General features: G+C 37.7%; 2 protein-coding genes and 4 pseudogenes across 2 annotated transcripts; all 6 read right to left on the bottom strand.

Moving 5' to 3' along the window:
- Positions 1 to 15685: 15685 nt before the first annotated feature.
- LOC116121893 lies at positions 15686 to 17238 on the bottom strand (annotated as a pseudogene).
- A 2585-nt stretch (positions 17239 to 19823) lies between these two features.
- On the bottom strand, positions 19824 to 21301 carry LOC116121891 (caffeic acid 3-O-methyltransferase-like). The gene is made up of 4 exons (XM_031407795.1): positions 21133 to 21301; positions 20427 to 20477; positions 20223 to 20312; positions 19824 to 20038 (listed from the first exon to the last, which is right to left on the bottom strand). The coding sequence occupies exons 1-4, from the start codon at positions 21299 to 21301 to the stop codon at positions 19824 to 19826; spliced, it is 525 nt and encodes a 174-aa protein (XP_031263655.1).
- A 1501-nt stretch (positions 21302 to 22802) lies between these two features.
- On the bottom strand, positions 22803 to 24315 carry LOC116121824 (caffeic acid 3-O-methyltransferase-like). The gene is made up of 4 exons (XM_031407749.1): positions 23930 to 24315; positions 23523 to 23842; positions 23213 to 23277; positions 22803 to 23099 (listed from the first exon to the last, which is right to left on the bottom strand). Exons 1-4 carry the CDS (start codon positions 24310 to 24312, stop codon positions 22803 to 22805), a joined length of 1065 nt encoding a protein of 354 aa, XP_031263609.1. The 5' UTR covers positions 24313 to 24315.
- A 14156-nt stretch (positions 24316 to 38471) lies between these two features.
- Positions 38472 to 40337, bottom strand: LOC116121890 (annotated as a pseudogene).
- A 2551-nt stretch (positions 40338 to 42888) lies between these two features.
- Positions 42889 to 44210, bottom strand: LOC116121822 (annotated as a pseudogene).
- A 1160-nt stretch (positions 44211 to 45370) lies between these two features.
- Positions 45371 to 47487, bottom strand: LOC116121821 (annotated as a pseudogene).
- Between the last annotated feature and the right edge of the window lie 13873 nt (positions 47488 to 61360).

Below are 61360 nucleotides of genomic sequence, written 5' to 3'. Positions count from 1 at the left end.
AGTGAACTTGCTGCGGTATAATTGCCTACAGCAAGCACCCATGTGTTGCATCAGGTTGTCACCAAACAACCTTAACAAGTGAGATCAGTCACTGCTTTTCGACAGGGTCGTTCAACACTATGATAGCTTTACCGTATTATATGTGCCCTTACTTCAGAATAATATTGGGGCTATAGACGTTTCTAGAATGGCCACCATGTGTGCTCATAGGGTTCTCACTATCAAGATTTGAAACACTTGATACCCTCGTCACGGTTCTACCATTCTAAGGACATATATCAATACATATTGCAATAATAATGATTTATGCGATATAAAATAAGATGCCTTTTTTTTATTAATTAATGAACATTATTACAAAGAGTCAATTTCACAATAATTGATTGGCTCTAGGACATCTACTCTAACAAACAACACATGGCCAAATCGGCTTATTAACACATAACATGATTAGCCTCATGTTTATACACCATATGAACCATATGCGTTTATGCAGAATCCAACCGTGATATCTTAGGTCTAAGGATTAATAATACACTAGTACGATCTTATGATAAATCATTAACTACATTTTAAATGTCCATGTGATTCATCATAAATGGCCATATTCGATAAACAATTCACTAACTGCATATCCATGCTAATGCCCTAGTGATATAACTTTTATAATCACCCACACCAATACCATCACTTGATATTCTATGGAGGTATTCAGCATGCCTACTATGTAATATTATTGCCCAATTAATATTACCTATGTAGGGAATACTTTGATGATTTTGATCTTCTAAAGATTTGTATCATCTGGACATTTCGCATGTAATTCATATATATAAATGAAGCAATAAACCACATGTGAAATAAGAACACTTTCTTCTATTGATAAGATAAAATGTATATACAAACTATATACATTCACATATATATACAAAACATAATGCCTCGGAACCGATGACACGATTGATTCCTAGAGCATACACTAACAGAAAGTGCAATGGATAACACTTGAAGAGGTCGTTACGTACAACACTCTTCGGCTCATGTCTCATTGCGAAGTGACGTGACTTTTCGACTTGGATGTGCATCGGCTATGAAGCCTTACGATCTCTTGCCTTACGCAAAAAAATTCACAAAGTGCAATCAGATCGTGAGCCTCGGGCGAAGATCGAAGCCATCGTCGTGGCATTGGATATGGTCTAATTCAAGTCACTGACCCTTAAAGTAAAGGCCATTGCAGGTCGTCTGCATGAAAATGTTTCTTCAACCTTTCTGCATTCAGGTCGGTCAACCGGTGTTCAAACGCATCAAATCAAGGCATGACATGTAGTTTCCAAGGTTTGATTCTCAAACCTTAAAAAACTAGGGGACTTCTGTTATGCCTGGAAAAGTAAGGCTGACGTAGAACCCTGTCAGCGCAAGTGGTCAAAGCTTAAGCAAATCCAATAGCCGTCCAAACGCAGCCACGTCCCATGATGACGTGAGTGGCATGCTTTTGACAGTGCAGTGGGTGTGTGCCAGGCTAGCGAAAGGTTGGAGGTGATCCACGTGTCCAATCCCAGCAAAACTCGAGTAAATTACTCGAGTAGGTGAATAACAGGGCGCAAGGAAGGATTTGCACAGCAATCTGACTCATTCACGGATTTAGTAATCATTACGTGATTTCATCCCACTATAAATAGAGGGCTTCTCTCCCTTTTGTGGGATTAGTGAATTTCTCTCTGTAATAACATACTTACTTTCTCTTTGTAATCGCTTGTAAGTCAGCTTGTTAAACGCGACTTGACCTCAATATATTAATACAATATCAGTAGACGTAGGAGTCGCTTGTTTAAGCATCCGAACCACTTTAAACATTGTTATCCATCTTTTATCTATTCTCATACCCCCAATTGCGTATGTTCTCTAAGTCAGCTCAGCATTTCACATGTGTGTTTAGTTAGTGTCAAAATCACGCATCAACAAAACTTAATTAGGTTTTTTTGTTTATACTCTTTTTTCCCCCAATTTCAATTAGAACCTTATTTTCTTTCTTTAGATTTAGAGTCATGCCGTTGTGTGTAGGGGCGGATGCTACTATAGTCGAGGGTTGGCATCAAATTTAAAAAAAAAAAAATTATTATCATGTATAATTTCTAGATTTTGGCCTATCTTAATAGAAATATTAATAGACAAAAATATTAATGTATAATTAATTTTTATTTTAGACTACCCTAACAGAAATTTCTAGATCCACCCCTAATTGTGTGAATACTTTCTCTGTGGTTTTAGTAATGTATTTTCACCAAACAAATAAATGATTGAAATAAAACAAAATGTTTCAATGATAATGAAAAATTTAGAGTTAGTGTTTATTAAAAATTAAAACAAAAATATAAAATAGAGTAAGAGTGTATTTAGAATTTATAATGTCATTTCTAGTAGTTTTCATTAAGGCTAGATTGGTAAAAAAAAAAAGATAAATAAAAAATAAAAAATAAAAAGAAGAATTCTAAAATTGTGGGATACTAGTAAAGGCCGAACGACATGCACCTACCCATAGTTTGCCATAAAGACAATTTGGTACCCAAAATGTTTGAAAATGACAATTACCCACTTTCTGTCCAAATCTGTTAGTAAAATCTGTTTAACTAAGGACAATATAGTAATTTTATATCCATTAATTTTAAATTATCCATAAATCCCTAATTTTTTTATTTCATTTTTCTCTTCTTTCTCTTATCTTCTTCATCTCTCCTGTCTCTTTCTTTGTTTTTCTCCGTCTTTTCCCTCCTCCCCTTCTCTTTTTTTACTTTTCTTCTCCCTCTTTTCCCTTCTCTTTCTTTCCTTTCTTCTCTGTCTTTTCCCTCTTCCCCTTCTCTTTTTTCCTTTTCTTCTCCCTGTTTTCCCAAATTCATCCAGATTCGCCAGAAAAAATCACCTCCCATAAACATAAACACAATTGAAATTCATCCCCATCTTAACACCACATTCAAAATTCATTCTCCATCTCAACTTCCTAATCAAATTCATCTTACATCTCAACTAAACAATCACGTAAGAAAAAAAAAAAAATCAAACCCATTGCCGAAAGCTATGAAAAAGAAAAATGAAATTGTTCTTGTCTCGGTCGAGACCTCCACCAGCTCCAAACTCGCCACCAGAACCACCAAATACAACCATCACCACCGCCACAAACCACCAAAAATTTCAAACACTTCCAACCCAAATTGTAAAAAATTATAAAAATTTGAAAAAAAATTAAAAATTAAAAAACTGAAGAGGAAAAGACCACCAAATACAACCATCACCACCGCCGCAAATTTCAAACACTTCCAACCCAAACTGTAAAAAATTATAAAAATTAAAAAAAAAATTAAAAATTAAAAAACTGAAGAGGAAAAGACGGGCTCTTGCCTAGCGACCAAAGGGAAAAGAGGGAGAAGAAAAGGAAAATAGAGAAGGGGAGGAGGGAAAAGAGGGAGAAGAAAATGAAAAAAGATAAGGGGAGGAGGGAAAAGACGGAGAAGAAAGGAAAGAAAGAGAAGGGAAAAGAGGGAGAAGAAAAGTAAAAAAAGAGAAGGGGAGGAGGGAAAAGACGGAGAAAAGAAAGAAAAAGAAGGGAGAGATGAAGAAGAAGATAAGAGAGAGAAAGAAAAATGAAATAAAAAAATAGGATAAAAAAATTAGGGATTTATGGATTAATTTAAAATTAATTGATATAAAATTACTATATTGTACTTAGTTAAACAGATTTTACTAACAAATTTAGACAGAAAGTGGGTAATTGTCATTTTCAAACCTTTTGGATACCAGATTATCTTTACGGCAAACTATGGGTGGCTGCATGTCGTTCGGTCGACTAGTAAATTAAACATGCTAAAAATAAATTCCTATGTAGGTTCTTACTGGAGGAGATGCCCACACTTTGAGGTGGCATTTACTAGGTGGATGTATGGGGTTGTTAACGGGAATAGAGATAAGAATGGGGATGTGTGAAGGAATGAAAATTATTACATTGTTACTTGTAACGATGAATAGTGATGGAATCCTCAAGTTTAAATTATTACATATGTATATTTTATCAATCAATTAGATCCATTAAATATTAATTAGACAAAACTCTATAATTAAAAATTATTTTAATTAAATATTAAAAATAAAACAAATATTATAATCATTTATTTTATTTAATAAACTAAAATTATCATTTTCTATTTAAATAAAAATTTGAAAGTTTGAAAATGGTCAATCGTTGGTCAACGTTGCCAGCTCGACAACATTTCTCTACGTTTTGATGTCATTGTCAACACATGCAAATCGGGGCAGACTCCGACCACCAAAGATCACTAGAGCGATGTCACGGGTAACGACAAATTATTCATGCCACCATGCGTGATGTTACCTCCTATGTCTTTGGCTGTCAGAAATTGCCCAAACTAGTAGATCGTTGGATGTAGGTTCCTCAGTTGCAAGTGATGACACCAATATCAAGATTTCGACAATGACATGGCGCGGGTTGAAGGTTAAGGTGATAGGGGTAAAAAAATAATTTATGTTTTATAATATTTTTATAATTAATATAATAGTTTAATACTTTTTAAATTATAAAATACCCGGACTCACAGCCAGATATTGTGTAGGAAGAAGAGCTTCAGCAATCTCGTAATTACTATCTCCATAAATCCAGGCGACAACAATACATCATGCACCAAGTACATCTGCAAAGCCAACATCTCAGATTCCAGATATTTCTTTGGATACTCATCCAGATACATCTCCCCGACAAATCCCTGTTGACTAGATTCAATCAATGCGTTGTCTCGACTTCTAGGATGAAGACTCGTGGCACGTTACCAATTTGTCAGACGATTAACGACCCGCGTGTGCTAAAATAAATAGTTGTGTCCTTTATGTAAAATATGGGTGGACTAAATGGAAATTTGCCATCTCAATGTAATATCTCTCGTATCCTTTGTAAAAAGTCAAGAATTGTAGGCTACTTAATGTAAAAAAAAAAAAAAAAAAAAAAAAAAAAGACAACCAAAGTCACAAAGGTTATCTTGTATTTAATGACTCATTTATAAGTGGTTGTATCCCTGGTATCTATAAATAAAGCCTTTTACCTTCTCGGGGAGGAGGAGGAACTTTGTAAAACTTTGGTTTATTTCTCTCACTTTTCTCTACACTTCCATACTTTCTTTACACATCTTTACTATAATTCTTCCATGTTTCTTTCATATTTCTGACTTTCCATCAACCTCAAGGGTGTTGTAATACTCTGATAATGTTATAGATAGCAAAAGATCCCATATATGTTCTTTAACATGTTTAATATTTATGTTTTCATTTATGTTCTTGTTCTTCATTTCTGTACATGTTCTTCATTTATATTCATGTTCTCCATTTATGTTGTTGTTTAATATTCACTAGCCCTCTTGGATGATGTTAGAAGCTGTGTGGGTGTACGTGTGTGTGGGATAAAAGGAGGGCCTTGACCATCATTTTGACTGATCGTTGTGTTAATTGGTAGCGCTTAGGTCGGCTATCATAATTTCCCACATGCATAAACTCCATGATTTTCTGACAGCATCTCTAAGGTCTAGTAATCCTTGTGGTATCAAAGCCAAACCGTTTATGGGTTCCAATCTCTGTGTGTGCGGATGATTACCTCCCCTCGGATATTGGCTTCTTTAAGCTCTTTATCGGTTCCAATTTCTGTGTGTGCAGAGGATTACCTCCCCTCGGATATTGGCTCCTTTAAGTTTTGGTTATGTTTTATTTTATGTTTAATATTTGGGTCTTGCGCTATCCTTATCATTTGAGGTGGTTGAACTTACGCACATGGAATCCTCTTCAGCTTTATCTACGTTTACTGCTCCCATAAATACTAGTTTATCTAGATCTTCTTCTAAGGTAGACAATTTGTATGAAATATCTTATATCCCAGAAAATAAAAAAATCCAAGACACTATCCCTCCCATTGTAAATCTTTATATAGCCTTTTCAAAGTCTTCGTCTTCTTTGTCTAAAACCTTTAAAACTCTTGTTAGACCTTCCAGAAAGCCAGTCAAAGAGTATGTCCAGAATAGTACTTTTGACAAGTGTCAAATTCCAGCCACAACCCAAGAACAATATGTTACTTTGGAAATCCCTCCAAAATCCATTACTCAATGGATCCGTGAAGGATACTCTCATGTACACTTTGGTGCTATTCGGCTTGCTCTATCTTATCATGGCAGAAAAGGACTCCTAGTCTCTGTTTGAATTGCTTTATTGGACACCAGATTTGTCCAATATCAACATGCTTGTATAGGGACAGCACAGACAACTTTGAATGTTGGGACAGTCATTATGACACTGTTTCCTAATTTCAACATGTCCCTCTCTGATGTTCATTGCTCAAAGGCTCTTAAAGTTCAATTACAGATCGTTGGTGCAGATTTAAATCCAAGGAGTATTGTAGCTACTTTGCATTATCAAATGGTTTGGCGAATCCAAGACCATGCTCTTGATCTCGCTATCCCTACAACTACTGATGCACTGCTCCTTACTGTTGACTCTCAGAATACTCCTCACTGTATCAATATTCCCAGGCAAATTTCTAGAGATGATTTGATTAAATTGTTACCCGACTCTTGGGTAACGAGTTACGAGTCTCTTAATAAAAAAGACACTCCGGTGGTTTCTACAGAATCTACCATGCATGATAACAATGACGGAACAACAACTATCAGATTTAGGTCTCCAGCAACTCCCAGTGCTCCACCTTTGGGTTTTCGACAAACTCAATTCATGATTACTCTAGTTAGACCCACTACAGCAGTACGAGAACCTAGACTTTCCATTCATTCATTTTAACAATCTGGTGCTCTTGTCTATCATCAATATGATCCAGTCACTGGTTATACTCCATTTGATCTTGACTGCCAATGCTCAGAATGTCGTGATGATCCTATTTGGGAAATAGATGAGCATTATCTTCCAAGACAAAACTATTTCAGATAGAAAAAACAGATAGGTCGTTGCAGTCAAACATATCTTTCTTCCCGATTTGAAGACCAGTATTGATGGAACGTATGCATGTCTGTTTGGCTTGGAGTAATTTTTCAGTGTAGTCTGAAGGAAAGAGTTCCCACGGAGCATTATCGTGAAAGGATGGCCATAGTGCATCTGGAATGATCTGATTTTTTTCAAAAAGGATTTTTTGAATTGATCTAGTCTCAACAGGATGATCAAACATATTATGGACGAGGTCATATGGATAAGACTGATGAAATGTGACTTGATGTTGTGAAAAATATAAGCCATCAGATCTGATGGAGTGATGTTTGTGAAAAAACATGATAGACCATGCCATTTTGGTAGACATAGGGCCTTTGTACCGGGCCAGTTGGTGAGCAAACATAGATTTCCATTTGTCTAAGGTTTTGAACCATTGGAGAAAAGTCATTAAAAAGCGTAATTCAGGGGTTGAGGTTGACTGATATTGGGAAATTATTTTCAACATATGATGGATCGGGAATTGAATGGCAATGTGGTATTGGTGCAACATATACCAAAAGAACCATAATAATTCTTCTGGAAATATGATTTCAAGACCTGGAGGTAAACAAAAGATTTTTGAAAAGGGGTAATCTGGATGAACCCCTAACATATCATACATGGATTGAGCACATTTTTCAATGCATTAAAGTTGGTAAGAAAACATAAGGGTAGTAGCATTTTCATCAATGGTACACGTCTGAACAAGGTCATCGAATTCAGGAGGGACGTCTGGAGTATGGTTTGGTGAAGAAGATGATGAACAAGAACTAGACTAGGTTAATGGTTGGAACATGAAAAATGGAAGAGGTTTGGATCTAGGGTTCATGAAACCAACTTGTTTAGTTTTAGGTCTGGATAAATAATCTGCAATGGTGTTGGTGTGACCTTTGATATGTTGGACGGTGAAGGAATATTTACTGAACCATTATGCCCAGCGAAGTAACTGCTAATGCGGAACCTTTTTCTTGTGGAAACGTAGCATTTGATCAAAAAACTTCATATCCGTTTCAATAAAGAAATGATGTCCAAAAAGGTGGAATTCAAACATTTCAATGACATTTTTTATTGCTAATACTTCCTTGAAAGTAGAATGATAATACTGCTGGTGTGGTTTGAATTGTCCACTCTGGTATCTGCACAAATGTCGTACCTTGTCCTCATCTTGTTCAAAAAGCACTACACCCCAATGAGTGTACTAGCATCCGTATGAAGAATTCGTTTCCCTAAAGAAGGAATCTTCAATGGCTGTGTATGGAAGGATGCGTGCTTGAGACTCTTAACGCATTTGTCTGCCTTTTAGACCACTCTGGAGGATTCTTCTTAAGCATCTGGGAAAGTGGAGTAGTGAAACGAGAAATGTTGTGAATGAAACTGCGCATGTAATTGGCAATTCCCAAGAATTGTTGAATTTCTTTCTTGGTTGTGAGAACATCTGGGAGATTTTGCAATTCATTAGCAATATAAGGCTGAAGATCATACTTGCCATCAGCAATCACCATACCAAGAAAATCAATCTTTGTTTGTCCTAACTGCATTTTCATCTCAGAGAGCATGATAACATAAGTGTGGATGATATCAGCAAAGTCACGAAGAAGACGTATATGAGATTCCTCATCTTTTGAAAAGAGGAGGATATCATCGATATAAATGAGACATGTATGCAGAAGGGGAGAAAAAATCTTCGTCATGGCTTTTTGAAACAGTAAAGGAGCGACTTTAAGGCCCAAAGGCATGACTGTCCACTGGAAGTGTTGGTTAGGAATGCAGAAAACAGTCTTGTGACGATTATCATGATGAATTCCAAGTTGCCAAAATCCATCTTTGAGGTCAAATTTGGAAAACATCTTTGCATTATGGAGATTTGCAAAGAGAACTTGTCTGGAAGGCAGGGGAAATTTATCATCACGGAGAAAGAAATTCGATGGCTGACAACTAATAACAAGTCTGAGTTTTCCTCTGGCCTGTTCTGCACATTTATTGACATAAAAAGCTTCACATGCCCATTGAGAGTCTGTGGGTTCAATCAATCCTTGAGATAAAAGCTGAGTACATTCTTGTTGAGCTAAACTGAGATGTTCTGGTGACATGCCGGAATGACTAGCTTTAGTGGGATTGATATCTTTGCTCTTGACGAATGGAGACGGATAAAGAAATTTGAATTCTTCCATAATGGATGAGCACATTTAGTGAGAAAATCAACATGAGAATCTGCGCAAGAGCGGGAAATAAGTTGGGTCTTGATCTACTCAATAGGATTACCTTCAATCTGGAATAAATTAGGCTGTGTGGTCCAGGATTGGAAAAACATCTTGTACCAAACACCATCAGGGAGGATTCTAAGTTTATTGAGTTTAGAATAAACATCAAAACCTAGAACAATATCTTTGCCAGGTAGATTGGAACCAAGAACTTTATGAAAAGTGAAACATCCAGGGAAAATTTGGATTTTAATGGGTTTGCTGATTAGATGAGTAGTGAAAGTCTCACTATTAGCAGTGTAGAATATTTCCTGATGAGGTTTCCACTGAGAGGCTGGAAGGATCTTAGGGTTGATAATAGTACGAGTAGCACCAGTATCAAAAAATGCTATGACTGAAACGAGATTTGAGTATTTTGTGGGGAAGATCTGAACTTTTGCTGTAGGTATATGGCATGAAAAGGCTAATGATGGAAGGGATTGTGGTGCTTGTTAGATATGATAGAAATAGTGACAATCATCTAAACCAGAGAACTTAGTATTAGTGGCTGCAAACTGGAAAATAGTGTCTGAAGTGGGTTCTTCATCCATAGAAAACCAACTTTCAACATCATCATCAGAAAAATCTATATTTGTGAGCTGAGAAAGTTGTTACATCATTTTGACTGACTACTTGGGCTTGTTTGGACAATTTTTGGCAAAATGACCCGAGCGGTTACACAAATAACACCGATTAGACCATTTGCCTTTGCGTTTCCTTTTCCGAAGAAACTTGCGGTGCTTGAAACGTCAAAATTTACGTCTAGTCAGAGCATTAGGTGGAGAAAACTTGATGCGTCTAGAATGAAACTTCTTCTTGGTAGGACAAGAACATGAGCGATCTGATTTGCATTTGATCTGCAAGTCTGGTCATTAACAAACCTTTGTCAGTTGTTTAAAACGCTTTAGATAATCGTCAAAAAATTGTTTTTGACAACAGAGCTTTTCCAAAGCAAGAATAACAAACTAATAAATTTCGCCAAGAGAAGTGGATCCAAGTTGTTTGTTCTGGGACTGCATAAGCTTGGTTGCTTCATGACTTAGGGATTCAGGAATTGATGCCAAAAAGGCTTGCTTCATGTTAGGATCATCCATACCCCTAAGTATATGATATCGTTTTACCATCTCTTTGTAATGCCTATCAAGATCTTTTTTTTTTAAGAGAACATCATTGCATCTTAAAATATTCTTCTCTGACCTGGTTCTCATAAAGGTGAGGTAATCCACAGAATTCATCATACAAGCGATACAGAGCTTGGTTAATATCTGGCATTTGGATAAACAAATTTTGTCTATACTCCTGAAGACTTATCCACCAATCACAAAGAATGCCACCAAATCTAGTTGTAAATTGCGTAAGTAAAGTAGAGACTTGGGTATTAGGTTTCAACATCTCAGCTTGTAACCAGGCCTGAAATTCATACATCCGAGTTCTCCATTTGTGTGGAGGAAGATCATCTACGATAAAAGTGTGGAGCTTTGCTGAAGCTGTATAAGAGTCACGTTCAGCCATAGTATGACGAGATTGTCAATACATATGCGAAAAGTCTGGAATGGAATCATCACCTTTAGGCATCTCATCATCGACCTCAGAAACAACAAGTGGTCTTGATGATTCAAGTTGATAGGTCATCATTTGGGGATAAACATTAGGATGTTGATCAGAAGTATTACTGTCAGAGTCAAAGCCACTTTCAAATGATTCATCAGTTGAAGGTATATCGGCTCGGCTTCTGATTCTGATTGGAAGGTAGATAGAGAATCCTGAGAAATACCCGAAGCGGAAAGACATTGCCTTTCTGCCATGTCTCTCAAAAAAGAGCTCATAAAATTGGAAGAGACGGGATTTTCGAAAGAGTTAGGATTAGCAGAAGGTTGGCGGTCTTCCATCATCATTATGTGCATTGGAGCTTTATCCTTAGATAAAGGATGATGAGGCTTAGGAGATAGAGGAGCTGAGTGACTGGAAGAGAAAGAGTTAGGAATATCAGCGGATGGGGTCTGCGGTCTAGCAGAATACTTTTCTCGCTTCTTTTGTTCTCGTTCCAGCTTGATCTTTTCATCACGTTCTTTACGAAGCTTGGCATATAATTGTTCAGTGTTGCCAAAAGCTTGAACAGCACGAGAAGGTATATGAGGGGAGACCAAAGGTTGGCTAATTTTTGGAAAATGGGAAAAAGAGGTTTATGGCCATGTTGTTGTGGAGTCAAAAGGGTTTGGTACCAATGACATTTCAGGGAAAGTCTGTAGTTGTCTGACTTTTTGCTTAAGATATTCCTGCTAAAGCGATGCCATTTGGGATTTTAATGACTTCATTTCTGCTTCCTTCTGGAGAAATTGAGCTGAGTAGCCATGAGAGGTGCTGACAATGTGCATTAATTCCTGATGGAGCTGATCAATCCAATTTTTGAGGTGATCAATTTGTTTTTGTAGCCTAGAAATCAGCATAGTTTGGTTCTGAGACCGAGAGTCCACCTGATGAGCTACCAAATCCAGTTTTTGTTCAATTCTAGTGATGGTTTTGTTTTGGGCTAAAGCATTTTCAGTCTGCCAATTGAGAACTACTTCAACTTAGGAGAGTTTGGGTGTGGATCCATCAGGCTATATAATTTTGGAAGGAACCACTTTTGGTTGTTGAGTTGCAGTTTCTTGAAGGGAAGGAAAATCTGTGTCATAATTGAAATGTTGTCCTATCACTGTGGGCTCAGGGGATTGGATCATCATAACGAACTGAACAGGTGGAGTATGAGCAAGGGGTGAATGGGTTGGTTTATTTTCTTTGGCAATCCACCTGAGAGACTGTTGATAATATGGTAAAGGTTGTTTGAAGTAAGGTGATTTAACAGGTTTGGATAGTTGTAAAGGTGATTTAGGTTAAGGTTTCGGAGGGATGTCCCATGAGGGATTACTGGATGGTGAATCTTTCCTGGCTGGTGGAGAATATTTAACATAATAGTTAAATTTACTGGACGGTTGACCAAGAAGACCAACTTCAGGATCATGGTCTCCAAATCGGGAATGAAGGTCTGTTTGACTGCAGCAAGCTGTCTATTTTTTCTGTCTGAAATAGTTTTGTCTTGGAAGATAATGCTTATCTATTTCCCAAATAGGATCCTCACGGCATTCTAAGCATTGGCAGTCAAGATCAAATGGAGTATGACCAGTGACTGGATCATATTGATGATAGACAGGAGCACCAGATTGTTGAAATGAATGAATGGAAAGTCCAGGTTCTCGTACTGTTGTAGTGGGTTTAACCGGAGTAATCATGAATTGAGTTTGTTGAAAACCCAAAGGTGGAGCACTGGGAGTTGCTGGAGACTTAAATCTGATAGTTGTTGTTCCGTCACTGTTATCATGCATGGTAGATTCTGTAGAAACCCATCGGAGTGTCTTTTTTATTAAGAGGCTCGTAACTCGTCACCCAAGAGTCGGGTAACAATTTAATCAAATCATCTCTGGAAATTTGCCTGGGAATATTGATATAGTGAGAGGAGTATTCTGAGAGTCAACAGTAAGGAGCAGTGCATCAGTAGTTGTAGGGATAGCAAGATCAAGAGCATGGTCTTGGATTCGCCAAACCATTTGATAATGCAAAGTAGCTACAATACTCCCTGGATTTAAATCTGCACCAACGATCTGTAATTGAACTTTAAGAGCCTTTGAGCAATGAACATCAGAGAGGGACATGTTGAAATTAGGAAACAGTGTCATAATGACTGTCCTAGCATTCAAAGTTGTCTGTGCTGTCCCTATACAAGCATGTTGATATTGGACAAATCTGGTGTCAAAGCAATTCGAACAGAGACTAGGAGTCTTTTTTCGCCATGATAAGATAGGGCGAGCCGGATAGCGCCAAAGTGTACATGAGAGTATCCTTCACGGATCCATTAAGTAATGGATTCTGGAGGGATTTCCAAAGTAACATATTATTCTTGGGTTGTGGCTGGAATTTGACACTTGTCAAAAGTACTAGTCTGGACATACTCTTTGACTGGCTTTCTGGAAGGTTTGACAAGAGTTTTAAAGGTTTTAGACAAAGAAGACGAAGACTTTGAAAAGGTTGTATAAGGATTTACAATGGGAGGGATAGGGTCTTGGTTTTTTTTATTTTCTAGGATATAAGATATTTCATACAAACTGTCTACCTTAGAAGAAGATCTAGATAAGCTAGTATTCATGGTGGCAGTAAATGTAGATAAAGCTGAAGAGGATTCCATGTGCGTAAGTTCAATCTCTTGGATGTGTAATATCACCTCAAATGATAAGGATAGCGCAAGACCCAAATATTAAACATAAAATAAAACATAACCAAAACTTAAAGGAGCCAATATCCGAGGGGAGGTAATCCTCCGCACACACAGAAATTAGAACCGATAAAGAGCTTAAAGAAGCCAATATCCGAGGGGAGGTAATCCTCCGCACACACAGAGATGCTGTCAGATACCACAAGGATTACTAGACCTTAGAGATATTACACATTCATTTCAACAATCTGATACCACAAGGATTACTAGACCTTAGAGATGCTGTCAGAAAATCATGGAGTTTATGCATGTGGGAAATTATGATAGCCGACCTAAGTGCTACCAATCAACACAACGATCGGTCGAAATGATGGTCAAGGCCCTCCTTTTATCCCACACAAACGTACACCCACACAGCTTCTAACATCATCTAAGAGGGCTAGTGAATATTAAACAACAGCATAAATGGAGAACATGAATATAAATGAAGAACATGTACAGAAATGAAGAACAAGAACATAAATGAAAACATAAATATTAAACATGTTAAAGAACATATATGGGATCTTTTGCTATCTATAACATTATCAGAGTATTACAACACCCTTGAGGTTGATGGAAAGTCAGAAATATGAAAGAAACATGGAAGAATTATAGTAAAGATGTGTAAAGAAAGTATGGAAGTGTAGAGAAAAGTGAGAGAAATAAACCAAAGTTTTACAAAGTTCCTCCTCCTCCCCGAGAAGGTAAAAGGCTTTATTTATAGATACAAGGGATACAACCACTCATAAATGAGTCATTAAATACAAGACTAACCTTTTTTACTTTTGTTTTTTTTTATTTTTTAATATTAAGTAGCCTACAATCCTTGACAAAACATAAGCCTACAATACTTGACTTTTTACAAAGGATACGAGAGATATTACATTGAGATGGCAAATTACCATTTAGTCCACCCCTATTTTACATAAAGGACACAACTATTTATTTTAGCACACGCGGGTCGTTAATCGTCTGACAAATTGATAACGTGTCACGAGTCTTCATCCTGGAAGTCGATACAACCCATTGATTGAATCCAGTCAGTAGGGATTTGTCGGGGACATGTATCTGGATGAGTATCCGAAGAAATGTCCGGAATTTGAGATGTTGGCTTTGCAAATGTACTTGGTGCATGCATGTATTGTTGTCGCCTTGATTTATGGAGATAGTAATTACGAGATTGCTGAAGCTCTTCTTCCTGCACAGTATCTGGCTGTGAGTCCGGGAACCATCATTCTGGATAGGCTGAATCGGCATCGAATTGAGCATTGATGGAACGTATGCATGTCTGTTTGGCTTGGAGTAATTTCTCAGTGTAGTCTGGAGAAAAGAGTTCCCACGGAGCATCATCGTGAAAGGATGGTCATAGTGCATCTGGAATGATCTAAAATGAAAATCTGTATTACTAAGTATCCTAAGTCATTCCAGAGTTGTTGCAGTGACAAGCAAAATCAATCTCTCCACAGGTGTTCTTCTATCACTAGATTACTTCTACCTACATGGCTACATCCCCAACCTTCAACTTTCGGGACAGAACACCCACAGGGTGAAATAGAGCTTCTTTATTATCTTCAAGTCCCTAAATTTTAGGAGCCAATGACAATGCCAACTTATTGTAGATCACCATCCTATGCTAAACAAGCAATCTGTTCTTTCTCATCTCCTTTGAGTTTATACCTGCAGTACAATTAAGCAGATCAACTGAACTGTTCTTTACTTCTTTTCAGAATCCCAACTGCTGACCGAACAAAAGGTACCTCCTTGTTAGATACTTGACCACAATACAAGGTTTCATTTTCTCCAAATTAAATTTAGGAAATAAGCATGTTTTTTCACATACTGTTCAAAATTGAAAAAAATGAAACTATTTTGTGATGCATGAAATTGCTCACTAATGGTAGTTAAGTACTGGAGATGGGTTACTCATCATAAATTTTCTTGAAATAAGTCACAAACATGGCCTCTAAAGATGGGAGATTAAATAAGTTCATGCATTAAACTGAAATCCATATTAATTGATTGGGAACTCAAATACACAATCATTGACACACACGATCAAACTCAAATAGCTTCTTGATCACCACCATGCCCATGACCCACAGTAAAATATAACACATGCATGGTGGTATAGGACTTCTTAATCTACTATTTTGTTGAACTCTATAACCCAGCTGTTGTATGCAGTACATATGACTTCACAGCCGGAAAGTCCGGATTTGACTGGTAAAGCCTCAAATTCCTTCAGGGTCCTCTCTTTTCCGTCTCCGAGAATAGCCAACATAAAGAGATCTAGATCGCAGGTAATTTTTTATGAAAGACTATTTTCAGGAGTCTCAGGAAGAATAAATTCCATAATTATTAGTTTGCCCGAGTTTGGAAGAGCTTCCCAACAATTCTTCAGAATTTTCAAGCAATGTTCATACTCCAATCATGTAGTATCCACTGCAAGGTTTCAATATTTTATCAAAAAAAAACAACTATCACTACAGCACATTATGAAGAAAAAAGATGATGGAAGGTTTTAAGTGCATAATTCACTATAATGTCTCAGGCGTTCCATAAATATTATGAAACTTTCTTCATGGAATTCGTCAGAGTAAAAGATGTTGAGACATAGATATTATTCCAACCAAATCATACCAGCAATGGTGACTAATTAGCAATTACCTTCATAAAAATGGCATCCCCGCCTTTCGGAACACTCTGAAACATGTCTCCACCTGCAGCACCACAACCCTTTTATGGTTTAGTAATAACATTAACTTATCTGCGTTAATTAATTTATGGCTAGCTGGTGTACGTTAATGCTGCATCAATTTGCATCAAAGAATCATCAAGAGTTCTTGCCTTGGCATCGATCACATATTTAATTAGTAATGTAATGGTCTCTTACCCGGATATGAAGGGGCATCATCTATAACACGAGGCAAGTCGAAATTAATGCCCTTAATGTGAGGATTCTTGGAAGTGATAATATCAAGACTACTACCAATTCCACCATCCACATCAACTACCGCTTTCAAGCCTTCAAATCCTTTGTAAACATCAATAATTTTCTTCATGATAAAGGTCGCATGGCGAGACATTGCCTGATTGAAAATCCGACCGAGCCTCTCATCACTCCCGTAGTAATCAAATGCCCTGTTAAAAGGGATTCCACCTTCTAGTATGGCATCATTGAAGTGATACCTGGTAACCAGAGATCTAAAAATAAGCCTTCTGATAAAACAAACAGTATATAGATGATAGATAGAACAAAACGTGAAGATTTCATGACTATATATATAAGTACAGTACCAGCTCTCTATCGAGACCTTGTTGTGGTGCAGCAAGAACAAAGGACCATCAGACCTTCCATCCGGATTCTGATTTCTGAACAAGGAATTTGCAAACGGGTGCAGCAGCGTACGCTCTCTCAACTTGACCATTATCTCCTCTTTTAACACAACATTTTAGTACATCATAGCACAGCACGAGCCGTAGCATCCTGTCAAGCATGAGAGGTGCGTCGGGGTTCTTGGTGGGGAGTATACTTGCAATCTCCCAAGGAGAGAGGAAAACACCGTCACCTGAGGCGGAGATGATGCCTATGACTTTCAGCTCGATGGCCAATTTCAGGACCATTGGAAGAACGGCAGCATTTGCTAACCTGATGGCTAGCTTGCCCACTTCTTCTTCTTCTTGCGACATGTCAAATGTGGCTTACAAATGTTAGCTACTTTTCCTGTTATAGCTACTTCACTCAACTCCCACCTCATCGAAATCTGCGAATCCTGACCCAACTTGCTAAAAAACTTTTAATACTGCTGTGTGATTTGTGATTTTATAATATCAGTTCTTAGTCACCTAGAAGTTTTCATTGTTTTGATTTACTCAAAAATAAAAACACTTAATTTCCAATGTCTCCAGTTCTATTTGTAATTATTTAATAAACTTTATGTTTGACCTATTGAATATTTCATTTTAATCAAAACAAGTTCAAGTACAAATTCTAAACATAAATGAAGTTCAATTTGGTGGATCAAATTCTAGAATTGGGCTTGAACCATTCGGCAGCCCAACAATTTGGTTTCAGGATCAAATTCTAGAATTGGGCTTGACTTGAAATACATAGAAGCCTACTTAACTCACTTGTTATCATTTGCCAAGAGCGTTTATTGTTACTGTAAAGTTTGTTTAATGCAAAAAATTCCTCTGCTTCTCACGTTTGATTTCATAACTGTAATAAAAAAATAAAAAAAATAAAAAAAATAAAAAAAAAGTTATCTGTGAAGATGTGAGATAGACTGAAGAGAGATCTACTCCATGTTATATACTATGCACAAACAACAGTCCCTCCAATTGACGCAATAACCATCAATCCACACATCTATCTGCACACACTTGAACCTACTCACACCGGCTAACCCTTTTGATATTCGCTGTTAATGACCAACTTACTGCGAAAGCTCCTTCTTCTAGCACGTCTTAGTTTTCACGCACTAGAAGCTTTTCACTGCTGACTGTGTACGGTTCCTTAAATCACTAAACTCCAGAGCTCCTTCCATTATGTAGACTCCCCTGCAACTTGTTGTTTATCCCTTAGGAAACATGTCATGCCTGAATTTATGGTTTCAAGCCAAAAAAAAAAAAAAAAAAAAAAAAAAGAGAGAGAGAGAGAGATGAATATTACATTAAGAAAAATAGATGGAAAAAGGTTTGGTTGGGTTTGTTGGTGTAAAATTGTTTTTCATTTATTTTCAACCAAAAAGACCAGATTTGTGGTGGAAATCAACCCAAACCGCAGTTTGAGCACCTTGCAGACCAACAAATTGTTTTTCATTTGTTTCCGGCCAGAAAGACCAGGTTTGATCGCACTCAATTTCATTAATGATAATTGATTTGCTTTTTGTATGGAATAAGAACTTTTCTTTCAAATTCTTTTTTGCTTTTGAATCGATTCAAGTTCTCGAGATTAGGAAAGAATAAGAATATTTGCGAAATTAGTCTGCATAGTGTAAGAATTAAATATAATTCTAAAAGATTTTATTGGGATATTGTATTAAGTAATGTGATGATTTAGATAATTGGCGGAACAAATTAGGACTGTAAACGAGCCGAGCCGGCTTGCGAGCCGGCTTGGCTCGGCTCGATAAAAGCTCGTTTAGAGCTCGGCTCGATAAGGCTCGGTTCGACTCGACTCGAACTCGGTTCGTTAACCGAGTCGAGTTCGAACACAGTGAAGCTCGGCTCGTGGGCTCACGAGCTTGGCTCGGCTTGTGGGCTCGTGAGCCTGGCTCGGCTCGGTTCGATTAAGCACTGTACACTTAATAGGGTATTTTGGTGATTTTTTAAACTATTAGGTATTAAACTGATATTTTTCAGTGAAAAAAGTTTTAAAAAATGACAGTTTTCCCCCCTAAAGTGCAAATTTGAAATAACATGATACACCAAAACAGAGTGTCAATTACTCAATTTCAGTTCCCCATCCCAGTTGCCCTAAATCCCAAATCGCAATCAAAGACCCCTAAATCCCAAATCGCGAACTAGACAATCTGAAATCGTTAATCTCCTAGGAATGTTATTTGTATATATTCAGAACTGTTTTTTGATTTTGTAAGGTAATAGACATTTTGTAATGTTTAAAACTATCATGGTTAATTCAACATTGGATGTAAATATGAAATGCTGTACGCAAGCAGATTGCTATAAAAAAGGGGAACTTGGCTCGATCAAACTCGGATAAATAGTGGTTTGATCGAGCCTGGCGAGCCTCAAAATTGAAACTCGAGCTCGAGCTCGGTTGAGCTCGACAAGGCTCTCGAGCTCGACTCGAGCTCGACCGAGCTCGAGCTCGAGTCTCAATTTTGAGACTCGCCAGGCTCGAGCTTGAGCTCGAGCTCGACACTGTTGTAAACGAGCCGAGCTCGATAAGCCAAAAGCTCGACTCGGCTCGGCTCGTTTACACCCCTAGAACAAATAGCACCGCTCAAAAGAACATTAATCAAGAAATAACTTTTATTAAAAGCCATGGGTTACGGTTTCATTTTCCAAATCACTGTTAGGTAGGTTTTATAACATTATTTCATGTATCAAACTAAAACATATTGTTTCACCCTCGAACTCAAATTCACAATATTAACACAATCAAAATCAACGCAATGACCCGCAAAGATCAATAACACGTGGTGCTTTAAAGACTTAAATCTGCTATTTTGTGGAACTCCATAACCCAGCAGTCGTTTGCAGAACATATGACTTCACATTCGGAAAATCTGGATTTCACTGCTAAACCCTCAAACTCCTTCAGCGTCCTCCCTTTTCCTCCTACGAGAGCAGCCAACATAATGAGACCTAGATCGCAGGTATTTTGAATAAAGACTATTATCAGGAGTCTCAAGAAGAATAAATTCCACAATGATTACTTTGCCAGAGTTTGGAAGAGCTTCCCAACAATTCTTCAGAATTTTCAAGCAGTGTTCATCACTCCAGTCATGTAGTATCCACTGCACTTTATGAAGAAAAAAAACAAATAATGGAAGGTTTTAAGTACATAATACAAAGAGAAAAGAAGATATTCACTATGAAGTCTGAGGCGCCCTATACATATTATGAGATTGACTTCATTTTCCTTAAAGATACTAAAGAATTGGTCAGACGACTCTATAAAGATATTAAACAATCAAATTATTTACCAGAAATGGTGGAGCTAATTAACTTCATAGAAATCGCATCCCCTCCTTTCGGAACACTCAGAAACATATCTCCTCCCACATACACTACACCTGCATCACCACAAGCTTTTCGGTTAAGTCACAGACTCATAACATCAATTTATCTACGTTAATTAATTTATGGCACCATCGATCACATATTTAATTGTTGTCATGGTCTCTTACCTGGATATGAAGGGGCATCAGCTTTAACATGAGACAAATCGAAATTAATACCTTTAATGTGAGGATACTTGGAAGTTATAATATCAAAGATTAAATATACCAATTCCACCACCCACGTCAACTAACGATTTCAAGCCTTCAAATCCTTGCTAAATATCATTAACTTTCTTCATGATCAAGGTGGTGTGGCTAGACATTCCCTGATTGAGTGTCCGACCAAACCACTGATCACTTCCGTACTAATCTAATGCTTTCATCCCATGTGCCCTGCTAAAAGGGGTTCCACACCTTCTAGTATGGCATCATTTAAGTGATACCTGATAATTATAAGCCTTTTGAAAGAACAAACAGTAGATAGATAATAAAACGTGTATAATTCATTTTAATAACTCAATTATTGTGATTATTCCAACTTCAGTCTTCAGCAACTTTTCAAATTTAATTATTTATCTTTTAATTTTGAGCCCAAAGATATAGAATTGATACAAAAGAAACATAAATGGAGCGATACGGTCATGTTTTCAGAGTTATGTGCTATGTGTCCCTAACAATTAGCTATATAAAATATATAGAGTTGATACTATTATATATTAAGTAGCTAGGGGTTGTGATTTCTGGTTATCCATCTACTGTACAAAGTTGGTTGATATTACACACATTATGTTCCATATAAAGATTATTAGTTGATATCAATTGATCAGAGCACAAGGCGGGACAGTGGATTTAACATATAATATAGACGGAGATGAAAATGCGCCGTCGCTGGAGGCGAAGATGATGTCCATGATGTTCAGCTCGATAGCTGATTTCCGGACCATTGGATATACGGCAGCATTTGCCAGCCTGATGGCTTCTTCTTCTTCTTGTTGCGACATGTCACGTGTGGTTTACAAGAGTTCGCTACTTATCCACTTACAGTGAGATATTTTATTAAGTGTATAAAAAAATAAAAATTCATAGCTCTTCTTATTTTTTAACCCAACATGCCAAATCGGGGTTTGTCTTGTTGCAGTCAGATACTCAAACTAATCTGACGGGCCAAAAACTACATTGTTAGTCGATAGCTTTTTATATGAATCTGCCTACAATTCACTTACTTCACTCAACTCCCTATCTCATCAAAATCTGTAAATCTTTCCCCAAGTTACAAAAAATCTATTAACAAGCTATTATAGTCAAATTTATCCTCTCTACGTACATTGTGCTCGGTGAATAACATTCCCACCCTCAAAGTTTGGAGAAATGACGGTCTCCCCTTCTTCCTCAAATCTTTTACTAAACAAGGAATTTTTTTGGGTTTTCCTGTTTAATGTGAAAGAAATTTAAGTTTGGCATATTAACTTAAACTGTAGAAACTTTAAACTCTTGAAGTTTATTATACTTGGAGTTGGAGACATAACAAAGTCAACTACTATCAGTTCATCAGATCCCATAATTCCAACTTATGACATACTGTATATAGTTTTACAAAAACTCTTTCGACTGTATTTTTACAATATAACAAAACTTTTCTTCTAATTAATTCTCATGTTTAATTTTATATATATTTGTAACATAAAAACAAAAGGTTATATGTGAACATAAGATATTTGGTGCCCTTATCAATGTTGAATTGAGAAAGAAATGTGAAGGGACTGAAAAAAGTGTTAAGAGTTACCGACCACTTCAGTAATAAGGAGCTATGTAGTCGATTTGGATCTATTCTATGAAAAAGAATTCTTCAAGTAGTTAATTTCTAATTGGGTTCGGGCTTAGGAAAATGGATCTTTATAATATTAAGTTTTATTTTTTAAATATAGTAGATAAACTTATTTTTCTTTTGTATGAGTGTAATAACAAATTATAAGATAAATACAGTCATTGTAACAATAGAGGTGAGACATTATTTTAATAATATAAACTCTCTTAAACTTAATATGTTAATTAGGTGAATTAAGATAAATTGTACGTATTTTTTTTTCTTTTTACTTATGTGTGTTTACTTGTTTAATTTTCGCATTACTCCATATTGTTTTAGAGAGATACGGCTTTAAGAGTTCTATTTAATATTTTTAAAGAGATTGGATACTCTTTAAATAAAATATAATAAATTTATCAATCTATTTTGTCAATGAATTTTATCAAGTGTGGCAAGAAATAGAAAAAACTACCAAGACATGCCTTTTTTACTGCTTCACAAAGGAGACATCTGCGTACAGACATGGTAATTAATATTATATTTATTGTAAACCACACACTCTCAGGATTAATCGCCTATTTTTATTACTTAACAATGAGGTCCCTGGAATTCAAACCTTTATTATTACTGGTCACCAACATGAGCCAGAAAAAGAGAGAACACTTTGTTTTCACTATTGAGAAGGCTTCAGAATGTGCTCATTTACGGAACTCCAAAACCGAGCTATTGTATACAGGGCATATGACTTCACACCTCGAAAATCCGGATTTCAGAGCTAATGCCTCAAACTCCTTAAGTGTCCTCTCTCTTCCTCCTGGGTGCACAACCATCATTAACAGATCTAGCTCGCACGCAGTGTTTGATGAAACAATATTTTCAGGAATCTCAGGAACAATCAGTTCTGTAATGATTACTTTCCCAGAGTTTGGAAGAGCTTCACAGCATTTTTTGAGAATTTTCACGCAATCTTCATCATCCCAATCATGTAGAACCGACTGCAATTAAGTTTCATCTATATATATATATATATATATATATATATATATCAACAAATTAAAACAACTACACACTCGCGTATATATGAAGAATAAACTATTTACGCACTTACCTTCAAGAAAATGGCGTCGCCTTTTGGAACTTTTTTGAACATATCTCCACCAACATGCTCAACACCTACATCCATCACCAAAACATCATATTATCATCTGATAAGCAAATAAATAAAACTTGTGAGCCGTTCATCTTAGCTGATCTAGCAGTGATAAGATGAAAAATTTGAAGGTAGTTACGTTTGATATCAATTCAACATTTTTCATCATTGATGAATTTACAAAGATGAATAGTTCACTAGAAAGTCAAAGACTTATGTCATAATATAAGAAATGCAATTATACGAGTAGGATTACGAAGATATATACCTGATATTGGAGGTGCATGAGCTACGACACGAGGCAAATCAAAATTAATGCCTTTAATGTGAGGATACTTGGAAGTGATGGTACCAAGATTAGCTCCAATTCCACCACCTACATCTACTAACACTTTGAGGCCTTCATTTTGAAATCCTTTGTAAACATCAACCATCTTCTTCATGATCAAGGTTGTGTTGTCTGACATTGCTTTGTTGAATAACTGGCCACTGTTTGGATCCTTTTTTATATATTCAAATGCAGATCTCAGTCCAAGTGCCCTACTGAAGGGGGTTCCACCTTCTAGGATACTATCACTTAGGTGATGCCTGACAACAAATTAAATTACCGAAAATTTAACTCAACTCTGAAACAAAAATAATAATTAAATTCTAGATCTCAAAAGTGAAAAGTACCAGCCCTCCATGGTGACCTTGTCGTGTTGCAACTGCAACAAACTAGCAATCGACCCTTCATCTTCATTCTTAACAAAGAACTTGCAAATGGGTGCAGCAGCGTACAGTCTTTCAACTTGTCCATTCTCTTCGTTTCTAACCGTGCATTTGAGTATATCATGGCTGGCCAAGAGCCGTAGCATACGATCAAGCAATACTGGCGCCTCAGGGTTCTTGGTGGGCAGCCTACTTGCAATGTCGGAAAGTGAGAGGAAAACGCCGTCACCGGAGCCGGAGATTATGTCTATGAGGTTGAGATCGATGGCTGACTTCATGACCATGGGAAGAACCGCGGCGTTTGCTAACCTGATGGCTAGCTCGCCCACTTCTTGTTCTTGCGACATGGCTTTTACAAGTTTGAAGATAATTGAAATCTCTGCACTTAATTATTTTTTCCACTTCGCATCGTAAATTAACTTCTATCTAAATCGATATTTATATTACATTAATGCTAATATCATAGGTAATTAATTTATTCAATAAATCAAATAACACGTTGTTGAATTTAATATTTCTATTTTGAAATCTTTTTTAGTCTGAACTTAATGCATTGAGGACTGACGAGACAAATCAATACACAGTGCATCACGTAATTTAATTTTTTAACTTTCAAAGAGTAAAATGACTTTTTCCCACCCAAATAATGGCTAGCTGAATTTTTCAATTATATACTTTTAAAATATTATTTTATTATCTAAATTTATATTCTGTTTTCAATTCCAATGTCATTGCGACCTCACATTATCACTATTCTCTTCTCCGATCATCACTCACTAAAATTCATCAAACCCTACTTCTATCAACCCCACCAATCACTAATAATTGAATGATTAGAGCTTGTACGACCATCTCTCTCTATTCAAATTTTGATAAATTCCTACTATTAAAATTCAACCTTTTATTACTAAAAGACTCATCGACTCCCTTCTCTTCTTCAAAAGTCTTAATAATTTGTATTAAGTTTATTATTTATTTATCATCAGAATATAAATTTGAGTAATAAAATAATATTTTAAAAGTTTATTTATGAATAATAAAAAGCTAAGAGAAAAAAAATTTGGAAAGTAATAACGCAGTCTCCACATCATCCAGTTTAAGACAGACTTTGTCATGTCAAAGATTTAGAAAATTTTAAAATAAAGCACATATCAAATGTCTTTTCCATAAGTAATAATTTAAATTTTACATCAATCTTTAAATAAAAAACGATTATATCAATTAAATTTTACATACTACAAAGAAAAACAATTAATTCAAAGAGTCTCCCCTTAGAATGAACATTTTCTACTGATAATGTCAGAGGAGAGAAAAATTGAAACATGAGAAAATATTTCCTGATGTACTAGATAATAATGTAAATCATATCGTATTCTCTTCCCACACTTAACTTCTAAAATATATTATTTTTTTAAAATTTAAAATAGTCCAATTAACTTTTTTTCTCACTCGAGAATTCTATTATGTAATATCCTCTCCGGACTCTTAACTCTCTCTTAAAATGAAATAATGCACTAAAAAAATATTTTCTACTTGAATCAATCTATGAGGAGCAAAACCTTTAGCAAATATGCCAGAAAACAACAATCAATCTACAAGAGACACAAGCAATTTTACGTAGAAAAACCTCTTCAATGTAAAGAGATTAAAAAAATCATGGGATCGAATGATCCACTTAAATCCACTATAATAAAAGAGTGTTTACAACAACCACAAATCATTAATAATATTCTACACTAAATTTAGAACTTTATCACAACTCTAACAAAGTGAAATACACAAAAGAGTTACGAAAATATAAGAGTAAAATCACCAACAAAACACCCGAAATGTAGGTTGTATAACTCCAAACTCAGCTGTTAAAATCGAAAACGAATCGTCCATATTGAAAAGCCAAACGTCCTCTACATTCTAACCAAAAATTAGATTGATCAGACTAGAGATGACCTTCCGATCGTCAGGTTAAATAAGGACAAACGAACTGAAAATTGTGCAACTCAACTCTTTGATTTGGCTGTCTTTCTATAGGCAAAACTCCACAAAAAGGATGACTATCATGAAACTGGCCGTTGCATGTGAAGATCTTGCCGTCAACAACAACGCTCTTAAATTTGAACAAAAACGAAGCAAGATTCATCGTTGGATCGCGCCGAAATAACCTGGTGTGGCTGCCTCTCTCTCACTTCTACAGATTTTTGTTGCTATGAACGATACCCACATTTTTTCACTATGTACCCACTCAGGAAAAAAAAAAGGGAACAAAGTTGATCCCTTTTTTTTTTTTTTTTTTTTCTTGGCCTTTAGGATTTTGGGTCATCCTCCACATAAAGAAAAACCAAGCTCAACAAATCTCCCCATTTCCCGACTATGTGGGGAGATGGACCATACCAGCAATAACTCGACATATTTCAAGCTTCTCCCTTACTAAAGCCTTTGTCAACATATTTGAACCATTGTCATTTGTATGGATCTTCTCAAGTTCAAATAGGTCATTGTGAAGAGTATCCCTTATCCAATGATACCTTACATCAATATGTTTAGATCTCGAATGAAATGTAGAATTCTTAACAAGATGAATAGCCCTTTGGTTGTCACAAAACAAAACATACCTTTGTTGTTTAAAACCAAGCTCTCTCATGAACTTCTTCATCCATAGCAACTCCTTGCAAGCTTCTGTTATAGCAATAAATTCTACTTCTGTCATAGAAAGTGCAACATACTTTTACAATCTCGATAGCCAAGAAACAGCTCCACCAGCAAAAGTAATTAGATAACTAGAAGTAGATTGCCTTTAAACCATGTCTCCGGCCATGTTAGCATCTATGGAGCCAACCAAAACTGGCTTATCACTTTGAAAACAAAGTTTTAACTTGAAAGTGACTCATAGATACCTCATAATCCACTTCACTGCATCCTAATGCTCTTTCCCTAGATTTGATAGAAATCTGCTAACAGCCCCAATTGCATAAGTTATATCTGGTCTCATACACACCATTGCATACATCAAGCTTCCTATAGCTGAAGCATAACAGACTCTTTCCATTTCCTCATTCTGAATATCTGTAGATGGACTTTGCTTTATACTTAGCTTGAAATGAGTAGCTAGAGGAGAACTCACCGCTTTGGCCTTACCCATGTTGAACCTGTCAAGCACTTTTTCCATATACTACTCCTGTGACATATACAATTTCTTCTCTTTTCTGTGTCAACAAATTCGAATGCCAAGAATTTGCTTTGCTAACCCTAAATGCTTCATAGCAAATGACTTACTCAATTGCTTATTCAAATCATCAATCCTAGAAAAATTCTTGCCAACTATCAACATGTCATCAATTTTGAGTAATAAAATAATAAAATCATCATCAAAGAATTTCTACACAAATACACAATGATCAAAAGTAGTCTTTTTGTAACCATGCTCCCCCATAATTGACTCAAACTTCTTATACCATTGTCTGAGTCCTTGCTTAAAACTGTAGAGGCTTTTCTTTAAACAACAGACATAATCTTCTTTTCCTTTAACTTGGAGATCATCTAGTTGTTCCATGTAAATCTCTTCCTTCAAATTACCATGAAGAAATGCAGTTTTCACATCCATATGCTCAACCTCTAAGTCCAAGCTAGTCACTAAGCCTAAAACCACATATATAGAAGATAATTTCATAACAGGAGAGAAAATCTCATCAAAGCTAACACCTTTTCTCTGACTAAATCCCTTGACAACTAATCTAGCTTTGTACCATGGCTGTGAAATATGTTCTTCTTGCTTCACGCCTTCACCCTGTAGACCAACTTGTTTTTCAAAACTCTCTTACCCTTAGGCAGCTTTCCTAACTCAAAGATGTGATTGTCATGGAATGATTGCATTTCATCTTCCATAGCATCAACCTAATTTGCCTTGTTTTCATCTTCCATTGCTTCTGCATAACATTGAGGCTTTCTCTCATTAGTCAATAATACATACTTATTTGTAGAATACCATGTGGAAGGACATCGATCTCTAATAGTGATGGAAATGGGCCAGGTCGGGCACAGACCAAGTACTCCTTGGTCCGAGCCCAAGCCCAACCCCATGACAAAGGCCCAAGCCTGGCCTAGGCCCGTCAAGGGGATGATGGGTAAAGCCTAAGCCTAACCTGACAGGCTTTTTGTAATTTCAGTCTCAACCCAAGCCCGTCCATTTTTATAATATGAATTTTTAAATATTCATAAATTTCAATTTTGTTTTATATTTTTAATTTTAGAAACAGTTTTTAAATATTAATTTATTTTTTAATACTCACCAAATATATAAACAACATTCCACAAAGTGCATCCATCAATCCATGTAATTTTTAGAGTATAACATAACCATAAGAGTAACAATCAAATTAAGATAGTAAAATTTGAACAACTACAATAACAATAAACTCTATCACAAATTTCTAAGCTATTGTCTCCTTAAGTTTTGCAACCTCCAATTAGCTAAGTTCACCTCTCTGCAATTATAAAATACATAAGAAGCATGCAACATATCAAAGACTAAATATTTAACCAATTGCATACCTATTCTTTGTCATCATAATTCTTCTTCTTCCTCATCAGTGTCATCAAAAAATATCGAGCATGATTGTTGACCTAATAAGAATGCAAAATATACATTAAAGACAATAAGACAAATATGTTAAAGAAATAAAATTTTGATATAATCACATTTTATATCTGCTCATAACCAATTCTAAGCACACATCAATGCCTCTAATGTATCTGAATGAAGTTTGTTGTAATGTGGGCTTACTACCTTCTCACCCATGCTAAATATAGACTCATAAGCGACTGTGGAGAAAGGAATAGCAAGGATGTCTCGAGCAATAGTAGAGAAGATTGGATATTTAGGCCCATTTGCCTTCCACCAAACCAATATGTCAAAGTTATGAGTCCTGGACAAAAGTTTCTCATCTAAGTAACAATCTAGTTCTGATTTTCCTTGGATAACATTTGATTCTTGTTCAATATACATCTCAAAGTCACTAACAGACCCGTCCTTCTCACCATAAGGAATATCAGTCTGAAAAGAAGGTGCATTGGAAGGAGGTTGACTACTTCCTAGCTTAGATTGGTACTGAATAAATAAATATGATAAAAATCCTTGAATTCTCATAATACGATCTTTACCATCAACTCCATAGATCCGAAGGAAAAAACTAATCTAAAGATTTCATTTTGTATCTAGTATCTAAAACACTCGCTACCCCAAGACACCATGAATCACATCCCAATACTTGCTAAATTTTTCATGCATTTTTGTCATCATATTCCTTATCAAATCATTCTCACATTTGAGCCAGCTAGACAATACAATTCTAATTTCACAAAATTTTGGGAAATAAATATTAGACGTCGAATATTTTGTTCTGGATAACAAGTTTGTAGCAACATAAAATATTTTTAATTTTGAACAAATTTGGTCTGCCAACTCCCATTCCTCCTCAGTTGGCAAACATCTATATTGTGGCTCAGAAAGCTTTAAACGAAAAAACACTTCTTTGTAAATGAAAACAATTTCAAGCATTAAATAAGTTGAGTTCCAACGAGTCTTACAATCAATAGTCAACTTCTTCGTACTTTCAATGCCTTCTTAACGTGACACTTCAATAGATTTTTGTTCTCTTTTGGGCGATGCTGACCAATAAGCAGCACTCTCACATATTCTTGTAATTACTTGTCCAATCACTGATAATCCATCTTGAACAATTAGATTTAGAATATGCACGCGACAACGCATATGAAACAATAAACCACGTAGCATAAGTGAGGCACTTGGAAGTTCCTTCAAGATATCTTCAACAACTGTATCATTGGTGAAGCAGTTATCGAGCGTCAATGTTGACAACTTTCTATCAATATTCCGCTCATAAAAGCGGTCCATCAATGCCACAACAAGCAGATCTCTAGTATGTGGGGAAGGCACATATACAAATGTGCAACATTAATTATACATAAAAAATAATATTAATATGGCTACAAAATCGTATTAAAAAATAAGAATAATAAAACCTTAAAAGATAATACCTTATGAGTCGACTTTGTAAGACCCAGTTGTTGTTGATGAAGTTTGTTGTGATCATCATATATCCTTTCTTTTGAAAGTTTGCAATCCACCAATCCGAAGTGATAGCAATCCTACTCCGGTTTTTGTTTAACAATTTCATTGTCTTCTCTTTTTCTACATCATAAATCTTGAATATGTCTTTCTTAATAGTGTTTCTGCTCACAGCCTTAAACAATGGTTGCATGTCGTTACAAAATCTCCTAAACCCGTAATGATCAACCATGCTCAAAGGATACTCATGTAGAACAATGGCAAGATCCTTCCTCACCGACTCTTGATCAAAATGATGCGAAGTTAAGACCATTCATGACTTTGAACTTGAATCCTCTTTCAGAGTCATCGATAAAATCTTCTGTGATACATCTCTGTACTTTCGCCTTGGACAAATTTTATAATGTGATGCAAGTGTCTTGTCCCATTTTTAGAACAACCAACAAGTTCTTTACAACAATAGTTACACTCTGCTTTTTCCTTGCCATCAATTTTAACTTTCTTGAAATGTTGCCATACAATTGATTTTGTCTGTACAGTATTGCTGCTACTATAAACATCATTAGGGGGGCCATCTTCTTCATGTGTTTCTTCCTCAGTATTTGTAATTGGAGATTGAATTTGGTTACTTTCAATTGGATCCAAAGTCAGCAATTTTTTCAATGAGTTAGAAGGTAGATTCTTCTCCTCGTGGACCTCATCAAAGCTTTTTCATTTACCAAGTAAAGAATTTTGAATTGACATGTTGAAACCTAAAAGAATGAACAAAAAGTATGAATATCAATAAACAATTCATATTAATCATCAAAAATCAAACATACCGATAAAAAATCAATGCTATCAAGAAGAGACTAAATATAGGAGATAATATGTCTAGGAACTTTACCATGGTAATAATAAAAGGAAAAAAAAGAACAAATTAAATTTTAATCTTTAAATTTATGTTGTCAAATTTTTAACTTAACTATTAATGGATATCAACCTAGGAGGGAAAAATTAAAAACCCATATAATTTTTCATTTAAAAGAAATCTAAAACAGCTCAAAGTTTGATCTTGAAGACACAAAAACAATTAAAGAGAACAAATATTTTTTAATTGAAATATAGAAATTTGTGACCTACCTCTGCTTTAATGGAGCCTTTTGATGAATTTCCTCTTCCGGGAAAACCCTTATTCTCTCTCAAAACAACTCTCTTTCTTTTAAAATCACTGCTCAAAGATGAAAAAAAACTAAAACAAGATAAGCCATTTAATTGTAAACAATTGACAGACAACAACTGCATAGAATGCACACTGTGAAAGAGGAAAAATATGGCATTAACAATCTTAGCATTCAAATAAGGTAAAACCAATATGCACTAGACAAGTTGACACCAGCTAATAAGTACTTCTGAATTAAGTAGCCTTGTGTTAAGAAAACTACATTTGCTCAATTAAAGGTGAGTTTAAACCTAATAAGGCAAACCAAACTCAATATATCAAAAATTAAGCTAAAGCAAAGCATCACACATCTGGTGCAAAAAATTAGTCGCAATCAAGCTAAAGTAGAGCATCACGCATTTGGTGTAAAAAAATTTAAAAGACAATAGTGTTCGATAAAACAATCAATTGATAGAAGCCCAAATTATACAGACTTAATGAAAGTGCTTCTATGAATAATATGACATTGATTATGTGTTGATTATAGTATTTGGCAAATGATACAACAACATGAAAGTGCTTAAAATAATTTACAATAGCCAATCAATTTAACTAAGAAAACTTGGAAAACAATTAACAAGAATTTGAGGTAACATATTGATTGTGTTCATTGTGTTAACTCTAAACCCACATTGGTATTGGGAGAGCAGTTGCAATTTTTAACACAACCAAATATCAAGAAAAACTTAATATTATTTCCTTTGGGGACTTTTAGAAGTAATTGAAAATATAATTGCCCAGTAAAAATCAACAAAAGCCAACTCACGTGTGGCTAGTGAATAAATTATCTTCATTAAATATAGAGTTTATTACACCTAATCTAAACACCAAATTGCCCAGCAATCGGCATCACCACATAAAACAACACTCCAAGGAAAAGGAAAAGTCCAAATGAGAAAGGGGGGGACAGGACGGGACGAAGAAAGAAGGGAGCACAACCAAAGATAAAGATGGAAGAGTGACGACAAGGTGGAATCAGTGACGGTGAGATAGAATCGGTGACGATGAGACAAACTAGAGATGGAGATGTAACGGTGGGAGATGGAAATATTGGAATAGGTAAGTGGTGGTTGGAATGGGATGAGATTAGGGTTAGGGTTAGGGAAAAATTGGTATATATATCTAGCATAATCTTGTAATTAGATATATAGTATAAGGGTAATTTAGTAATATTAATTGTAAAATTATCAGGCCGAGCCGGGCCTGAAGACATACCCATGCCTGACCCATACCTGAGAGCGGGCCTTAAAATCAGTCACAATCCCAAGCCCAAGCCTATTAACATCGAGTAAAGCCTGACCTTTTCAAGATGGGCCAGGCCGAGTACTCGGAAATACTAGGCCTATTACCATATTTAATCTCTAATAGACCTCCTAAATTGAATCTCTAGTTCTGGAAGCTAATTAGTAGTCTAATAATTTGTCTCAACCTGCATAGGAGCATCTGCATCATCGAAATCCTATTGGTCATCTTGAACATCATGTTCAACATTTGTTGGCAAAACTGTGAAAGGTATCGGATCCAAGTCAATCAAACCATCACTATACTGAGGCACTACTCTCTCTACTTTCTCAACATCTTGTATAGTTAGATCTTTCATAAACACAACATCACGACTTCTTACAAGTTTCTTCTCAACTGGATCATACAACCTATAGCCAAATTCATCCAAACCATAACCTATAAAGATGCACTTTCGAGTCTTCATATCAAGCTTAGACCTCTCATCTCTAAGAATATGAACAAATGTTTTACATCCAAAAACACGTAAGTGATCATAAGAAACATCTTTGTTACTCTAAACTCTCTCTGGTACATCAAACTGAAGAGGAACATAAGGTGTGAGATCAGGAACATGTATACTTGTACTCAAAGCTTCACCCTAAAAGGATCCTGGCAACTGCGCCTGTGAAAGCAAGCATCTCACCCTTTCAACTAGTGTTTTTGTTCATCCTTTCAACTAACCCATTCAACTGTGGAGTCGTGGGTGGTGTCTTTTGATGTTGAATGCCCTGTTGTCTACAATATTCATCAAATGGACCCAAATACTCTCCCCCATTATCTGTTCTGATGCACTTTAATTTCTTCCCAGATTGTCTCTCAACCATAAAGCCTAAAATTGTTTAAACACATTCAACACTGATCTTTTGTTTTCATTGTATAAACCCATGACTTTCATTAATGATCATCTATGAAGGTCACAAAGTAAGAAACACTACCAAGTTTTTTCATCTTCATAGGTCCACAAACATTGGAATGCACCAAATCAAGAATACCTTGTTTTCTTGAAGGAGGGGAAATCTTGAAGGAAACATTATTTTGTTTTCCTGCCAACCAATGAGTACATCTTTTTCAAATTTGCATTTTTCATTCCAGAGAGAAGATTCTTTTTAACCAATATTGTCAAGCCTTTTTTCATTCATGCGGGCAAGTCTCTTATGCTACAAGCCTATTGTAAAGTCATCCTCCATTGCATTAATAATGCCTTTGGAAAGTCTTGCTTGTAATATGTATAAAGTAGAAAGCTTCTTGCCTCGAGCCACAACCATGGCTCCCCTAGTGAGCTTCCACTAACCATCACTAAAAGTGTTGTAATAACCCTCATCATCAAGTCTGTCAATAGAAATCAGATTCAGACGAATGTTAGGAATGTGCTTCACATCTCTGGGGAGCAGACTACTATCATTATTCATTTCCAAACACACATTTCCAATACCAATGACCTTTGTCAAACCATCATTACCCATCTTTACTGTCCCAAAGTTGCTTGCAGCATAGGAAGTAAAAAAATCTTTTCTAGATTTAGCATAAATAGAAGCACCACTATCAATCCTAGTTAGTAAATACGGGTACGACAAAAAAACGGTACGGGAATTTTACGGGTATGATACAGCAAATGGTGAAAAATACGTTTGTAAAAATTCGGTCATAAAATTCGGATACGGAAAAAATACGATTCGGATATATACGGGTTTAATACGATATATTGTCAATAATATGTTTTTAAAAATACGGCAATAGCAATCTTGGTTTTAGCACTTTTCAAAACATCCCCATTTAAATAATCCATTGTGGTCGAACCTACAATTTATTTTCCTTTTAATTTAAAGTATATTTGAACAATAACTAAGACTAGTATTTTTATCCTTAATTTTATAGCTACGCATACAAAGTTTGGATTCCAATTAGTATAGTTGTTTTATTTTCTGAATTTATTTGGACAGTACATTCAAAGGTCAAATAATAATAGTGTTATGAAATCTAAAAACATGACAAAGTGCACATGGGTTTACAATTTGCAGTTGGCGTTGGTTGTAAACTGATGGTTTGTTGTTTTTTTCTTCTTCTTTAAGTATCTGCCAATTCCAAATCCAAGCCCGACAATATTATTTTTATGAATTCATGCTTTTCTTTTGCAGTTTTGCCTTTACCTTTTGCTTTCATAGATGATCTTTAGTCTTTTCATTTTGACCCATACAACACAAAACAACAGAACTAAATGAAATATTATGTTAAAACAGATACCAAATATAACTCTCACAAGCATTTCATCAAACATGTTTCAAACAAATCTATCAATCCACCAACATAACAAATCCATCAATCCACCAGCCCCTATTACTACTACTCACACACCAACACAAACACAAACAAATCACCAACATACAAGATTCAAAGAGAGTTAAAAAGAGAAGAGAAGAAGTGTGTAGCTTGAGGCTTGAAGAGTTGAAGTCTTGGACTTAAAGCTTGGAGAAGAGAGTTAAAATTTAAAAAGAGAAGAGAAGAAGAGATCAAGACTCAGAGTCAAGAGATGAAGAAAAAAGAGTTGAATTGTTGAAGATTTGAAGAAGAGATGAAGACTGTGGAAGAGAGAACCGAGAAAGAGGAGAAGGAGATTTTTTTTAATTTTAGTCAAACCCCACCAAAACGACGTCGTTTTGCCTTATCATGTAATTATTTTTTTGTCTGCAAAAATTCGGCAAAAATTCGGCAAAAATTCGGGTATAATTCGCGAATTATACGGATAGGGTATATAATTCGCGAATTATACGACAGCCCTAATAAAATACGTGAATTCGCGTTTTATACGGGAATTATACGGCTAGCTATATAATTCGCGTATAAAACGCGAATTTACTAACTAGGCTATCAATTACCCAATTGGTCTCTTGGCTTGCAACATTTACAACATCATCATCATAGAGAATGAAGAAATCTTCAGAAGTAACAGTAGCTACTTGATCATTATGCTTGCCATCATCATTTTTCTTCTGCTTGCTATTTTCAGGTTTGTTCTCCCTTTTTCCATTTATAGCAATATTTCTTGAAATGCCCAGTTTGACCACAGTAGTGACATTCAAGATTCTTGTACTTTGACCTTGATTTACTCCTACTCTCACCTCTACAATTTTGCCTTTGACCTTTACTCTTGTTTCTCCTCCTGTTTCTAATTACTAGGACCTTAGAATGTGATGATGAAGAACCTTGAGTTTTTCGTCTAACCTCTTCATTTAAAACACCACTCTTGACATACTCCATGGTCACAATACCATTAGGAGCAGAATTTTTCAAGGATACACGAAAATTTTCCCAAGAGTCGGGTAGAGTATTAAGCAACCAAAGTCCCTGAATATCCTCATCAAACTTGACACCCATACTGGATAATTGATCAAAGCAATCTTGGAATTCATTCAAGTGATCCAAAATAAAACTCCCTTCCTTGTATCTCAAATTCATGGCTTGTTTAAGCAAGAACAAATTGTCATTTCCTATTTTTGAAGCATACAAGGTCTCAAGTTTATACCACAAAGTCATAGCATGAGTCTTATTGGCAATATGATTCACAACGTTGTCTTCTACCATTGCCTACTGTAGCCACACACTTGTTCATGCTCAAACTCTTATTCTTCGTCACTTTTAGAATCAGGTTTTTCTAAATCAAACATCAGCAAGTTTAGCCTTTTCACAAATAGAAGATCTTTCATTTTCCCTCTCCACTTATGATAATTTATTCCATTCAAACAAACCATTTTACTCAAATTTGCCTCCATCATTCAAACAATCTACAACCTCGCTCTGATATCACTTTGAAAGGAAATAATGCACTAACAAAATATTTCCTACTTGAATCAACATGTGAGATGCAAAACCTTGAGCAAATATGCCTAAAAATAACAGTCAATCAACAAGAGACGCAAGCAATTTTACGTGGAAAAACCTCTTTAATGTGAAGAGATTAAAAAAACAACGGGATCAAATGATCCACTTAAATCCATATAATAAAAAAGTGTTTACAATAACCACAAATGACCAATAATATTCCATACTAAATTTAGAACTTTATCACAACTCTAACAAAGTAAAATACACAAAAGAGTTACGAAAAGATAAAAGTAAAATCATCAGCAAAGCACCCGAAATGCAGGTTGTATAACTCCAAACTCAGTTGTTAAAATGAAAAACCAACCATCCAGATTAAAGAGCCAAACATCCTCTGCGTTTTAACCAAAAATCAGATTGATCGGACAAGAGATGACCTTATGATCATTAGGTTAAAGAAGGATAGACAGATTAAAAGTTGTGCAACTCAACTCTTTGATTTGGCTATCTTTCTAAAGGCAAAACTCCATAAAAAGATGGCTATCATAAAACTGACCATTAGATATAAAGATCTTGTCATCACTAACAACTCTTTGAAATTTGAACAAAAGCAGAGCAAGATTCACCGTTGGATTGTCACTGGAATTACCTAGTGTGACTGTCTCTCTCTCACTTCTGTTGATTTTTGTTGCTGTGAACAGTACCTACATTTTTCCACTATTCACCCACTCAAAAAAAAAAAAAAACAAAGTTGCTACCTTTTATTTTCTTTTTTTCTCTTTCTTTTACGTTTGGCTTTAGGATTTTAGGTCATCCTCCACATGAGCGAAACCCAAGCCCAACATCTCTTCCTCTCACCTACGCGCCATTGACAACCTCTCACTTCATGCCATTGACAATCTAATCTCCCAACTCTTTCTTTCTCTCATCTCACGACTCACGTCATTAAGATCCCTTAGTTTCTCTTGTGTATTTTCTCTACAATCTTGATATGCCAAAAAAAAGTAATAATGATAGAGAATTTTGGTGGATTTTGAGGGACCGAAGAGGTGATGATCTAACAATTATATATATACATACATACACATCCTCCCTTTACGAAATAGCTCATAATTCGTGTGATTGTTAAGTGAGTTTGTGTTTGCTTGATTGCTTCTGAGAAGGGACATGTTTAGTTGATGGTTTAAAGGGAATTTTAATATGTTTCATCTTCCAGATTTGGTCGCACTGATGATTATTGATTTGCTTTTTGTATGGAATAAGAACTTTTCTTTCAATTTCTCTCTTTTTTTTTTTTTTTTCTATTTAACTCTGTTTTTTCTTTTGAATCGATTTAAGTTCTGGAGATTAGGGAACAGTAAGAATTAAAGATAGTTCTAAAAGATTTTATTGGGATATGTATTAAGGAATGGGATGATTTAGATCATTGGCGAACAAATAGCATCGCTCACGGCTTCATTTTCCAAATCACTGTTAGGTAAGTTTTATACCATTATTTCATGTATCAAACTAAAATCCATATTGTTTCACCTGGGACTCAAATGTAAAACACATATTCATATTCCAATATTCATTTACAATACAATCAATTTCAGATTAAAAACTCCATGGAATATATGCGGAAATAAATGACAAACCTCCAGCCATAGCAATTACTTCTTTGATCTTCTTGCTCCTTTATGAATTACAGGATCTTCCACTTGACTGCAAATTTGGGTGATGGTTTGGGAATCAAAAATGCATCGAATGGGGACCTGTTAACTTCTCTCTCTTATATGCAGTTGTCTTTCCATCAAAGACAACTGCCCAAGAGACACAACCGTATGACCACATCAACAGGGACCAAAATGTAATTAAAGAGAAGTGCAGGACCATATTGTAAAAGTCTAACATCAAATTCACAATAATTAACACCATCAAAATCAACTCAATGACCCGCAAAGATCAATAACACGAGGTGCTTTAAAGACTTAAATCTGCTATTTTGCGGAACTTCATAACCTAGCAGTCGTATGTAGAACATATGACTTCGCATTCGGAAAATCTGGATTTCACTACTAAACCCTAAAACTCCTTCAGCATCCTCTATTTTCTTCCTACGACAGCAGCCAACATAAGGAGATTTAGATCGCAGGCAATTTTGATAAAAGATTATTATCAGGAGTCTCAGGAAGAATAAATTCCACAATGATTACTTTGCCAGAGTTTGGAAGAGCTTCCCAACAATTCTTCAGGATTTTCAAGCACTGTTCATCGCTCCAGTCATGTAGTATCCACTGCACATTATGAAGTAAAAAAAATGAAGGAAGGTTTTTAAGTACATAATACGAAGAGAAAAGAAGATATTCACTATGAAGTCTGAGGCGCTCTATACATATTATGAGATTGACTTCATTTTCGTTAAAGATCGAATTGATCAAACAACTCTATAATGATATTAACCAATCAAAATATACCAGAAATGGAGGAGCTAATTACCTTCATAAAAATGGCATCCCCTCCTTTCGGAACACTCAGAAATATATCTCCTCTCAAATGCTATACACTTGCATCACCACAAGCCTTTCGGTCAAGTCATAGACTAATAACATCAATTTATCTACGTTAATGAATTTATGGCGGCATCGATCACATATTTAATTATTGTCATGGTCTCTTACCTGGATATGAAGGGGCGTCAGCTATAACATGAGACAAATCAAAATTAATACCTTTAATGTGAGGATACTTGGAAGTGATAATACCAAGATAAATACCATTTCCACCACGCCCACATCAACTAATGATTTCAAGCCTTCAAATCATTTGTAAATATCAATAACTTTCTTCGTGATCAAGGTGGTGCGGCTGGACATTCCCTCGTTGAATGTCCGACCAAGCCGCTGATCACTCCCATACTGATCGAATGATTTCATCCCATGTGCCCCGTTAAAAGGGTTCCACCTTCTAGTATAGCATTGTTTAAATGATACCTGATAACCAGTATCTATAATATAAGTTGTCTGATAGAACAAATAGTAGATAGATAGAATAAAACGTGTATAATTCATTTTGATAATTCAATTATTATGATTATTCCAACTTCAGTTTTCAGCAACTTTTCAAATTTAATAATTTATCTTTTAATTTTGAGCCTAAAGATAAAGAATTGATACAAAAAGAACATAAATGGGGCGATACAATTTTTAGAGTTATGTGATATGTGTGACTAACAATTAGTTATATAAAATATATAGAGTTGATACTATTACATATTATAAGGATGGTTGTCTGAGTTTATAAGCTAGTTAAACTAGATTATTAGCTTATAAGCTTAAAAACTAAGCTGACATATTTGTTTATAATTTTTTTGTTAAATGTGTTAACTACTTATCAATCAATTATAAGTATTTTAACCAAACTTAAAATTTCAAATGCTTATAAACTCAAATTAACTTATAAGTACTAACTATTTATAAACTAATTTTCATAAACTGATCGAGTCAAACAGGCTCTAAGTAGTGAGGGGCATTGTGATTTGTGGTTATCGATCTACTGTATAAAGTTGGTTGATATTACACGCATTATGTTCCAGATAAAGATCATTAGTTGATATCAATTGATCACAAGGCGGGACAGTTGATTCAAAGTATAATATAGACAATAACAAAGGACCAACAGACCCTCCATCTCGATTCTGAACAAGGAACTTGCAAATAGTCAGCAACGTACCCCCTCCCAACTTGACTATTCTCTCCAGTTTTAACACGATAGTTGAGTATATCATAGCTCACCAGGATCCGTAGCATCCGGTCAAGCATGACAGGTGCGTCGAGGTTCTTGGTGGGGAGTCTACTTGCAATCTCCTAAGGTGAGAGGAAAATGCCGCCGTCACTAGAGGCGAAGATGATGTCTATGATGTTCAGCTCGATGGCTGATTTCAGGACCATTAGATAAACGGCAGCATTTGCTAGCCTGATGGCTTCTTCTTCTTCTTCTTGTTGCGACATGTCAGGTGTGGTTTACAAATTACAGGTGTTCGCTACTTATCCACTTACAGTGGGTATTTTATCAAGGGTATTAAAAAAATAAAAATTCATAGCTCTTCTTAATTTTAACCCAACATGTCAAATCGGGGTTTGTATTGTTGCAGTCAGGTACTCAGACTAATCTGACCGGCCAGAAATACATTGTTAGGGCATCTCCAATCCACGCCGAAATGGTGCAAAAAATACCAAATTGGCGTGGGTTGGCACTCCAATCCACACTAAACAGCGCACTATTTTGGTGCAGTGTTGCACCAAGTGTTGCACCAAATTTGGTGCAGCACTGTAGCACTGCGCGAAAATGGCGTGGTACTGTAACAAAAAAAAAATATTTTTTTTTTAATTTTGGTTTTTTTGTTTTTTTTTAATTTTGTTAAGTTAATTTGAGTATTAAATTTTACACCAAAAATCACACCAAATTTGAGTATTTGTATTTAATTTAATTTGATTATTATTTATAATAATGATATAATTTAAAAAATGATGAAAAATTAAAAATATAACTTTATTCAATGCAAATATTAAACTACAATAACTCAAAATAAAAATTAACACTAATTTAAAAACACTAAAATTAAAAGAAAATACAACATAAACTAAAATAACAATTTAGTATTCCGGTAGATTAGTTTCGAATCCAGTAAGATCATCAAAATATTGAAAAAAACTTGAATAGACAACACATCTTTTTTTTTTTTTTTTTGTATCATTTTATATTAGATGTAATGTTTTTCTATATTAAATGTAATGTTTATTTGATTAAATAAATGCTTAATTCTATTAAATTAGTATAATTTTTAAAATAATTATTATTTAATAAAAATATCATTCCTAATATTTAATTAATATATACAAAAATAATGAGTGAAATAGATTAATTGTTGATTATTACAATAAAAGAAAAAAAGAATATTCTAAAGAATATTTTTTTTAGTGCAATATTTGGTGTTGTGGGTTGGAGATAAAATAGTATTTTGTATCAAATTTTGCACCAATTTGGTATAATTTTGCACCAAATTAGTGTAATGGATTGGAAATGGTCTTAGTCGATAGCTTTTCGTATGAATGTGCCTACAGTTCAGTACTTGCGTCACTCAACTCCCCAGCTCATCAAAATCTGTAAATCTTTCCCCAACTTACAAAAAATCTGTTAACACGCTACTATAGTCAAATTTATCCTCTCTACGTACATTGTGTTCTTCTAAATGGGCGACGTCTAACATTTCCCGCCCCACCCTCAAGGTTTGGCGAAATGACGATCTCTCCTTCTTCCTCAAATCTTTGAATTTTTTTTATTTTTTTTAATCTGTTTAATGTGAAAGAAATTTAAGTGTTCTTAAGAAAATTCGCAACAATCAGAAAGATTCGATTGACCTTTGTAAGATTGAATCAAGTGGGTGCATGATTAACGATGAACCAGCAAATGGAAATGGAAATGAACAAGAAATACATGGGCTGAAAAAAATTTGTAGGAGTTTTCAAGAGGTACGGCGGGTAAATGCCCAAGCCTACGTTTTTCACTATTTTATTGTTTAGTGTTCTCTTTACACTTAGGACAATTACAAAGATAGAAAGGGAGAAATGGGTTCACAAGTCACAACGAGGTGCACTTTCGGGGTACTCTTTTACTTTTTCTCTCTAAGCTGACTTATATCTTGGGTGAATGTGTTTTGCTGAATGAATCCTCCCTTTGAAATGGAAATGGTTTCCCTTTTTATATTTTCGTTGACCATGGTTGAGAGTTGGTAATTAATAGAGTCCCTTTTAATCTGGATTTGTGTCAGGTGTATCATGCGTAGGGCAATCAAACACTGTACTTGGATCAGTCAATCTGGATGGAGAAGTTTGTGGTTAGAATGATGCCACATGGGTGGATCCTGGCTGTTGGATTTGAGAGTAGTCGGTGGACAGATGGCATGCATCCAAGGGCTAAGAGATTCACCGCACACGGCACAACATTAAGTTTGGTATATTGACTTAAATTGCAGAAAATTTAAACTCTTGGAGCTGGGGACATAATAGAGTCAACTGCTATCACTTACGCCAGATCCCCTAATTCCAACTTACGACATACGGAGTATATAGTTTTACAAAAACTCTTTCGACTGTATTTTTACAATATAACAAAACATTGTTTCTAATTAATTCTCATGTTTAATTTCATATATAATTATAACACAAAAACAAAACAAAAAATTATATCTGAACATGAGATAGACTGAAGAGCATTGCGACTTTTATCAATCTATTTTGTCAATGAATTTTATTAAATGTGCCACGAAATAGTTTGCCTTTTTTATTGCTTAACAAAGGAGACACGTACATATAGATAATGGTAATTAATATTATATTTATTGAAAAACACACACTCACAGACACAGGGATTAATCTCTTATTTTTATTACTTAACAATGAACTCCCTGGAATTCAAACCTTTATTATTACTGGTCACTAACATGAGCCAGAAAAAGAGATAACACTTTGTTTTCATTATTGAGAAGGCTTCAGAATGTGCTCATTTACGGAACTCCAAAACCGAGCTATTGTATACAGGGCATATGACTTCACACTTGGAAAATCCGGATTTCAGAGCTAATGCCTCAAACTCTTTTAAGTGTCCTCTCTCTTCCTCCGGGGTGCACAACCATCATTAACAGATCTAGCTCGCACGCAATGTTTGATGAAACAGAATTTTCAGGAATCTCAGGAACAATCAATTCTGTAATGATTACTTTCCCAGACTTCGGAAGAGCTTCAAAACACTTTTTGAGAATTTTCACGCAATCTTCATCACCCCAATCATGTAGAACCGTCTGCATTTAAGTTTCACATATATATATATAAACAAATTTAAAACAACTACACACTCGCGTATATGTGAAGAATAAACTATTTACGCACGTACCTTCAAGAAAATGGCGTCGCCTTTCGGAACTTTTTTGAACATATCTCCACCAACATGCTCAACACCTACATCCATCACCAAAAACATCATATTATCATCTGATAAGCAAATAAATAAAGCTTTTGAGTCGTTCCATCTTAGTTGATCTAGCAATGATAAGATGAAAAATTTGAAGGTAGTTACATTTGATATCAATTCAACATTTTTCATCATTGATGAATCAACAAAGATGATTACTTCACTAGAAAGTTAAAAAATAACTTACGTAGCAATATCCTGACCCATAAATAAATATAAGAAATGCAGTTATATAAGTAGGATTACGAAGATATATACCTGTTATTGGAGGTGCATGAGCTACGACATGAGGCAAATCAAAATTAATGCCTTTAATGTGAGGATACTTAGAAGTGATGGTACCAAGATTAGCTCCAATTCCACCACCCACATCTACTAACACTTTGAGGCCTTCATTTTGAAATCCTTTGTAAACATCAACCATCTTCTTCATTATCAAGGTTGTGTTGTCTGACATTGCTTTGTTGAATAACTGGCCATGGTTTGGGTCCTTTTCTATATATTCAAATGCAGATCTCAGTCCATATGCCCTCCTGAAGGGGGTTAATTCCACCTTCTAGTATACTATCACTTAGGTGATGCCTGACAACAAATTAAATTGCAGAAAATTTAACTCAACTCTCAAACAAAACGTACAATAATTAAATTCTAGACCTCAAAAGTGAAAACTACCAGCCCTCCATGGTGACCTTGTCGTGTTGCAACTGCAACAAACTAGCAACCGACCCTCCATCTTCATTCTTAACAAAGAACTTGCAAATGGGTGCAGCAGCGTACAATCTTTCAACTTGTCCATTCTCTCCGGTTCTAACCTTGCATTTGAGTATATCATGGCTGGCCAAGAGCCACATCATCAAGACAGACTTTGTCATGCCCTTTCGGCTTCTGTAAGAGTTACACTCCTTAATATTCTTCAGCCCGCCTGGGTTTATATTTGGGCTTCAACAGTTCAAGCAAACATCTTTGACATGTCCACAAGATATTCCATCATTCACCCAACACACGTCATGCCGTATTCTCTTCCCACACTCAACTTCTTTTTTAAATTTAAAATAGTTCAATTGACTTTTTTTTCTCACTTGAGAATTCTATCCTGTAATTTCCTCTCCAGACCGTTAACTCTCTATTCCTCTCACCTACACCATTGACAACCTCTCACTTCACACCATTGACAATCTAACCTCCCAGCTCTTTTCTTTCAGTCATCTCACGTCATTAAGGTCCCTTAGTTTCTCTTGCGTACTTGCCAAAAAAGTAATAATAGAATTTTGGTGGATTTGTGAGGGACCGGAAAGGTGATGATCTAACAATTATATATCCTCTCTCTACTGAATAGCTCGTAGTTCGTGTGATTGTTAAGTGAGTTTGTGTTTGCTTATGAGAAGCGACATGTTTAGTTGATGGTTTAAAGGGAATTTTAATATGTTCTATGTTTAGTATCTTACAAGAAATAAATGTATGAAATGTAAGGTTACTACTTCATTCCCCAAGCGCATCGCCTCTAAGGTTTTATTTAATGAAACAAAACAGAATTTTTAAAATGAACACCTGGAATTCTAACATCACACACTTCACAGTGACCTTTATTGCTGATCACCAACGTGAGCCAGAAAAAGAAATACCACATGGTACTAAAGACTGGGACTTGTGTTCATCACCTAGAACGTTTGGAAATCTTATCATTTGTTGAACTTCAAAACCCATACAGCTGCTGTATACGGAGCATATGACTTCACAGCTGGAAAATCCAGATTTTATGATCAGGATAGTGGAGTTTTACATAGCCTGATTGAACACCCGGTTGAACCTTTGATCTGTTTCTAGATATTCAAATGCCTGTTGAACGGAATTCCTAAACATTAAGCAATTAAATAACTGTACTAAACCCTGGTTAAGTTATAGAATTAGTGTTGGATTAGGGCCACTGCTTGTTACAACGTTTTATTATTTTATTTCATCCAGTAAAGTAGAATTACTACAATGAACTCCAGGTTTCCTCTCTACGTACTCCAAATTATCAATAATTTAACACAATGAAAGTAGCTTCTTGATCACCAACATGAGCCACACAGAGTAATAACACATGGTACTGAAGACTGGACTTTCTGTTCAGCATTAGGAAGCTTTAAGTATCAGCTTTTGCAGAACTCCATAACCCAGCTGTTGTATGCATTACATATGACTTCACACCCAGAAAATCCAGATTTCACAGCTAATGCCTCAAACTCCTTTTGAGTCCTCTCTTTTCCTCCTAGGGTCTGAGCCAGCATTAAAAGATCTTGCTCTAACACAATATGCGATGACACAGTATTCATAGGAGTCACAGGAAGAATCGATTCCACAATGATCACTTTGCCAGAGTTTGGAAGAGCTTCACAACAATTCTTGAGAAGTTTCAAGCAATGTTCATCATTAAAGCCATGTAGTATCCACTGCGAATTTCAATGCATTATATGAAGAAAGAACAACGTGTGATGATAAACAACTAGAAAGAAATTTCCATCTTAGCAGATTAACAGAAGTACTCAAGGACAAAAGCTTACCTTCATGAAAATGGCATCCCCTTTTGGAACACTCACAAACATATCTCCACCCACATGCTTTACACCTGTACCACAACACAAACCTTTCAGTTTGTCATAGCATTTCTTCTCTGCTGAATTACATATGGTTTTTGGTGCATTAATTTACAGAACACAAACATCAAGATAATTCTTGCATTAGCATTGACAACTGGATTGTAATCAGACTGATGCCATATTGCATACCATCTCCGAATTGATGCATTTCAAAAGATCCTGTTTTATTCAAAGATGTAGACTATAGCTAAAATCAGTAGTGAGGAAATAAAATATGCAATTTGGTACCTGGATACGAAGGTGCATCAGCTAAAACATGAGGCAAATCAAAATTAATGCCTTCAATGTGAGGATACTTAGAAGTGATGATATCAAAAGTAACACCAATTCCACCGCCAACATCAACCAGCACTTTCAACCCTTCAAATCCTTTGTAAACATCAAGAACTTTCTTCATAATCAAGGTAGTGTGGTTGGACATAGCCTGATTGAACACCCGGTTGAACCTTTGATCCGTCCCCAGGTATTCAAATGTCGTCATCCCATATGCCCTGTTGAACGGGATTCCACCTTCTAGTACAACATCATTCAAGTGATACCTGATAACCAAATAAAATCAATAGCCTGCCCTGAATTCGTAACTACATATGAAATTAAAAGCCTTTCTAAATTATAATTAATCATTTGAAATTGGTCTTCAATATATAGAATTAAATAAATGAATTTTAAGAAAAATATTGTAAAACTGCTACGAAGAGTGTGTTTTGTTGTAGTCATGTAATTATTAATAATTTGTTTAATAGGAACTATCGGCACATTTTGTCGCACATAAGAGAACTAGTGGAGGTGTCAATTTTAGTAATCTAATTATTTATATGCATAAATGCTAAAGCTTCATCCAAATGTGTAACTCTAGTTGGAATTAGTGACCACTTCATCAATAAGGAGTTAGTCTATAAGAGGCGGCACACATGAGGTCATAAACACATTATTCTTGTATGATTGATATAAGAATTCGTAGCAAATACATTCATTGTACCCGGAGATGTGAGAAAATATTGCAATAAAATTGACTATGGACGTAAACCCTTTTTTTTCCCAAATACTTTCTAGATCGTTTCAGCTTTAACAATTTTGAACAACTAAATAATAATTTGAAAAAAGAATGCACCAGCTCTCATTGAAGATCTTGTCATGGTGTAACAAGAACAAAGGAGCAACAGAGCCTCCATCTTGATTTTTAACAAGGAATTTGCAAATGGGTGCGGCACCGTAGACTCTCTCAACTTCTCCGTCCTCTCCCGTTCTGACGGAGCACTTTAGTATATCGTAGCTCGCCAAGAGTCATAGCATACGGTCGAGCAAGACGGGCGCATCAGGGTTCTTGGTGACAATCCTGGTGGCGATCTCCGAAGTTGAGAGGAAGGCGCCGTCCGCAGAGGCAGAGATGATGTCTAGGAGGTTGAGCTCGAGGGCTGAGGACCATCGGAAGAATCACGGCGTGTGCTAACCTGATGGCTAGCTTGCCTACTTCTTCTTCTTCTCGAGACATGTCGTTTTAGTGATGAAAGCGGAAGGGAATTTTACGAGTGATTATCAGTGAGTGAGGCGAGCGCGAGTTTAGTGAAGGAAATTGTGTCCTCGCTGCATCCTGCAGTCCGCACCTAGAAGCCTTTAGAAAATCACAAACACACCTAAAAAGCTCAACACTCAACACTCAACATAATATCAGCTTTAATATCCATTTTCTTATTATACATCCCTCTCCTATTTTATCGTTTAGTGGATGACCTTTGGGTTGGGGGAGGATCATGTTTGTTTTTACTTTTTACTCTTCCGAACTCGCAGATACTGCTGTTATAAATTTCNATATTATTTAATTAGGTTATTCTAAAATTTTAACTTTTTCTATTTTAAATTTTTTTATATGTAAAATAATGAAACCCCCCATTATTCACAAATATTTCATTGGAGCCCATGATCCAAAACAGGTTCCAAAAATCAGTTCCGCACAAGTTCCAAACCAAGTACCCGTTTCAAGTTCTTTTTTCAGGTTCCGGTTCCGCACAGTGTCGATTCCAATAAAATGAAATCAGAACCTACTCGCATAGTGCCGGTTCCGGTTCTACCTGCTACCCGTGCTCACCCCTGGCTTGCGATACACTTTTTTAAGTAAGATTAGTAAAGGAGTAAGGTGACATCCACATCTTCTCTTCTAAATTTTTTCTTACGACATAACGTGGTAATTCATAATTAGTTAATTACAATTTATCAGTTGAGATCATTACAAACTGATTAATTATAATCCATCACATCGAAATTATAAAAAGAAATTTGAAAGAAGTTGTAGATATAGCATTTTCCTTCGTAAAATCCTATTCTTAATATATTTTAGGATAATATTCTAATAATATGTTTGGTACATTATTAGAAAACATTTTCTGAAAAAATTTAGATTATATTTGTTAATTTAATTAAGCACCCTCTATAATAAAAGTTTATAAATTAAATGATGTCAAACTTAGTTTGCATATAACTTTAAGAATAATACTATGTGCACTAACCAATTTATACTAATCTAAGTATTAACTTTGAAAACTTGAAATTTCCCCCAAAAACTAAACAAAAAATTTAATTTTCAATATTAATACTTGCATTAGTACAATTGATTAGTACACATAGCATTACTCTAACTTTAATATCTTCTCACTAAGTTTAATATGGGCTTAATGTATCTCAAAAATATGTTGGGCATCAATTTCTAAAGGCCTTAAAAACTGGACCGATCACTGTAATGATACAACCACTCCCTTTAAGTATGAGCTCCCCGATTATTAAGGATTTTTGGGTCATTTGTCTAATTTTATTTATACCATAGTTTTATTAATTATCAATTGCGTTATTGCATTTATTTATCAAAACTACCATCTCTATAATCCCAAGAGATTGACATGACGATTAAGAAGATTTGCTCACTTCAATTCATTAAAGGCTTATAGGACGTTTAATAAACTCCGAAGATTAGTCAAAATGTATGCAAACTGACCCAGTGAACCAAAAAAAAAAAAAAAGGAAAAGACTATCATCTCCATTACTCTATGTCTGGTAGAAAATGGGCAAACGTAGCACCTATTTGGGGTCGTTATTAGATAATTGGGATAATATTTTTTAAATTGAGTAGATGACGATGTTTGGTTGGTTTGTAAAAAATTATTTTCGGAATATTTTGTGACAAACAGTAGAATTTGGGGGGTATGTTGTCAAGAATCTTACCACCGAGTTTTTTTTTTTTTTTTTTTTTTTTTTTTTTTTTTTTTTTTTTTTTTTTTTTGGGGGGGGTGGGTGGTTGGTGTATTAAAACTTATCATTGGTAATAAAATTTTGTTTCATGTTGCCCTTAAACAGTTGAGCATTTGGTCCAAATTAGCCTTATCTTTGTTAACATTTACAAAACACCCAATTCACTCATGGAGACACTTTTGTCCTCGCTTTTTAAATTTTTCGAACAACAATGCCCTTTGTATTGTCACTATATCCAGAACTAGCCACCCCCACCAGCACCATCGATTGCCGCAGAGGTTGCCAAAAGTGGCCATAATAGCGTATGACAAGTTATGCGTCGATGAGGCTTTTCCAACCATAGATCACAGATCCATGGTCAGAAGAGGCCAGATCTGGTTGTTTCAGGGCCAAAGATGTAGCATGAAACGGCCAGACTGCGTGAAAATGTTGGGGTTAAAAAAATTATTCAAAAATAATAATAAACAGTACGATTATATTAATATTAAAAAAGAGGGTAATTTAGTAAGTATAACATATCAACCTATATCCTCCAATTAACAATATTATAATCAATTTATTCGAACCAACAAAAACATTTTAAATATTCTCAATAATCTTCAAAAAGTTGATTCTTTTAGTCGTGTTGATGCGTGATTTTTACACCAACAAAACGCATGTGTGAAATGCTGAGCTGACCCAGAAGACACACGTGAATGTGAAGGATAATGAGATAGTAAATGCAATGGGGACAGTTTTTAAAGTGGTTCGGATGCTAAGGTAGCGAGTCCTACGTCCACTGATGCTTATAGTGATGGTAAGGGTCAAGTCGCTTTTAGCTGACTGACTTTACAATAATATTACAATGTATCAAATGCTAAGAATTCTAAGGAAAGAGAGAATAATTAATCAAGTGTAAAAATGTGCCAATCCCCTTTAATGAGAGAGGACCTCCCAATTTATAGTGGGATACATTGAGACAATGATCACTAAATATGTAAGTTGGTGGGGTGATCCGTGCAAATCCTTCTTTATGTCACATTGCCCACCTTCCAGAGTGATTTGCGCGATTTAGAGCAGGGATTGGACACGTAGGAGCACCACAACTCCTGGCTGGCCTGATGCGCACCCACTATCCTAACGGAAGCAGGCGATGGTTGTTCCAATGATCTGACTTTTGTGGGCTGAATGGACCTGACGTCAGCCCTTATATTTTTTAGGCATAACAGAAGTCCCCTAGTTTTTAAGGTTTGAGGATTGAACCTTGGAAACTATAAGTCATGCAGTAGCGGGATGATTTCTGGAAATTCTGGCCTGTTTGAAAGTAGGTCAAGATGGCACTTTTATGAACGCGACCTCGCATGTTCATTATTTGCAGAGGATGAGCGACCTGATTTCGTTTGACGTCACCTGTTGTTCTGGTGATAGGGATGCATTTAATGAAGCAATCCCTGTGCTGACAGGTGTGTCTTGTGCGTGATAAGTGCCAGCCAATCGCATTAAATGCGTTGTATGCTGAAACAGTGCATTTTATCAGAACATTAAATGCGTTATACGTTGGAACGACGCCCCTTATCAGAGCATTAAATGTGGATTTGAGACGCAATTAATGCTCTGAGAGATGTATGGCCGTCATTTGAGCTTTTCAACTAGAAAGATGAAAGTTTGACTTTATCCAGTCGTTTCGTTCACCCTTCCCCGCTGATGAGCGACACGTGGCCGAGATCAACGGTAAGAAACCTTTGTCGCCCAAACATCGTTTCGATTCTGGGAAATCCAAACGCCGATTCACACGCTATAAAAACCTCAAATTGTTCTCAGGCAATGTCACCAGAGCCTTTTTCACAGAGAGCAAAAGATTTTCGTAAACCCAGAACCTTTGTCTTCCAAACCTGCATTTTTCCAGCATTTGAAGCAGAAACTGTTGTCATACTCTGAGAGGTAAGAACTTCTCTATTGTTACTTCATTATTTTCATGGGTTAATGGCGTCAGTCTTCCGGTAACCCATCGGAGATGAGATGCTTGCGTCGGGTTCGAGCCATGAATGGTGGCTCGAATCGTGCTGTTAGGATTTTCTTTGAGATTTAGGGAGTTTGTTTCCTCCCACGTCATCGTACGAAATAGCGTACAACGGCTAAATGACCCTTCTGCTTGTCACTTTTGCAGACTGGCAAAATGGACCCCTCAGCAACTAGATCCGAGCAGGGAACCAGCTCGTCCCCGCAGGGTGCTCCTAGCATCCCTCTCGAGGTCTTCTCGGTACTTACCGAGGATGAGCTTGAAAGGGTAATAAGTCAGTATGGTATCGAGGTGGACGTTTTCCACGACCTGACGCATTCGTCGCGATATCCGTCAAGCGGCTTGGCCGCGATCTCCGAGGAGATTATCAAGGGTGGGGGACTGATCCCCTTCCACCCTTTCATCAGGTCGTTTCTGGACCACTTCGGGGTCACAACGATGCAGCTGACTCCGAACGCGTACGTCATTGTTGTTGCAATGTACATCGCGTGCCAGGAGAACGGGCTGGGCAAGCTGACCGCGATGGAGCTCGGCTGCTCGTATTTTTTGAAAAAGGGCAATGACAAGGATTTGTATTACTTGTCCAAGCGACCTACTATTGCCGACAAGATACACAGTTATCCTAGCAACGCGGGGGCCTACGAAACGAAGTTTTTCTTCTTTCGCTATGATGGCCATTGCCACTTCCAGGAACCGAGTAGGCCTCTTTTTCTTTTTTTTTTTTTTTTTTTTTTTTTGCGAACTCATTGTGTTTGAAGTGTGCTCGCTCTAACGACTTGATTTCTTTTCGACAGTTAACAAGACGACCGACCTAGGGCTGCTCTTCGATAGAAGAAGAATCGTGCACTTCGGCTCCTTACCCGAGGATAAGCGCGACGTGAAAAACTCGTGACGACCGCAAATTTGCAGAAATACGGGTTCTTCAATGCAAACACGTCGTTAGAACCTCCACCGAGTAAGTCCTGCTAACTAATTCTTTTTCTAGTCGTGAAATAGAATACCTTTGCTAACGATGTCTTGTATGCAGCGACCATGCCTCCGAAGGAGCCAAAGCAGCCACGACGAAGGCCGCTCAATTTTCCTCGATCGAAGAAAGCTAAGGCAACCAAAGATGCTCCAACCATCCCCTCGGCTTAGGGCGCGACATCGGGCCAACTGGCGCGACCTTCCAGAACTTCTCAGCCACAGCCGACAGAAGACACGCCAATGCGAACCATGAAGGTCTCCCAGCCATCGCCTGCTTGCCCGAGGATGAAGACAATGGCTCAACGAAAGAAGAGGAAGCAGATTCAGGTCGAGGAGTCAGAGACCGAATCCAAGGATGAGCAGCTAAGGAGGTCGCAGAAGGACGTCGGAAGAAGGTCGGGCAAGGGACCGATGGTCGACACGACTACTGATGAAGGCGCGAATAAGGATACTCTAGTGTTAGACTCGCTGGGGAACCTGCCGGAGTACCTGCAGCCGGTGGTCTACACTTTACTGGAATGCGGACTATCGGAATCATTTAAGCAGTTCGCAAAATTCTAGCGACGTGGACCTAATATCCATATCGGTCCAGCACTTAAGCAAGGTGAACAAACTGTCATCGGCAAGGATTACCCTTAGCTTCTTTTGATTGGCTAACTCTATCTTTCTTTGTTCGCAGGCCCTTCTTTCCATGCGAATGTCCTTGGAGAAGGTTCAACTAGGAGCCGTGAAGGGGGAGGTTGCACTGAAGGAAAAGAACACAACGCTCAAGCAAAGCCTGGAAGCCGCCGAAATGGAAAGAAACTTATCTTCTGAATCGGTGAACCGGTACTAGAATGAAAAGGACGCGGCTCTTCGCACGGTGGACTTTCAGAAAGCGCAGCTCGAGAAGCATGGAGAGGAGATAAATGAGCTGCAAAGGACCATAGCCAGACTCTCCAAGGAGGCCGGGGAGAAGGACCAGGAACTCAAAGCGACCTCTCTGTAGGTCTTACGAGCAGAACAAGAGAGATAAGCTTCCGAGAAGCTGAGGCAAGCTCTTGAAGCTAAACTTCAGGCGAGTCAAGGAAAAGTTGCTTCCTTGACAGAGGAGATGCAGAAACAGGCAGCGGAGGTAGATGAGAAGGCTACCGAATAGGCGATCGAGTCTATCTACGCCCTGCGACCGAGGAATCCACGACTTGATATGTCCGACCTCTCGGAGGACTGGCGAGAAACACTTATGTCAATGGTGCGGGAGGATGATAAAGCGGCGACCTCCTGAGCAGGTGGTTCGGGACATGCTTCGGACAAACCCTCAACCGACCAGCCCTAGGACGTCGAGGTCGCTCCTTTAGGAGCTAGATTAAGGCTTTTAGCCATATCTTTTTGCCTGCTGTACTCTTCATTAATAAAATTCACATTTTTTACTTATACAATTTCTGTTCGCTTCATTATACATGAGTACTTTCTGATTGCTTACATTCATTGAACAAGTGTGATAACATAACTCATTTGCACGAAAAGGATCACATGCGAAGATGTCTTACAAACGTGCAAGATAACACTTTACAAGGAAATGACTTACAAAAATCAGAAATTAATTTACAAGGAAAGCTAAGTTCGAAATTACTGATAGTATGGTCGAAGGTGCTCAGCATTCCAGGCTCGGGGTACTTTGGAACTGTTTAGCCTTTTGAGATGATAAGTCCCCGGTCTAATTACTTTATCAATGCGGTATGGACCCTCCCAGTTCGGTCCTTAAACTGCCGCACTTGGTTCCCTGGTTCCGAGAAGAACTTCCTTTAACACGAGATCGCCGACCTGGAAGTCTCTTCGCCTGACTTTTGAATCGAAGAACTTCTTCGCGCATTGCTGATAGGCTGCTATCCTTAGCGAAGCCTTGCTGCGATGTTCTTCAACAAGGTCTAGGCTTGCTCTCATAAGTGCTTCATTGTCGGCCTCATTGTACAAGTCTCTCCGAAGTGAACCAGTTCCCACCTCTACAGGGATCATTGTTTCGCATCCATATGCCAGCGAAAAGGGTGTTTCTGAGGTAGAGGTTCTTGGAGTTGTTCTGTACGCCCACAAAACTTCGGGGAGGTCATTGGCCCAATTTCCTTTGGTTGCACCAAGTTTGGCCTTCAGAGTGTGCTTGATGGTTTTGTTGACAGCTTCAACTTGGCCATTTGCTTGTGGTCTTGCGACAGAGGCGAATTTCTTATGGATGTCCAGCTCATCGCAAAACTGTTTGAATTCCTTGTTGTTGAATTGTTTTCCATTATCCGATATAAGGGTGTGAGGAATTCCAAAGCGGCACACAATATTCTTGAAAACGAAGTCTTTAAGCTTTCTAGTCGTGATCGCGGCTAGCGGTTCGGCTTCTACCTATTTGGTAAAGTAATCTACCGCGACCACAACATACTTGACTCCCCCTTTCCCAACTGACATGGGGCCGATGAGGTCGATCCCCCACTTGGAAAAAGGCCAGGGGCTAGTCATAGTTACCAGTTCGTGGGAGGGAGCTCGCGGTATGCTTGCGAACCGCTGACACTTATCACACCTCTTGACAAAGTTGTAGGCATCATTTTGAATTCGGGCCAATAGTATCATTGACGAACAACCTTGTTTGCGAGAGATCGTGCGGCGGTGTGATTATCGCAGATTCCTTCATGAATTTCCCTCATGATGTAGTCTGCTTCTTCGCTGGTTACACATCGAAGGAGAGGGATACTAAATCCTTTCCTATACAGCTGGTCCCCGATGAGGGTGTAACGAGCAGATCTTGTTCGCAGAACCCTTGCCTTGACCTTGTCGTCGGGCAAGATCCCCTCCTTGAGGTACTGGAAAATGGGAGTCATCCAGGAATCTGATTGCATCACATTCACGGCCTGTTCGATCGGACTGATACTTGAAACCTCAACGAAACGAACAGGAATGCTATCCAGTGCTTCTGAATCCAACGACGAGGCTGTCCTTGCCAGGGCGTCCATGACAGAGTTGCTATCTCTGGGAATCTGAGTGATTTCAAAGTGTTTGAACGGCTCGAGTGCGGCCTGGGCTTCTTTCAAATAATGGACCATGTTTTCTTCCTTGGCTTGGTATTCCCCCAAAATCTGGTTGACAACTAGCATGGAGTCGTTATGGACACTGATCACGATTGCACCCATTTCTCTGGCCAACCGCAACCCAGCGAGCAGAGCTTTATACTCAGCCTCATTGTTGTTTGCCTTAAATTTGAACAGAAGAATGCCGTGAACGCGAGCCCCTTCGAGGCTCAGAAGGAGAAGACTTGCACAGGCCCTCTTTCTGTTCGATGATCCGTTGATGTAGAGGCTCCAGGTCAACAGATTCTGAGTATTTTCTTGGATGGCTTCGCTAGGCTTGGAAGATAGGAAAATTCTGAGATGAAGTCAGCAACTGCCTGCCCTTTGATAATCGATCTTGGCTTGTACTTCAGATCGAACTGACTCAATTCTATGGCCCATTTAAGCAATTTACCCGATGCCTCTGGCTTCTGGAGGACCTGCCTGAGTGGGTAATTAGTCATCACGTGGATAGTATGGACATGGAAATAAGGTCGCAGCTTTCTGGAAGCGATCAGTAGGGCATAGGCTAATCGCTCCATCTCCGGATATCGCATCTTGACATCCGTCAGACGCTTTCTCACATAGTACACTGGCCATTGCACCTTTTCTTCGTCCAGAATTAGAGCTGCACTGACCACGAACTAAGAGACGGACAGATACAGGAGCAGGATCTCTTGTGGAAAAGGCTTAGACAGGAGAGGTGGTTTCCCGAGGTGTTCTTTTATACTTTGGAATGCCTGTTCGCATTTGGGAGTCTACTCGAACTTTTTGCTGGCCTTTATGACATTGAAGAACGGTAAGCAGCGATCTGTTAGCCTCGATATGAAGTGACTTAGTGTCGCTATTCGCCCATTAAGACTCATGACCTGTTTTTTGCTGGTCGGGCTTTTCATATCGAGCAGAGCTTGAATTCTCTCGAGGTTTATTTCTATCCCTCGCTGGTTAACCATGTACCCTAAGAATTTTCCTGACGATACTCCGAACGAACACTTCAGAGGGTTTAGTTTCATTATGTACAGCTAGAGGATATTAAACATCTTAGCGAGATGCGTAATGTGATCTGAGGCGACCTGGGATTTGACCAGCATGTCATCCACATAGACCTCCATTGTTTTTCCGATATGGTCAGAGAACATTCGATTAACCAATCGCTGGTAGGTTACGCCAGCATTCTTGAGGCCGAAGGGCATAACTTTGTAGCAATACAGCCCCCGGTCTGTAATAAAAGATGTATGTTCTTCGTCTGGCCCGTACATCAGAATTTGATTGTACCCCGAGTACGCGTCCATAAAACTTAGCAACTCGTGCCCCGAGGTGGCATCCACGAGCTAATCAATTCTTGACAGAGGGAAGCTGTCTTTAGGACAGGCCTTGTTGAGGTCGCTAAAGTCGACACAGGTTCGCCACTTGCCATTAGGCTTCTTTACTAAAATCGAGTTGGCAACCCAGGTCGGGTAGAGTGCTTCTCGGATGGACCCGTTTCGGAGGAGGTTGTCCACCTCCAATTTCAAGGCGGCATATTGCTCTGGATCCATTGCTCTTCTTTTCTGGCGAACTGGCTTGGCTTCGCTATCGTTGTTTAACGCATGGCAAATGATGTTCGGGCTGATCCTGACCATATCTGCGTGCGACCAGGTGAACATATCGATATTTTCTTTCAGGAAGCTGATCAGCTCGGAGGCGAGCTGGGGGTTGAGACTGCTCCTAATCCTTAACACCCGACTCAGCTCCTTCAGGTCGACCAATACTTCGGACAAATCCCCAACTGGGCCGCTGGAAAGGCTTTCCTGAAATCGAGGATCTATATTATCCTCTGCTGGGCCAGGCTGTGGCTCGATCCGGCTGATCGCCATAGCCTGTCAGGGAATACCTCGCGAAATGCCCTTCCCCTTACACGCCATCTGCACCGCTTTTATGCAGCAGTCGCGAGATACACTTTGCGATCCTCTCACTTCCCCTATCCCCGTTGGGGTGAGGAACTTCATCTTGAGATGGTATATGGAAGTGACTGCCTTGAAGCTTCTCAGTAGAGGTCGCCCCAGGATTCCATTGAAGGCAAGTGGGCAATCCACGACCAAGAATTCAGTAACCTTAGTCACCTCATCATAGTCACCCAGCGTGACTGGAAGTTGGATCGTTCCTTTGGGGATCAGTGGTCCCCTGTAAAGCTGTAAAGAAGGATCAAGGCGAGCTTCAAGTCGGTCTCGTCCAAGTTCATTCTTTTGAAAGCGGTCTAGAATAGGATGTTCACAGCGCTTCTGTTGTCCACTAGCATTCTGCGGACGTTATGGTACCCTATGAGGGGCGTGATCACAAGGGCGTCGTCGTGAGGATGATGCAAACGAGCAGCCTCCTTCTCGTAGAAGGTGATCGGCTCCTCCTTGCGAACCTTTTGCGGTCGCTACGATGTGTTCATCACCCTGATTGGGTCGTGGTAGGCTTCGTGAGCATATCTTTCTTGTGCACCTCGCGTGTTTCCCACGAGGTGCGGCCCTCTAAAGATTATATTAACACTACCATACCTTTTATGATCACAACGCTTTTTCCCTTGCTCCCCCTGGCTCTTCTCTTGTGCAGGAGTGGAGTCATCAATATACTCCTTGAAGTTCCCTTTCTTGATGAGCTCTTCGATTGCTTGCTTTAGAGCTCGGCACTCATCGGTGTGATGCCCGTTGTCCCGATGGAAGCGGTAGTATTTTTTATTATTTCTGGCTGTCGCAGGAGTTTTCATGGGTTCGGGCTCATCGAGCAAACTGGCTTCCTTGGATTTATCAAGAATGGCCGATACAGACACATTCAGTGGAGTATATTGGTTTCTGTCGCGATCGCGATGAAGAACATGAGCATAAGACTTTTTGTGCTCGTGACGAGGTTTCTTCCTTTTTCGCTGATCATCAGCGTCCCCTCTGCGATCAGCTCTTCTACTTTCGCCCCAACTAGACATACTGCCCGAAGCGTCGGGGTCGCGACGACGGAGTGCCACCTATGAATTTTCTATCCGGAGGTACTTCTTTGTAAAGTTATAGAATCCTGTGAGGGAAACATCGTCCTCAGCCTGTAATTCTTTCCACAGGTCAGTTTGTGGATGAACTCCAGCAATGATAAGAGTTCGAACAGACTCTTCGGGAGTATGAGCCACCTTGTTGAGGTCTCTGTGGAAACGGTCAACGTAGGACTAGAGGGATTCATCCATTTCTTGCCTTATATTGCTGAAGTAGCTCAAAGGCATTGAAAACTTTCGATTCGCTTGAAAATGCCTTAGGAACGTCGTGCTCATCTGAGGCCACGAACTGATCGATCCCGCTGGGAGTGACCTGAACCATCGTTTGGCATGAGAGGTCAACATCACTGCCAAACAGTGGCATTTTACCAAATCTGAGACCTAGTGAAGCTCCATCAGGTCGTTAAATTCATATAGATGATCCTACAGATCGGAATTTCCATCAAACGCCCGTATGTTGGGCATCCTAAATCCTGATGGAAGTAGAGCGGCTAACACTTAGAGAGAAGGGGGACGCAGATGCGACCTGCCCCTGCTCATTTTGCTAAGCTCTTAGTCTGTCTAGAGCTCGTTGTAACTCCTCAATTTACGGCAATGGAGCCGCTTGGGGGTTGTTTTCACCCATGCGAGTTTGATTCTCGCAGTTACGATTGAGGAACGTCGAGAGGTCGGGTTCCTCTTCGCCTCAGCCGGCGGTTCAAGCCACTATCGACACACGCTAACTAGAGGTGTGTGATGGCGATGAAAGGTGCGAGGTATTTTCACTACTTTCGCGGTGGTAAGAACAGCCCCGCGAAGTGTGGGACCCTCTCGCACAGTGACGATCAGGATTGCTTTGCTGGCGGTGATAAGAATTGCCCCGTCCAGCACTTTTATGGGTGTGTACCTGCGACGTGGCATGGGACAGCTCGGGCTGCATCTTTTCACCGAGTCTCAACGAGACTGGTATTCTATTTGGGACGCGGTCGGTGTTTGCTGGCCCTTTGGAGCCCGTGGGCTTGCTTTTTGCCACTTGCTTACCCTTTCGTCTATGCCTTGCAGTGCTCGCGGCAAGGGCTATTTCCCTTTGCCGTGCTTTCGTGCGACCTACAGGCGTTTTTGGCAGTTGCACCGCCGCAGCTAACTTGGATGGCGTGCCTTGGTCCAAACGGTCCAACCTCTGGTTGACCTTCTGGAGAGTATTGTCAAACCTCTCCAAGTAGCTTCTTATAGCGAGGTCAAGCTGTGAACTCGACAGGATATCCCCTACAGCATTTTGCAGGGCTGAAGGTTTTTTGGAAGAAGTATCCCCCTGAACTTAGGGGAGCCCCTCAGCGCCCTGGTTGGTTTGCTCAGGTTCTGGTTGGCGGGCCATTTGTTGTTGTAGGACCGGTAAGTTGGAGATTCTCCTGATGAAGCATGTACACTAAATCAGCCCTTCTTCTAGTGCCAAACTGTTGATGCGTGATTTTTACACCAACAAAACGCATGTGTGAAATGCTGAGCTGACCCAGAAGACACACGTGAATGTGAAGGATAATGAGATAGTAAATGCAATGGGGACAGTTTTTAAAGTGGTTCGGATGCTAAGGTAGCGAGTCCTACGTCCACTGATGCTTATAGTGATGGTAAGGGTCAAGTCGCTTTTAGCTGACTGACTTTACAATAATATTACAAGGTATCAAATGCTAAGAATTCTAAGGAAAGAGAGAATAATTAATCAAGTGTAAAAATGTGCCAATCCCCTTTAATGAGAGAGGAGCTCCCAATTTATAGTGGGATGCATTGAGACAATGATCACTAAATATGTAAGTTGGTGGGGTTATCCGTGCAAATCCTTCTTTATGTCACATTGCCCACCTTCCAGAGTGATTTGCGCGATTTAGAGCAGGGATTGGACACGTGGGAGCACCACAGCTCCTGGCTAGCCTGACGCGCACCCATTATCCTAACGGAAGCAGGCGGTGGTTGTTCCAATGATCTGACTTTTGTAGGCTGAATGGACCTGACGTTATCACTTATATTTTTTGGGCATAACAATTCTGTTAATATAATATTTTTCTATAATAAAACATTATAGGATCCAAATATTTCTTTCCAGTAAACAGTATAACGTGGAGTGTCCTCTAAGATGTTGTTCTACTGAAGTCCATGTGCAATGTGTCCAGTGTCCTTGAATTATTGGTCAATGGTGGGACAATGGCCCAATTTTATTAAGAAAGTAAGAATCCACTTTCAAATCACCAAACCATCCTTTCTGTAAACATGTGGGATTCCCAAATCAAAAAGAGTAGTATTTCATTACTTTTTAATTCTTAATGGATATATCTTCACAAAGACAAAGTCAAACACTAAATCAAGGTAAATAAACAGTCGAATGATGAGAGTTTGAGCAATGTTTTAAAACCCGGCCCGACTCGACCGGTTGAACCTGTTCAACCAGGACTTGGCCAGTTAGCCGGGCCGGGTGAGCCTAATAACCGGCAGAATTACTCTGCCCAGCTTGACCCGCACCGCGGTGCTGTAGCACCCGCCGGTCAAACTGGTGACTTTATAGCAAACCAGGTCATGCACATTAATACAAAATTTAAAAAATAAAAATATTAAATTTAATAAATACTAAAACTAAAGTACTAAACACTTAAACAGTATCAACATTTCCCCCCATTTTGACATTTTCACCCTACTTCTTCCCTCTCTTTTGTCTGAAAACTCTGAACTCTGAACTGAACCATTTTGCATTTTCATCATCCACGAGTCTCCCCTTCACTAGTTCACCTTCGAATCTCGTCGCATTAGCCTTCACCGTCAACTGTATAGCTTGTCGTCAGCTGGGATACCGCGCGAATAACCTCCCATTTCGCGATCTGTTCTCAATCCTCTCTTCACCGTCGATCTGCTATGTTCTTCCATCACCGTTGATCTAAAAGCTACACCATCGTTGTCATCTTCTTCTTGCTCAAGAACTGATGAACTGTGGGCAGTCGCGATCTCTTCTTCTCTTCTGCAATCTGCAGTTCTACTCTGTTCAGTGTTCCTGTTCATCAGTCACAGTCGAGCTCCACCTCTCCAACGGTCAACGACAGCTCGTCTTCAGTCTTCACCAACACCA

Source organism: Pistacia vera, unplaced genomic scaffold (genome assembly GCF_008641045.1).
Source record: "Pistacia vera cultivar Batoury unplaced genomic scaffold, PisVer_v2 Contig129, whole genome shotgun sequence".
Taxonomy (NCBI): Eukaryota; Viridiplantae; Streptophyta; class Magnoliopsida; order Sapindales; family Anacardiaceae; genus Pistacia; species Pistacia vera.
The sequence above is the reverse complement of the archived record's forward strand: the minus strand, read 5'-3'. Positions and strand labels throughout refer to the sequence as shown.

What these genes read in the sequence shown, in the direction of transcription:
- LOC116121891 (XM_031407795.1), bottom strand. Translation starts at nt 21,301, where the DNA reads ATGTCGCAACAAGAAGAAGAAGAAGCCATCAGGCTGGCAAATGCTGCC. An exon ending in TGATGCCCCTTCATATCCAG is followed by an intron (nt 20,313 to 20,426) that starts GTAAGAGACCAT and finishes GTGGTGATGCAG; the next exon opens with GTGTAGTGTATGTGGGAGGA. An exon ending in AATTAGCTCCACCATTTCTG is followed by an intron (nt 20,039 to 20,222) that starts GTAAATAATTTG and finishes TTCTTCATAAAG; the next exon opens with TGCAGTGGATACTACATGAC.
- LOC116121824 (XM_031407749.1), bottom strand. Translation starts at nt 24,312, where the DNA reads ATGTCGCAAGAACAAGAAGTGGGCGAGCTAGCCATCAGGTTAGCAAAC. An exon ending in AAGGTCACCATGGAGGGCTG is followed by an intron (nt 23,843 to 23,929) that starts GTACTTTTCACT and finishes ATTTGTTGTCAG; the next exon opens with GCATCACCTAAGTGATAGTA. An exon ending in GCGACGCCATTTTCTTGAAG is followed by an intron (nt 23,100 to 23,212) that starts GTAAGTGCGTAA and finishes ACTTAATTGCAG; the next exon opens with TCGGTTCTACATGATTGGGA.